This window comes from Arvicanthis niloticus, assembly GCF_011762505.2.
Source record: "Arvicanthis niloticus isolate mArvNil1 chromosome Y unlocalized genomic scaffold, mArvNil1.pat.X SUPER_Y_unloc_11, whole genome shotgun sequence".
NCBI classification, from domain to species: domain Eukaryota; kingdom Metazoa; phylum Chordata; class Mammalia; order Rodentia; family Muridae; genus Arvicanthis; species Arvicanthis niloticus.
In genome coordinates, this window is record NW_023045002.1 from 89025 (window position 1) to 161113 (window position 72089).

The following is a 72089-nucleotide window of genomic DNA, read 5'->3' on the forward strand; positions in this document are numbered from 1 at the left end:
GGTCTGGCCTCAGGGGAGAAGATGTACCTAACCTTCAAGAGACTTGAGGCCCTAGGTAAGGAGGAGGCAGGAGGGGAGCACATTCTCAGAGGCAAGAGGGAGAAGGAATGGGATGAGGAACTATGAGACTAGGACCGAGGGAAAACAATGATTGGAATGTAAACAAAGAAAATCACTTAAAAATAAAGTAAATTTAAAAAGAAAGAGGAGAAATTACTGAATTTCTCTTGTTGTAGACAGCAACATTGGAGAACAAGGAACCTTCAATGTTGGGTTAGATGTATCTGATTATGGTCAATGCAGGGGCTGCACATTCCATAAACAGAACAGCAGGGCATTTGTGGCTATGACAGCTGTCAAATAAAATATGTTAAATATTAAAATATAATTTGCAGGTACACAGTTATCAAATAAAGTATATATCATGACACAGGAAAAAAAACCCACTCTCTATCACGTGATGCTACATGAATATTTCACAGAAAAACAGCAAGGAAAACCAAAATTGGAGAACTGGAGAAGGTGAAATCTATAAAATATAAAAGTTACCATTGGTTAAAAAATGAGAATATTTCAGTCCATGACTAGGGGAAAAATTTGAACAGTTCATATCCAGTAGCAACTTTTCTGGAACTTGCCAAAAGCTTCCAAAAGTCAAGCAGTAAACAGAAATTGAAAAATGTGAAAGGTTGCACATGGGCTGTTGTGTGAACTGGGACATTGAGTAAGATTGCTCATTTTATAAGGGATTTGTTAGCAACACTAACAAGTCAGGTATGCAGACAGCAGCATGGCTGGGGCTTCTGAGGAGAACCAGGGTCACTTGGTAGAGTTGGTACCTCAAAAATCGACAACTTAAAATTACTGGTTAATCCAAAGCACATAGGTTTTCCACAATTAAAACCCCATCACCACGAAGCTGAGGTAGGAGGATCATTTAGAGTTCTAAGCCAGGCTAGGACACCATGATACTGTCTCAAAACAAAGCAAACCTGGAAGTTTAAAAAACAGACAACAAACAAAAACAAAAAACAAAACCCAACACCACCAAAAATTAGTAAAGAAAGGAAAAGAAAGTATTCTAGCCAACTGCATATGTAAATAATCATCTGAGACATCTATACAGGACCATCATAGACTATTGTTTAGAATTTTCCACCTAATGTCCCACCTCTCATACCGGTTTCACTAGGGGAATACTGGGACCACAGTGTACACACTCTATTCTCTCCTATCTCCCGTCCTCACTTCCCCTCCCCGGAAATGGCACCTGTGCATCATGGTACAGAACAGCACCCTCTGAGAGGCAGACTGCCCTATGTCTCTCTCTTTCTGGAGGGGACTCACTAGCCACAAATCCCAAGGTGGAAGTGAGCCAACTCGGGTCTGGGATCCCTGCAACTGTCTTCCCACCCTCAGGGACATTGAAGTTTTCATCTCTGGGAACCCAAAATCTTGGTAAGAGAGAATGCTTCTCTCACTGCATCAACTAGGTCTCCATTGAAGAAGGTCTCCAAAAGACCCCAGGTTACTATGACAACCATAAGGCTCCTCTCTCTGCTCAGTACCTAGGAATGCTCCACCCAGGCCTCGCTTTCATTTTCTTAAAGCAGAACTCATTCACCCTTGTTATCTATCTATGACCTAAGAAAGCACATCCTCTAGGCAACTGCCACCAGCATGAAAGCAGAGCTTTGGTCAAGCTGTGACCAAAACCTATTCCTGGAGGCTTGAGCACGCTGTACTGCCCAGGCTATGGAAGTCTCCGTGGAAATGTCATCAGGGTTCTAGAGGAACACTGTTGTCATGGTCATCGATTAGCTTTTTTATCATAGTCTCCGTTTATGGAGGTCTCCATGGAAATGGTCCAGGCTGTGACACCCTATGTTAAAAAAAAGTCCCTGACAAGAAAAATGTAGAAGTGTGGAAATACCGGGAATCGAACCCAGGACCCTATGCATGCAAAGGAAGTGCTCTACCACTGAGCTACAGCCCCACACATGCATACCACTCATCAAAGCCTATATCAAGCCACAGTCCCGGAAGCTGCCTTCCTTTAGTTTCAAGGGATCTGCATCATCTCTTTCGGAATCATTCATGATTTCTTGTTTACTACTTTTATGGGATTTTAACCTTATTGCTTATAGGACAAAACAATCTCTATTCAATGAAACAAAATAATATGAATAGTAACAAATTTTATCTTCTTTCAAACATGGCACACCCACAATAACTTGACTATCACGACCAAGTAATTACAATGTCTTTCTGCAGGGTTAGTAACATCACACCATTTTGAAGCAGGGGTTCTGAAGATGGCATTGCGTTGATGGGTACAGAGAGGCCACCTGGGGCTACATTTAGCCTTATGTCCCTCCCTTCAGGGGAGCCTACCAGGAGCCCTCTGAGTCCTGTGCCTCATGGCTGCTCAAATGTAGGTTTGAACTACTTCTTCAGCAAAAACATACATTTAGAAAGGTACAGAAGAAGGTTGTACCTTGAAGATCAGACACAGCGTTACAGAGCCAATCACACAGAATTGTCTAGATCCCGCCCCTTGAGGAAACAGTTTTCATCCTTCCCCTTACATTATGTGATCTCCTGTGAAGCCCCTTTTCTTCACTTCTGGGCACGCAGGCTCTGCATTGGGATCAGCTGCTATTTGACAGTTTCAATCACTGATTTCCAGGGTGCAGAGGTACGTTGATGACATGAAAGCTATCTGGTTGGATGGCATCTGGCCACCACAGGAAGTAGATCTCAGAACCGAGATTAACAAATGGTGCAATAGCCTAGGTGATATGCAGAGGACCTTCACATAACCACATCATAACCACAAATGCCCTCCTAGTCTGTTTTATGGAGGGTGCAGTCCCTGCATTCACCATAATCAGATACTTTACATCCAACCCAACCTCGAAGGTTCCTTGTTCTCCAATGTTGCTGTCTATGTTCAGTCATTTTTTTCTACTTTCTTTTAAAATTTATTTTATTTCTTTTTTGTTTATTTACATTCCAAACATTGTCTGCCCTCGGTCCTTGTCTCATAGTTCCTCATCCCATTCCTTCTCCCTCTTGCTGGTGTGTGTGTGTGTGTGTGTGTATGTGTGTGTGTCCATGTGTGTGTGTCTGTGTGTGTGTTTCTATGTTTGTGTGTATTTGAGAGAGAGAGACTGTGTGTGTGTGTGTGTGTGTGTGTGTGTGTGTGTGTGTGTGTGTGTGTGCAGGTCATGAATCTAGAAAGTGGACAAACAGTAGTAGACAAGATGTGAGGAGGTTGGACAGAGAGAGCACAATGAAATATGTGACATGAAAAGAGAACGTAAATCTACTTGTGAAAAAACACATAGTAGAAAAACAGATATGCTGAAAATTTTGTAGTAAACCAAGACACCAGAAAATAGAAACAAAGGAAAACATCTTGAAACCATTGAAAGTTGTACCCTGTTTCTGTTAGAAATCACACACACACACACACACACACACACACACACACACACAATTTACTTCAAGAAGTCAAATAGTCCAGAGAATGTGGCACAGCAGATGTTGAAATAAACCAGCTGTCCACCTTGAATTTCTACGTGTAGATAAATTATTCTTTAGGACTTTAAGGGGATTAACACACAAAATACAAAGAAAAACTGGTTTGTTAACATGACACATACTTTTCATCAGGACAAAAGGAAGTTTTTAAAAGAGAGACAAGTCTATAGAGGTTAAAGAGAAACACTTGGAAGACAGTACAACATAAAGACTGAAGAAAATGCATTAAAATGTCCAAATTTTATTTGCTCTTTATATCAATCTGTGTGTCGGGTGGCGCAAGAATGTATATGCTGTAGTGTAGTGTGGTGTAGTGTGGTGTTCTATAGTGTGATGTGGTGTGATGTAGTGTGTTGCGGTGATGTGTTGTGGTGTATTCTGGTGCGCTATGGTGTGTGGTGATGTGCTATAGTGTGGTGTGATTAGATGTGGTGTTGTGGTATGATGTAATGTTGTTCTCTAAAGATACAGATTATATGAATTGGAGGCTTTACTATTACATTGGTTGTTGGGACTGGTTCTAATGCTTGATTCAACTGGGAAATGTGTGTCCAAAACTTAAAGGTCTTTGTTCCCAATGGGATTTTGATTGATCAATAAAGATGCCAGTGGCCAATGACTGTGTAAAGAGAGATGGGTCAGGACCACAGAGTTGCAAATGCTAGGAATCAGGAGGGAGAAGAAAGGAACCACCAGGACATGGGAGAGAAAGATGGATGGACATAAGAGGTTCAGTAGATAAGGCCAAAGAGCCATGTGAAATTTCTGATAAGTGGCCACTGGCCACTTCCTTGATTGGACATTGGGTAGCAGAGGTAGATTTAGAAGTGCCTTTAGAAATTGCCTTTGAGGTAGCCAAGGCAATTACAGTTTAACTGGTGCATGCCTGTGTGGGGGTGGGAAGTGTGTGTGTGTGTGTGTGTGTGTGTGTGTGTGTGTGTGTGTGTGTGTTCCATATGAAGATCCCAAAGATTTCCTGGGCAAGTAGTTGGAAGTGCTTCCCATGTGGAGAATAAAGGGGTGTATTAGGAACTCAACACTACATGGGAAGATTGTGAAGAAACAATATTAAGAATGACACCAGAGAGAGCTGCACATGCAGCACACACCACATGTGAGGACCACTAATTTAGTAACTACCCTTGAGTTCATGGACACCTGCTGTAAAAGAATTACTCCACAGAGTCTTTGTCCCTTTTTCTTTTTGAGTTGGCACAGTGTTTTTGTACATGGAATCACACTTAACCTCAAAAGACTGCTGATGAGCATGAGACAGGATATGAATAACCTGTTAATTAGGATAGGATGGTAGAAGAGAAAAAGCCTGCCCAGAGCAAACACACATTATATACATGCATTCAGGCCAGGAGTCTCCACAGCACACTGCATTCTTCTCAATGAGCTCGTACTTCTGGGATACAGAGATCAAACCTTTCTCTGTCACACTGGAAGGTAACACACAGGAAAGAAACATGGAGTAGAGGAAACCAGGAGGAGAAAGCAGCTAAATCCCAGAGGATGGAATGATGGTGGCTTTTCTGGCCAGACTACTTCAGTAGAAGGAATACAGGATCCCTTTCTTCTTCCTAGTTGATAACCCTGAACACACCCAGCAATGCCAGGGAATATATACAAAAAGTGGAAGTGTGAGCTTGTCCATTTACTATTACATTTCCAGGTGCCCCGCCTTTCTATGTACTATACAAAGGCACAGAGTGAAATGTTCAGACTCAGGAAATATTCCAGAGGCATCAGAGAAACACATCAAATTCCACTGGCCAATAATGGGTCAAACTGAGCTTCAAACTATAGAATGGCAATATGAGTGGGTAACAGTGTGAGAAAACATGGGTATTCTGAGCCATAGGGATATAAATCAATATGGAGAACAAAGAAGCAATGTACTAAACACCAGGGCACCTTTGAAGAAGCAGCAATAGAAATTTTTTAGTGGATATTTTATTTACACTTCAGATGCCATCCCCTTTCTCCATTCCCCCTCTTAGAAAACCCCTATCCCATGCCCCCTTTTCCTTTTTGCATTTATACCCTTTTTAAAATATGTTAATCAAAGGCTTTATAAGTTTGGTAATGCTCAATCAGAGGTGTAACCTACTACCCAACCTAGATATATCAACTATCTTTGACTGGTGGAGATACATGAACATCTGCCTCCCTGTCTCCCCCTTCTTTCTCTCTCTCATCACCTAGCTTCTCCTCTCCTTCTTCTCCTTACTCCTTCTCTTCCTCTCAGTATTCCTCCCACCTTAGTTTCTCCTACATATCACCCTTACTGTTAAAATAAAACTTTTCTCTCAAAATACAATTAGAGCATATTTATGTCAATTTGTACCAGTGAGGTACAAGATAGTCCTAATACCCAGTCCATCCTTTTGTTGACTAACCAGAACCTCTGTCATCTATCCTAACTAAAACACTTAGTTCTGAACCTGGCTTTTTCCTTGGCTTTAGAATGAATGTCAGCTGAAAACTACCCACTCAAATCTTTTCTCTCAAGGTAAATATCCAGGACTGGCTATGAGACTATAAGTTTTCAACCCCGTCAGAAATGCAGAATGACTGAGTTAACTATAATTGTGGGAAGCACAAAGCATAGCTTCTAAACCTTAGCCAATTTATAGAGACCTCTGAACATCTGGACACTCCCTCTACTACAAAACATTGGAGCATCTTCTGGCCCAGGATCATCTGACAGACCTTAGTACTGCAGAATCATTAAGGGTTGATTACTCTGTCTAGGCAGATATAATCAGTTGACCATTCTGCAAGTGTGTCCTTTTCTGGACAGTAATTTGTCTGTAGATGGAGAGAGGCAATTCTTGTCTAGTGGCTGTCTCACCACAACTGTAGTAACTCCAAAGATGCTCAATTTCATCTTAGAATTCAATACAGGAAGCTGTCAGGAGCAGACAGGTCTCTAATCAAAATGAACATTAATACAGAAATGTCAATTCTGTGATCTTCTGACATTTTGAAAACAAACTATCCATGTGAGGTAATCTGAAATGTTGTCTGTTAACTCCACTCAGCTATTTCTAAGTAAAACATAGAAAACACAGAAAACACGCTAACAATAAACTCCAAGCCATGAATTTGCTATAGTCCCTTAACTCACAGGCTAACCATCTCAAATCTGTTAAAAAAAAGTTAAAGAAGGACTTGGTCTAAGCCTTGTATTCCTAAATGTGTTATACTGGTACAATGCCAATGAGAGTAACAATATTCTTCACACTTTTATATCAATAAGAAGCTCATACCAATGAAAACCTTAAAATTTGTAATCAAAGTAAATTAGTGCCATTTAAGAAATTATATCTTCATCTTGATAATAATTGTACAGATTTCTACCAATAGGTTATGGCTATGCAATAAATCCTAGCTAATCCTCTCTATTCTCACAAAACCACTACTTTCCCCTAGAAAGACAGCCCAACATTTACCACCTCATTCCCCAAGCCCAGGGAATAGGGGCGCTGACTCTTCATTAGCTTCTTCAAGCTGATTATAAGCTTTGAGATATTAGAAGAGGAGTGGGGGGAGAGTAAATTGATAAGCCTCTGATGCTGTGTCTTCACTGCATCAAGATGGAATTCCAGGACATCAGAGGTTTTAGCAGGTCTTCCCAGGTTGCTTGATGAGTAGATACACCAAGGCTGATCATTCTGCAATTTACAATTCTCAAAACAAATTTTAGTATCAAGATAATTTTTTAAGAGGGCTGACATTTTATTAAGGATGTTGGTTCTAACCACTTTTCATTTTCCCCCCCTCTTTTATTGGATATAATATTTACATTTCAAATTTTATTCCCTTACTGCATTCCCACCACCACCCAGGAACCCCTTATTCCATCCCCCTCCTTTTGCTTCTATGAGAGTGTGCACCCACCTACCCCCCACTCAGTGTTCAGCCTTCATGGGACCAAAGATCTTCTCTCCCAACTATGCCCAACAAGGCCATCCTCCCCTACATATACAGCTGGAGTCATGTGTCCATCCATATGTTCTCCTAGGCTGGTGGTTTAGACCCTGGGGAGCTCTGGCTGGTTGGTATTGTTGCTCTCCTCATGGGGCCACCAACCCTTCAGTCTTCTCTCTAACTTCTCCATTGGGAAACCCTTGATCAGATCAGTGGTTAGCTGTGAGTATCTGCCTCTGGGTATGTCAGACTCTGGGGGACCTCTAAGGAGACAGCCTTATCAGGCTGCTGTCAGCTTTCCCTTCCTGTCATCCATATTGGCATCTATTTTTGGTGACTGTACATGGGATGAATACCCAGGTGAAATGGTCTCCATACAACAGCTCCTTCAGATTCTGTCCCACGATTTGTCTCCATATTTGCTCCCTTGGGTGTTTAGTTACTCCTAAGAAAGATCTAGGCATCTACACTTGTTCTTCCTTCTTCATGAGCTTCATGTGGTCTGTTAGTTGAATCTTTGTTGTTTCAAACTTTTGGGCTAATCTCTGCTTATCAGTGAGTAAATACCATGTGTGTTCTTTTGTGATTGGGTTACATCACTCAGGATGATATTTTCTAGTTCCATCCATTTACCTAAGAATTTCTCAAGTTCATTATTTTTTTCGAATTCATTATTTTTAATAGCTGAGTAATATTCCATTGTGTAAATGCACCACATATTTTGTATCCATTCCTCTGTTGAGGGACATCTTGGTTCTTTCCAGCTTCTGGCTATTATAAATAGGGCTGCTATGAACATAGTGGAGCATATGTCCTTGTTATATGATGGAGAGCATCTTCTGGGTATATGCCCAGGAGTGGTATATCTGGATCCTCAGGTAATGCTATGTCCAGTTTTCTGAGGAACTGCCAGACTGACTTCCAGAGTGGTTGTACCAGCTGGCAACCCCACCAACAATGAAGGAGTGTTCCTCTTTCTTTACATCATTGCCAGCATCTACTATCACCTGAATTTTTGATCTTAGCCATTCTAACTGGTGTCAGATGGTATCTCAGGGTGTTTTGATTTGCATTTCCCTGATGGCTACGGATGTTGAGCATTTCTTAAGGTGCTTCTCAGCCATTCATGTTTCCTAAGTTGAGAATTCTTTGCTTAGCTCTGTACCCCATTTTTAATGGGGTTATTTTGTTGTTTGGTGTCTAATTTCTTGAGTTCTTTGTAAATATTAGATATTAGCCCCCTATCAGATGTAGGATTGGTAATGATCTTTTCCCAATCTGTTGGTTGCCATTATGTCTTGTTGACAGTGTCCTTTGCCTTAACAAAAGCTTTGCAATTTGATGAGGTCCCATTTGTTGATTCTTGATCTTAGAGCATAAGCCATTGGTGTTCTGTTCAGGAACTTTTCCCCTGTGCCTAGGTATTCGAGGGTCTTCTCCAACTTCTCTTCTATTAGTTTCAGTGTATCTGGCTTTATGTGAAGGTCCTTTATCTACTTGGAGTTGAGCTTTGTACAAGGGGATAAGAATGGTTTAATTTGCATTCTTCTACATGCTGACCTCCAGTTGAGTGATCACCACTTGTTGAAAATACTGACCGTTTTCCACTGGATGGTTTTAGCTCCCTTGTCAGAGATCAAGTGACAATAGGTGTGCATGCAGGTTCATTTCTGGGTCTTCAATTCTATTCCATTGATCTTCCTTCCTGTCTCTGTACCAATACTATGCAATATTTATCACTACTGCTCTGTAGTACAGTTTGAGGTCAGGGATGGTGATTCCCCCAGAAGTTCTTTTATTGTTTAGAATAGTTCTCACTATCCTAGGTTTTTTGTGATTACAAATGAATTTGTAAAGTGTTCTTTCTATCTCTATGAAGAATTGATTTGGAATTTTGATGGGTATTGCATTGAATCTGTAGATTGCTTTTGGCAGGATGGCCATTTTTACTAAGTTATTCCTGCCAATCCAGGAGCATGGGAGATCTTTCCATCTTCTGAGATCTTCTTCCATTTCTTTCTTCAGGGACTTGAAGTTCTTGTCATACAGATTTTTCACTTGCTTGGTTAGATTCACTCCAAGATATTTTATTTTATTTGTGGCTATTGTGAAGGGTGTCATTTCCCTAATTTCTTTCTCAGCCCATTTTCCTTTGAGTAGAGGAAGGTTATTGAATTGTTTGAGTTGATTTTATATCCAGCCACATTGCTTAAGTTGTTTATCAGGTTTAGGAGTTCTCTGGTGGAAGTTTTAGGGTCACTTAAGTATACTATCATATCATCTGCAAACAGTGAAATTTTGACTTCTTCCTTTCCTATTTGTATCTCTTTGACTTCCTTTTGTTATCTAATTGCTCTAGCTAGGACTTCCAATACTATATTAAATAGTTAAGGTGAGAGTGGGCAGCCTTGTCTAGTTCCTGATCTTAGTTGGATTGCTTCAAGTTTCTCTCCATTTAGTTTGATGTTGGCTACTGGCTTGTTGTATATTGCTTTTACTATGTTTAGATATGGCCCTTGAATTCCTGATCTTTCCAAGACTTTTAACATGAAGGGATGTTGAACTTTGTCAAATGCGTTCTCAGCGTCTAGTGAGATGACTATGTGGTGTTTTTCTTTGAGTTTATTTATGTAGTGGATTACATTGATGGATTTCTGAATACTGAACCATCTCTGCATTCCTGGGAGAAAGCCTACTTGATCTTGATGGATAATTGTTTTGATGTGTTGTTGGATTTGGTTTGAGAGAATTTTATTGAGTATTTTTGCATCAATATTCATAAGAGAGATTGGTCTGTAGTTCTCTTTCAATGTTGAGTCTTTCTGTGTTTTAGGTATGAGCATAATGGTAGCTTTATAGAATGAATTGGGTAGTGATCCTTCTGTTTCTATTTGATTCAATAGCTTGAAGAGGATTGGTACTAGGTCTTCCCTGAATGTCTGATAGAATTCTGCACTGAAAACATCTGGCCCCAGACATTTTTTGGTGAGGAGATTTTTAATGACTGCTTCTACTTCCTTAGGAGTTATGTGACTGTTTAGATGGTTTATCTGCTCCTCATTTAATTTTGGTACCTGGTATCTGTATAGAAAATTGTCCATTTCATCCAGATTTTCCAATTTTGTTGAGTCATGCCTAGCAGAATATTCTGGTATGTAAATTCAATCTCTTCAAAGATTGTCAAAGTCCAACAGGAAATTCAGATAAGTGAGACAAAAGTTATGGTATTTACTAGTATGAGGATAAGCACTGTAAAGACAGAATTAATCAAGAACAGAATTTACCCCAGACTGAAAGAAAAGAACAGATTTTCCTGGCAGCAGATGCCTTTAAAATTGAAATTATTGGGATATATTGGGGTTAAACCAAGAAAGTGGGTAATGAAGCATTTGGAAATTCCAAGGAGAAAGAATGGAGCAAAGCACCAAGCTAATGGCACAGGGAAATAATTAAATGATAGGAAAGTACCCCTGTGCTTCTGAATGATGCAAGGCTTATTGGTTGTGTAGCCAAAGGGAAACAGAAATCATTCACAAAAAATCAAATATAGCACCTAAACAAATGCCCTTCATCCATCAAGATCAAAAACTGCTCAAATACACTGGCAAGGTGTATAACCACCAAATCAAGTTTCTCATGTCAGTAAAATGGTATCTTCATATGTATAAGCAATTTTATACTTTCTCAGTGTATCAACTGATATACAAACATGACTTTTCAAAGAATCAACTTGGCTAAGGGTTTCAAATATCATTCTGTGCAACTATGCTCCAGCTGTGTCACTGGAATGAAAGCGAACGGCCCAGGCAGAGCCACTAATGTGAGTCATTAGTCTATTGTGTCTTCAGGAGAATTGGATGACCTTCCAAAAGTAAGCCAAATATGTAAATGTTACAGGAACTCAACCTGTAAACTGGGACAGGCAAAGCAATTGTTTAAGGCCATGGTTGCTACATTCAGGAGTCCAACTGCATCTGTGTTCTGAATCTAATGCACTTAGTCAAACATAGATGGAAGTGTTTGAAATACAACTTGCATCTGTACTCTAATATCTATATCTATAATATAATATATTATATAATATATTATAATATCATAATAATATAATAATATATAATAATATAATATAATATCTATAGCATATTATTTGCACAATAGTAATATTGCAGAGTAAGTATTATTTAGTCATTTAGAGATGTCTTTCTGCATCCAGGAAGGCTCAGAGTTGTCATAAATATATCTAGAATAGATCATCTTTAAAATACAGAATACTCTCTGTAATGTCATTCCATACATTCTAAGCTCTATTCAAATTCTCTCACTTGTTCTTAAAGTAACACAAATGCAAGTGACTGTCTAGCCCCCACAGACTCTGATTAGCAAGGTTCTGGATCAGCCTTTCCCATCCAGCTACAAGGCTCCAACAGACATCACTGCAACATCGATGGCCTCCGGTTAGAGGGTTCTATCCTGGCACAAATGGGACTTGAGAGCACAGTCTCCTAAGCACCCCTTGCCCTTTCCAATCATGATGCTCCAACAATTCCTTGTCATGGCCACTGACAGTGGGCACCAGACCAGGTAGCACTCTGGACTCTAAAGAAGACAGTCCTCAGTGTCCCTCCCCATTCAGAACGCTTGGATGATTGCCCTGCTACTGCAAGCAGAACTGCCAGGTGAGGCAGCTCGAGACAGGCCCGTGCAGGCCCAAGGACAGCTGCGTTGGAACTTTGCTTGATTCTCGAGAACAACGGTCACTCTAGTTCTGTGCCCTTCACCTCCTGGACGCGTCCACATTTCTCGGGAGAGAAAGTCGCTCTCAAACGATCCTGCTTAACTGCTACTTTCTGTGAATCACCATTGGCAAGTACATTCGCTGCCCCTTCAAGGGGTAGTAGACCCTTTCCCATTTCTTCTTTCAATTTCCTTAATGACTTAAAATGGCCAGACGTGTGGAGAGAGGCCAGCGAGCCTCAGCAAGGACTTTACCCTCTGACCATAGACCTCCGTTTTCCCAGCCTCCACGGCCTGGGACTCCCTTCAGTGTCCCCCAACCGGATATTCACACCCTACCCCAAGGGGGGAAGCACTTGCAGGGTTCCCAGCCTCCACGGCCTGGGACCCCCTTCAGTGTCCCCCAATGGGGGAAGCACTTGATCAGCAGAAACCCGAAGGACTTTGTACCTCCGGGACTCATTAGACCAACTAGGCACAAGTTCAGGTGCACAAAGCCCTATGAAGACCAGAGATTCAAGAAACCAGATGCTAAGGTTACAGAAAAGCTACAGGAACTCAAAGATCTTATAAAGGCTTCAGCCAATAAGATTACCCTGGACCGCCTGAGGGATCTGAAAGAGAACAGGACATTGACAGTTCCACTGCCTCTGAGGGTTCCTGAGGGCATGAGTAACCCACTGACTAGGGACACCAGACCATCTGTTTTACAGCCTGCCACCAGAAAAAGAGTGGCCTCATCTTCTGTGTCCATACCTGGGAAGGTGAAGAAAAGCCGGGCAGTGTCTACTGGGTTTGAAGAACCTATGGACTTTGACCAGTTGGTTCGAAGTGTACCTGCAACATCTACAAAACACAGTACTGAAGATGCCAGTTCAAACTTCAAAGAAGATCACACTGTGGCTGCGCCATCTTCTGCTGACACGTCTGCTGTGCCTGGGCCATCTTCTGCTGACCCTTCTGCTGTGCCTGTTCCATCTTCTGCTGATTCTTCTGCTCTGCCTGGCACATCTTGTGCTGATTCTTCTGCTGAGCCTGGGCCATCTTCTGCTGACCCTTCTGCTGTGCCTGGGCCATCTTCTGCTGCCCTTTCTGCTGTGCCTGGGCCATCTTCTGCTGATTCTTCTGCTCTGCCTGGAACATCTTGTGCTGATTCTTCTGCTGTTCCCGAGACATCTTCTGCTGATTCTTCTGCTGTGCCTGGGCCATCTTCTGCTGATTCTTCTGCTCTGCCTGGAACATCTTGTGCTGATTCTTCTGCTGTGCCTGAGACATCTTCTGCTGATTCTTCTGCTGCGCCTGGAACATCTTGTGCTGATTCTTCTGCTGTGCCTGGAACATCTTCTGCTGACTCTTCTGCTGTGCCTGGGTCATCTTCTGCTGATTCTTCTGCTCTGCCTGGAAAATCTTGTGCTGATTCTTCTGCTGTGCCTGGAACATCTTCCCGTGACATTTCTGCTGTGACTGGGTCATCTTCCGCTGATTCTTTTGCTGTGCCTGGCTCATCTTCTGCAGGCCAACGTGAACAGGTAATTTCCCCACACATTCAAGGTTACCAACACCCTTCCCTATCTAGCCAAGGAGTTCTGGGACCTTCCACTTCTCCTCCAGATGCTCAGGGATGGTCTGTATTCCACCAAAATGTTCTGGAACTAACCAAAGGTTTTCAAGGGTCTGTGGGACATTCCACATCTGCCCAGGCATCCTAAAGACTTTCCACTTGTCCTGAAAGGAAAATCATACATGTCTCCTCTTCCAGAAGGAAGTTCAAAAGCTTATCCCCTACCCTACAGGTCTCCAAACTTTCCACTTCTCCTCCAAAGCATGTTGGGCAAGACCCCTCTGGTCAAGGGGACCTACAACAGGCCCAATCAGAAAAAGACAGCTCCAAACCTTCTTCTCCCAAAAGTAAGATCAGTGACTTCTCATTTTTCACAAATGGAGCTAAGTCGTACCACTTCTTCCCAGGAGAGTTTAACATGTTTGACAGCTGCCAAAGCAGGGCAGAGAGATAAGTCCTCTCACAAAGACAGCCAAAAATGTTCCCCCTCATCCCCAAAGTGCCCTAAGCAATCTGCTTCTAGTAAAGTGAGCTTGCAAACTGACCCTGCTGACCAAGGGGATTTCAGAACTTCCCCTTTAATCCAGGAGGACTTTCAAAGTCCCACACCATTAAAAAATGGGCTTAGATCATCTCTTACAGTCCAAAGGGGGCTAAATGCAATCACAAGTTCCCATGTGAGCCTCACAACGCTCACACCTGCCCAAGTGGAGAAAAAACTTCCAACATCTACACCAGGAGCTCAAGGACCTTTGTCATTTTCAGAAGGAGTTCTTGAGAGTTCCACACAGACACAAGATGTGGTGGGAACACCCGAGGCCACCCAATGGACTCTTGTGCCTTCTGCACACACACAAAGTCATCTAGCACCTTCGCCATCTTCACCAGGGGTTCTGAGACCGTCCCAATCTGTCAGGGGAGCACTAGGATTGTCTCCCTCTACAGGAGATGGTCAAAGACATGTTCTCAAGTCTGCTCTCCCACATAAAAGGAGAATAACGGATTCTCCTTCTGTGAAAAGGGATCCTGAAAATTCCCACTCCAGCAATTGGACAATGAAAGATGCTCCTTCTAAACAGCTGGGCTTCAAAATGTCCATATCTGACAGAGAATTATTCATATACCCCCTACCATCCAAAAGGGCCCTCCTGACTTGTCATCAGGACCAAAAGAGTCAAGGTTGTACCAAAACACTGCCAGTGAGCCATGCAAGCTCCATACTTGTACAGTGTGCTGAGACGATACAACCTTCCCTGCCTCCCCATGGGAATCTAGATCATTCTGTATCAGTAGGAGAGGCTCTAAAATTTTCTACTAACACATCAGATATGCTAGAATTTTCCAAACCTGTACAAATTTCTCCAAGTACTAACCCAACTGAGGAAGGGACTGTGGGACAGAATACATCTACAAAAGGAGTTCTAGCCACAGCTCCATCTTTAGAAATGGCTTATGGATGTGGCACATCTACAAAAGTTGTTCTAAGACATATTCCACCTGTACAGAATGTTCTGGATCCAATCCCATTTGTAAGAGGGGCTGTGGGACATGATATGCATACACAAGGGTCTGTAGCATCCTGTACATCTAAAAAAGGGAATTCTTGGATTCCACCTATGCACAAGAATCCATGGGATCTCCCCAAACTTCACAGGAGGCTATGGCAACTTCCCTATCTCTTCAAGAGGATCAGCCATCTTCTCCAACTACACAAGGTGCTATAGACTCTTCCTCATCTGCACAAAGGGCCGTTGGTCATTCTCCATGCCCACAAGTGTCTCCAGAACATATTCCAAATACTTTAAAGGCTGTGGATTCTACCTTATCTTCCAAAGGGGGCTTGGAAGCTGTTTTGCCCATCCAAATGGCCATGAAGCCTGATGTTTCTATACAAAAGGTGTTATCCCCTTCTTCAGCTGAAGAATGTTCCCTTCGAACTTCCACATGTACACAAGGAGGAGGTCTAGAAACTTCCCTACCTGCCCATGAGGCTCTTAGACCTCTCACATATGTCCATGGTGCTCTAGGAGAGACCACATCTACACAGGTAGCTCTAGTACCTTCCCCACATGCTGAAGCCACAGTCAAGACTTGCGCAGGTACACAGGGCACATTAAGACCTTCTCCATCTCAGCAAGAGGCCTTAGGATGTACTATATCTCAACAGGGTGCTCTACAATTATCTCCACCTACCCAAGAGTGTTCCTTTTACATGCCTTCTCTGGGGGGAACTGGTAGACGTTCTCTCTCTAACAAAGTGGTCCCCAGGCATCGAGTTTCTAGGAAAAACAGGTTAAGAGTTGATCCTTCTGACAAAGGAGGCTTCAGAAGTTTCCCATCTGATGAAGACAGTTTCGACCTTCCTCCTTCTGCAAAACGGGGGCTTGCATCATCTCCTGATGCCAAAGGAACTTCAAAAGCTGTAACTAATCCTCAGGTGAGTCCCACACCATCTATGTCTCTCCCAAAGGCCTTGGAATGTTCCACAAATGACCAAGGGACTATGGTAAGTTGCCAATCTACCCAAGGGCATGCTGGACAATCCGTATCTTCCCAAAAGGCTCAGTGGCCTTCTCTGTCTACCCCAAAAGCTCTAGTATGTTTACCATCTGCTCCAGGGCTTCAGGGAATATTTTCATCTCTCCAAAAGGCTCCAGAACATGTTTGCCATGCTCAAAGTGATTTGTCACTTTCCAAAATAGACTTCAAAACTACGCAACCTTTTCTAAAGTTCCAAGGGTCTAAGGGAAAGTCCACATCTAAAAAAAATTGTTTAGAATGTGTGCCATTACCCCAAACATCTCTGAAAACTTCCACGCCTTGTAAAGCATCTAAAAATCTTTCTGCACAAGGTACCCTAGAGCCTTTGGTATCTGAACAAGGGGAAGGGACAGAATACCAATCAGAAAATGACAATCTGGGACAATCTATATCAGCACAAGGGACTGGAGGCCCTTCACCATGTCATAAAGGGGCATTAGGATCTACTCAACATGCCCATAGGAAGGAAAAAGTATTGCCATCTAATCAAGGGGCTGAAAAACATTCTCTGTCTCTGAGAGGGGCTAGGCAACTGCCCAAATCTGAAACTAGGACTCTAGAAAATTTGCCATCTAAACAAGGATCTTCTTCTAGTACCAAAACTAAAAAACCATTGTTATCTTCCAAAGGGAGTGTGAAACCTTCATCATCTGCACAATGTGCTCAGAAAGCTCCCCTAACGACAGCAGGTACTCTCACAACTGTGGGATGTAAACAATGGCCTCTAGAACATTCTATGGCTGTCCAAGAAACTGTGGGTTCTTTGCCATCTACCCCAGAGTTTCCAGAGAATTCAACATCTACCCAAAAAGAGCTAGGGCACTCATCACACAAGGTAGAATCTCAGGATACCTCACCTTCTTTCCAAGGGACTACAGGCCATTTGCCATGTCCCTCAGAGCCTACAGGACATTCACTATATGATCATGGATCTCAGGAATCTTCTTTAGAAGTCTCCAGTGATCTAGCACATTTTCTGTCTACCAAACTTTGCATATCTGCTCAGGCAACTCTGTGCCAGTCACGATGTACTCAACATCCTGTCCAGCAGTCATCATCTTCTCAAAAGACTCTGGGAACATCTGAGTCTGCCCAGCGTACTACTCATAGGCATTTGTCTTCTGTCTCAGGTTCTTTAGGAAGGTCACAGTGTGTGCCGAGGACTACAGGAACTTTGCCCCATGCCCTGACGCCTTTTGGTCAAACCTCACCAAAACAAGCAAGTCCAGCCCCTCCATCATCTTTGCCAAAAACTGTGTCAAGTTCCCTATATTCCCAAGCAGCTCTTGAACCGCATGCATTGGCACAAATTTCTCCATTACCATCAGCATCTACTCAGGTGTGTGCACAAGCTTCCCTTTGTGCAGAAACCACTTTGGGAAAGCCCATAGCTGCCCAGGGGATTAAAGAACCTTTGTGTCCTAGCTCAGGGACTCTAGGTTATAAAGAAAGTGACAAGCAGGAACTAGGAACTTTTCCATGTGCCCAAGTGCCTCTGGTAATTCCCTTATCTGCAGAAGGAACTTTGGGATCTTTGTCATCTGCACAAGGGGTTCTGGGAACTTCCCTATCTGCCCAAGAGTCTCTGAGAACGTCCACATCCAAACAAAAGCATATAGAAACTGTGTCATCTGTTCCAAAGTCTTTGAAACATCCCACTCCTTCCCAGAGGGCTCTTACATTTTCTCCACCTGCTCAACATACTGGACAATGCACATCATGTTCCCCACAGACTACTGGACCTGCTCCAGGGGTTCTAGGAGCTTTGCTATCTTCTCAAAAGCCCAAGGAACTTTCAAGGGCAGCAGAGGAAACTTTTTCTGTGGGGCAAGACAAAGAAACACAGAGTACCTTGGGCCATTCGCCCCTGGTGAGGGAGGATGTAGCATCTTCTCAACCTGTGTCAGTGACTCTAGGAACTTTGCCACCATCACCTCCAGAACCTGGTAGACATTCATCTTCTACCCAAGTAGGGGCAGAAACTTTTGCATCCAGTCAAGGGTGTCTAGCACCTTTGCAATCATCCCAGGGGCTTCTGAAACTTTCGATCTCAGCCCAGGCAATGATAAATACATTACAATGTTCTGAAGGTTCTTATAATCCTCTGGGTCTTTCCTCTACAGAACAGGGAACTCAAGCATCTTCAGGTTCTGCTCATGGAGCTGTGGGTCCCTGTTTATCTACACAGGGGACAGTATGTCAATCCACATCTAAGCAAAGTTCTGCCCATCATTCTACATCCCCCCAAAGGTTTTCAAGTCCTTTACATACACAAGGTACAGGAACACAGTGCACCTCTACACCCTGCACAGTGGCAGATTCACCATCTACTCCAGTGTGTGAGGGATATACCCACCCTGCTCAAAAGACAACAGGAACTTTGGAATCTGAACAAGGATCTCTGACCATTTCTGCAACTGCACAAGGCTTTGTTGAGCCTTTGCCATCTCCCCAGGGGCCTCTAGGATATTCATCATCTGCACCAGGTGTGCAAAAATCTTCAACATCTACCACAGGACATGTGGTATCTGGTGGCTCACCTCTGGAACTTTCAATATCTGCCCACCTTATTCCCTTACTTTCTTCCCTAAGCCTTTCGGATACTTCCCTTTCTGTAGAAGGGACTTTTGATCTCTCAAAACGTACAGAGGGTACTCTAGGACATTCTTCTTCATGCCAGGGACCAAATGAGTCTTTGAATTCTGCTCAAAGGGCCCAACACACAGATCCACCTGCTTCAGAATCTTCAGGATCTATGCATTCTTCCAAAGGTCCTATGGTAATTTCTTTATCTGGACAAGGAACACTAGGATCTGTATCATCTTCCCTAGGGCCTTTGACAATGTCTCTATCTGTTCAAGTGAATCCAGGACCGTTGTTATCTGTTCAAGAAGCTGGAGGCCCTTGCCTGTCTTTACAGGGGAATCTGGAAGGTTACACCTGTATGCATGGCAAGCCAGGAATATCCAATTCTTCAACAGATTTCAAATTTTCAGCATCTACTACAGTGAGTCTAGGATCTTCTCCATCTGTCCAATTGGATTTGACAGTGCCACAGCCTGACTTATTATCTCTCAACTCATCCCTGTCTGCCCAGGGTGTTCTAGGAACATTGACATCTACCCAAGGGTCTCCAGAAACTTCCTTGTTATCCCAAGAGCCCCCAGGAACCTGTTTGGATAAAGAGACTGTAGGATATTCACCATCTAATCCAGAAGATCTTGGTCTTTTTGAATCTGCCCTGGGCACACTAGAAACATTGCCATGTGTGCAAAACACTGCAGAAATAGCACCTGTTGCCCAAGAAATTATAGAGCCTTTGTCACTTGCAAAAAACTCCCTCAGGTTTCAACCTTCTTCATCACTTAGTCCAGAGTCAGAAGAACCCCTGCCATCTACCCAATGCATTTCTATGAGTTCAGATTCTGTGTCAGGGACTGTAGAATCTTTGCCATCTGTGCCAGGGGCTCTGGGGCTTTGAAAACTAATGAAGGTGCTCTGGGTCTTTTAGTATCTGAAGAAAGGATTCTGGGAACACCCACATCTCCACAAGAAACTCTAGAACATTCTCAACCAGCCCAGGGGCTTCTAGAACCTACGCCATCTATCCAAGACACTGTAGAAACTTCCTTTTCAACAGAGTTTCTCGGACTGTCCCTTTGTGCACGTGATGACTTTGTTTCTATCTCTCCTCATAAAGAACGCCAGAGGCGTTTCTCTTTTCCCAAGAAAGGCCCTAGACTTTTCAATTCTACCAAAAGGGTATTGAAATCTGTCCCATTTCCTGAAGGGTATATCCAAACTTCGCTTTCAGAACTTGATGTCTTAAAACGTATCTCTTCTGCTGAAAGTAGCCTCACATCTTTCAAGTATGCCAAAAAAGACTCAAGTCCCACTTCCAGTTCCCCTCCTAAAGAAGGTGTCATTCCTTCTCCCTCTCCAGGAGATTGCTCCAGACATTCTAATATGGTAGAAACAAGATCAAGACATGCCTCTTTAGACCAATCAGGATTGAAATCTGTGCCATCAGAAGATGAGGGCTGGGAACTCTGCCATTCTTCCAAAATGGGGTTAAGAGGTTGCAATTCTGACAAAAGGGGTGCAAAGCTTGAAACTGAGACCAACAGAAACTTCACCATTTCAGATTCTGCCAAAGGAGCCTGTGGATCCTCACCATCTCCTGAGGAGGGCCTCAGAAGTCCCCCACCTCCCCAAGGCATTCACAGACAGTCCAAGTCTACTAAAACCACATCAAAAGAGGCCCCTTCTGACCAAAGGGACACTCAAGCTTCCAATTCTGAACATGAGAGTTGCAAACCATCTTCTTTGTCAGAAAGAGAGCTCAGATATTCTTTATCTTCCAAAAAAGATAAGAAACCTAAAGCTACTCCCCAAGAGGGCATAGCATCCTCCATCTCTACTGAAGAGTGCACACAAACCACTAACTCTCATGAAGAGAGCCTCAGGCATTCCACCTCTCCTCATGAGATTCCCAGACACACTACTTTTACCAGGAGAAGAGAGAGGAATGCCTCTGAAACCCATGGAGCACTGAAAAGGTCTGCTGCAGACCAAGAAGGCATTGAGTCATCTCAAGATGGAGACAGTCCCCATGGGGGTGTCAAACACTCATCATCACCCCAAGAGGATACCAGCCACCCTGTTTCTACTAAGGAGAGCTCAAAACATGCTCCTATTGTCCAAGAAGGAGAGAAACCTTCCATTAGTTCCAAACGGGAGCACACAGCTTTGGTTCCTATCTTATGGGGATTCATCCCTCCACCAGTTCCAAAAGGGAGTACAACATCACTCCCTGTTAGACAAAGAAATTACAGTCATATCATATGTCAACCAGAGGACCTGGTACCTTCCCTCTCCTACCAAGGGAGAGACCCAGCACTCCAATATGAATCTGGATACCCCCTTTATAACCCTTCTGACCTTGGGGGCCACAGATACACACATTTTGTTCGAAGCAATCTCAAAAGGATCCCACTTCAAAGTAGGAGATATACTGGTTATATCTTCTCCTCTAAAGGAGCTATCAGTCCTTCTCAAACTGAACAATATAGATTAAGACTTTCTAGTTCTTACCAAAGGGACATTGGATATGTCCCCCCTGTTTCAGGCAGCCTCAGAATGTTTCAGGCTGAAAGAGATAGACTCTCAAATGCCCCATCTAAGACACTGGGTCTTAGAGAAGCTTTTTATGACAGAAAAGTATTCAGAAATGTGTCTTATAATCAACAGTGGGTCACACCTTCAAGTTCTGCCCTAGGAAGCCTCCGAATTTCCTCTTCTTCCCAAGGAGGCATTAGAGCTTCCCAGCCTGCCAAATGGAAGCTCTAAGGCAGCCCATGTCAAGAGGGTGGCCTGGGCCCTACTCTCATTTACCATGGCTTTTTCAATTCTTTTTTAAATCTAAAAGTCACCCTTATATTTTCCCACTCTGTGCCCCATATAAACAGCAGGAGTTTAATACTTTTTCTTCTCATCCACCATCTATCAAACTTACAACTTCTATTTCTAGCTGCCTCAGATACACATTGAAGCATCAGGTAAGTTCTTCTGACTAAAAGAATGCTAAGTATTCCCCCTTCTTACTACAATTTGTAGTCAAAATGGCATGCTATAAAATGTGCTCTTCATGGAGAATAACATGTGCTTCTTCTGACCACTGTATATCTAGGCCTACTTGAACTGACCTAGTTGGTGAAAAAAACAACTCCCTCTATTAAAGTTGCACTGAGTGCATCTTATTCTGATCTGATGACCTAATGACCTCCATCCAAATAACAGGACATGGATGTCTGAGGTCCTGATGCCTAAGAGTAGCCTGCAAAGTGATAAACCCAGGAGAATATATATATTTAAATATATTTTATATATTTATATATTATATATAATTATATATATGTATATATACATATATATATATATATATATATATATATATATATATATATATATTTATATTTATATTAAAATTGGTCAGCAGAAATAACAAACCATGCGATGTTCAAAAATAGGCAACTGAGTTATCAGGAGACCTAGCTAAGTACTGCCTCTTAGCGTGTTGGAGATTGATTACACTGCTCCCTGGCCTGCATGATAGGAATGTTCTTGGTTCCCATGAAGACTAGATAAGGAAATTTTCAGGCCTTCTCTACTCTCCAACTTGACTCTTGATCTTCCTCTGACACAAGAGTCTTTGCAATTTCTGTTTTCCCCTACATGGTATGGGACTTTTGCCTCTAAAGATTGGTATCCTTAATAGTTTTGGGATATGTCAACATTCTCATTCTGTCCATGGGTCCTTCAAATTGTGTTTCTGACACAAAAGCAGGAAAACTCACACTTCCCCAAATCTCTGAATTGGAGCTCAAATCATTCTCAAGGTTCTCAAGGGGTCCTCAGGCATACTCTGTCTTAACCAGGAGGCTAAATGCACTCTAGTCATTCTCAAGTAGGCATCAGACCTACAGCTTAAGAACTACTGATCTTCCAAATTTCTGTATGGATCAAGGGGGCTTTTGACCTGTCCATTGTGAACCAGGGATACTCAGATCTTCCCCAATAGCCTAAGTGACCTTCATCTTAACTGTATAGGACCAATGTGCTTCACAACTTTCAGCAGTAACTCAAGGGTGGTTCAGATGTACCCTCTCAATATCAAATGTGTAACAAATTCCCCAGTGTTCAAGGGAGCATTAACATACAATTCCTTTGAGAACCTGAAACCTCAAACATTCATTAATTGCTCAAATTGACCTCAGAGTTACCACTTCAGAACTAAGGTGTCCCATAAGTCCTCAATGACTTGAAGAGGTCCTAAGACCTATGACATAATAAGCAAAGGACTTCAGACCTTGACAAGAAGGCCACAGATACAGCCCTTTTATGATCAGCATACAATAGAACTGATGAAGTCACAATGGGGTCTCAGATGGACCCTTCTAGAACAAGGACAATTTATGTCTCCAGCTAATAACTCCATCAAGTCATGCCCCCTCAGAAGTAAACAAACCCATGATGACAAGGAGCCTGATACCTAGTTGGAATATCTTCTGAAGAGGGCCTTAGCCTTATTTCCTCTAACCATAGTAGCCCCTTACATTAGGGTATGCCAAAGGGGTCAGCTGACCTTGAATAAATATATTTTATTCTTCCTCTGTCTGCACTGGAGATGTCTGAGACATGCCCCTCTGATGAAGCAAGCTACAGAACTGACTTTGTCACTGAAGAGTGTATCTCAAACATTCAGGCTCACCTGTAGTGTGACCTACAAGGATCCTTGTGACCTAGAATTCACAGGAGCTTCTCTCTTTGTTCAGGGCTGACTCAGGTTTACCACTCAACTAAGAGAGACCAGAAATTCTCTCTCAGATTTTATTGGTTAGGAAATACACCTTAAACCACCAAAAAAAAAAAAAAAAAAAAAAAACAAAAAACAAAACAAAACAAACAAACAAAAAAAAACCAGACAACCCTGGATTCAAGTCCCATGGCCACTGAATCAAAAGCTCAGCCTGGATCCAAGGCCATTTATATATAGGAAACACAGCCAGGTACTTTGGCCCAATTTTTAGAAGAAACCTCAGATCGATGTTAAGTCAACAATGGAGTCCTCAGAGACAAGAATTTTCTAGAGTTATCTGAAGTCGTGGAAGCTTGGATTTCCTGGACCAACCTCCTCTACAGAAGGTAAACAGGAATATTCCCCTACTGTCCAACAGGGTAGAGGGCCTTTCTCCTTTTCAAAATGGTGGTATTTTTCTTCCTCTGATGATTGGGGCCTTCAAAGTCAGCCCTTTGACTCAATAGGCTCTCATAACAATCCCTACTGCTCAAGGGCCTGTGGGATATTTTACCTCTGACCAAGGTGCATTGCTCCCTTTGGTCAAAGTTCACAGAAATCAAGAGGAGAAAGCAAATCCTGGAACCTTATGCTACTTCCTTGAGTAAAGTCACATGACCTGCTGTGAAATCATCTGTCTAGCATAGTTCTGGTTGGTTGGATATAATTCTTAGGAGGCAATCATGCTGAGGTGTGATCACATACCCATGGTGATCATGAATCATGGTAACTCTATTTGCTCTCCTGCTGCTTCAGCTAAAGGTATGGATATTCTAGACTGAAGAACAGTTCGAAGGTGAGGCAATGCTAAGGCCTCATCAGCTAAGGTAAGCAATTTAATTTTTCCATAAAATATTATGGAATTTTTTATACTCGGATCATCTCTCCCATCACAAGGATATCCAGGACCTCCTTTCTTCCCAGGGGTATGCACTCTTTCTACCTTTGATTAAAGAAGCATCATATTTTCCCACTGAAGCAAAGGGAGCCTCAGATCATTCCAGTTTGTCAGAAGTCTTAAACATTCATTTAGTTTGAGGAATCCCATACAACTTCCTGAACATCTCTGTGAGTTTTCATGTCAGTGACTTCTCTGCAGGATCTGTAATCAGAAGAATTTGTGTTAAGTCCATTTCAAATTGGAGGGTGTCTAGATCTCCCTTATTCCAAGAAGATAGAAAGTTTGCTTTTTCCTTGACAGTGTATGTCAAAGATTCTTCATTGCATCATTACTGAACCTACAAAACTGAGCTGAAAGGGAAATCTGGGAAACAATAAGAAAAATATCCGAGGCTCAGTCTACAGTATCAGGAAGCTGTGAACTATGGTTTCACAAACTTCTCGTTCAGCTCAAGGAAAACTGTAGTTTCAGTAATGATGCAATGAAGAATCTTTGACATGCATACTTTGTCAATGAAGAAGCATACATTCTATCTTCTTGGAATAAGGGAGTTCTAGACACCCTTAAATTTGAAAGGGACTTGGTACACATTCATCTGCTTACAGAGCTTACAGAGAAGCCACCGACATGAAAACTCACAGAGATGTTCAGAAGTTGTATGGGATTCCTCAACCTAATTAAACGAATGTTTAAGCCTCCTTTGGACAAACTGGAATGATCTGAGGCTCCCTTTGCTTCAGTAGGAAAATATGATGCCCCCTTAATCAAAGGTAGAAGGAGTGAGTACCCGAGGGAAGAAAGGAGGTCCTGATATCCTTGTGACAGGAGCGATGATCAGAATATAAAAATTCCCATAATATTTTGACCAAGCATCCCCTGACAATGGTTTCCTCAGAGAATCCACTTCTAGTCATAGAATTCTCAGTGCTATTTCTCTAGGAGGTCTTAATGTTTCCCTTCTGATCTGGATGACAAGTCATCCCCAAGTGACTGAAGGGATGGCAGATCACTCTGAATGGACATCCTGGGACATAAAATGATATCCTTGAACCTGACAGTAAAAATCTGAGCCCAGATCTAACTTCTATCTTTAAGATTGACACTTGAAATGGAGCAGGTCCATCTTTGCTGCCCCTGCCTGTGCTGCTGTTGAACACCTTGTGGAGAACTTGGAGCCAGAGATTACCAACCAATTTGTAAGAAAAAAATTTCTCTGTTTCCTGGGAAGCACGCCTCAGAGTCCCAGAACACATGGGTATTCTGGACTGTGAGGACATTTGCACTTGATAAGGTATTTTCTGCACCTTCTTTCAATTCCCATGGTAACCTATTGCCTGAGTGATTATGTGACCTTTCTGCTCTTCCCTATCCTCCCAACATATTTTCTATCTCAAAGTGAGACCCATGACCTTTTCACAAAAGATCAATGTACTTTTTATAACTAACTGATCAGGCATAGTTCCAAAGGTGACTATTTCTGTAAACAAGGGACCCTAGTCCACTCTGATTTGAGGTCCAATAGTTCAAGTTTAGAATCAGAGCCTAGAACCTGTGCCATCTGACACAAGGCAAGTCCACAGAAACGTAATAACTTCCAACATTTCTGCCTAGATCTGGACAGCTGAACAAACTAGATGTAACCTAGCCAGCAACAGTCATCCAAACCCTTGGGAAAAAGAAATGAGTTTCTGCCTGCTCTCTCCCGGAATGAACACAAGCGATACAGATACAAAACTCTGAATTGGAAACGTATAATTGCTGCCAGAAAATTTCTCCACTGTATAAGGTACTGTATAATGGCCTTTACAATTGACAGAAGTGTATATGGCACCTTCACTCTGTCTGAAGAAGATTCTGTTCTCCTTTTTCAACAGGGCCTCAGGGTTAATGTTAACTTACTCCTTCTCACTACAGCGAACAAAATGGCAGAACTCTCCTAGGACTAACATTGCCCTAGACCCCATTTGCCAAATGGGCCCTTAAAACACCTATTATGCCTTACGTGTTCCTTACAAATTCCTATTCCTATAAAGTTGCTTTGAGTCTTTTCTCCTTAAAGGGCTGTCAGATCAAGGGAGCTTTATACCACTCATTCTACATAAAAGAGCATCTAACATTCCCTGTCTGTCTTTCCAGTAGGATTTTGGGCCTATTGTTGACCTCCACCTGCCAAATAGATTTTAGACCTTCAATTTCTGCAAAGGGGGCCCTGGGAAATCAAAATCTATTCAAAAGGGCTCTCAAAACTAGCCCCTGTGTAAAAAGGCTGTTTCAAACCTTCATCCTCTACACCAGGGGACTTCATGTCCACCTGTGCAACTAAAGAACCACCAGACCTTCTCTTCAACCCATGCCTCACAAACACCCCATTAATGAAGTTTTCTTTAAAGCTAACCGCTCTGTCCAAGACATCTTTACAACACATTTGCAAACAATGGTACCTCACATTTCTCTGCTTTTAGATCATAGGATAGAAGATATAAAGATGAAATCGGCTTTCATACCTTGTGCCTCAAAATTGGGCATCAAAAATGCAGAACTGACCTTAATAGTCGCTGTAGGAAGCTGCTGTTAGCTGCGCAGTTGCTAGGCAGATAGGCGTGCCTTAGCCACTGCCAATCCCGAGGCATATTGGGTGGTGAACGAACAGCCAATCAAAAAGTGAATACGTCACTCTAGACTGCACTTAAGCGGGGGACCCGTTCCTCAGCTCTCTCTCTCTCTCTGACTCTGACTCACTCTCTCTCTCTCTCTGACTCTGACTCACTCTCTCTCGCTCTCTGACTCTGGCGCTCTCTCTCTCTCTCTCTCTCTCTCTCTCTCTTTCTCTCTCTCTCTCTCTCTCCCTCCCCCCTCCTTCCGCGTCTCTCCACGTTTCTCCACGTGGGTGATAAAGATTAAAAGCCTCGTTTACAGTAACTACCTGTTCTCTGCGTCTCGTGATTTCTCCACGGACGCAAAAGCGCCAGGGGGGAGTGTTAGAAGTCGCATGTAATTAAAATGTTATAAAAGCAAAACAGGGGAGGGGGAATGGGATAGGGGGTTTTAGGGAGGGGAAATGGGGAGAGGGCATGACATCTGTTTTGTAAGTAAAATATCCAACAAAATATTCTAAATTAAAAAATTCATGATGCCTATCAATTATTTGCAGATGTGTGCAGTTTGAACACAGATTTGGGGAAACATCAATGCTTGTTGGAAGATTGAGGTGATCATTGCCTGGACTCTCACAGATTTCACATAGGGTATGCATCTGGGGTGAGGCAATCAGAACATTCCTCCAGTGCACAATGTAGTCTAGAACCTTCCCCTGCTGACCATGGGTGAACTGGATATTTCTGTTCTACAAAATAGGACTGGGGACCTCTAGCTTATGAACCAAGACATTCAGGATTTCTCCTTTGCTGAAGGTTGTCTTAGAACTTCTCATTCTGGGAAGAGGTTCCCAGACTCCTCTGTTGCCCATTTACTTTCACACTCCTTGTTTTTTGAAGTTCCTGAGAGAACTCGGCCTCTGCCCTTCCCTTCACCAACAATGTGGCCTTGGATCTTGTCCACTTCTGCAAGGGAGGATGTGAGCCACTGTCTTTGACCAAAGGAAGCTCCCACGTTCCTTTTTTCCAAAGGTGACATTAGATATGCTCTTTTGAATAATTGTGTATCGTGCCTTGTATCTTCAAGAATTCTCTTATGTCTTTGAACTACCTCCAATGTATACACTATAATAAGAGAGATCCAAGCCTTTCACCTTTCACCATGGTGGCTAAGGAAATATATTGTTTCACTCTAGTTTGAGGTCCCAGGACCTATGTGGAGAATTATTGGCTGGATCCTATGTTATGCTCCATAGCCTAATCACATTGCTGTTGCCCATACATGGACATGTTAAGACAAACTGAAGGAGGCAACCCAGCCAGGGACAGGCATCCAGGGTGTTTGAAAAAGGATTGTCTTGTTGCCTGAACTCCCCCAGACCAAACACAAGTTGTGGAACCTCTACCAACTAAAGAAGAGTTAGAAGCTGAAGAGCAGTGCTGGGACCTTCCTTTACTGAATAAGGTAACAGGGTCATTCATGTCTATCAGGATGCTGCATGGTACTTACCCCTCTCCTAGGGCTTTCTAACCCATCCATACCTTTGCACAACCAGGTCTCAAAGTTTTCTCTTTCTCATAAAGGCCCGAGCACTTTCTTTCTTCCCAAGTTACCTCAGTTTTTTTACTTTACTGAAGAGAATGTCAGACCTCCCTCCTACGACTAAACCTACTGCAGACCTTCCCCATTTGTCCAAGGTGGACTAAAGTACTCATTTAGAGGAAACACCCTCAAACTTTCTGTTTCTTTGAAAGCAGGCCTAAGTCATTTGTCTTCTGGCTAAAGAGGCCCCAGGTAGAGTAAGGCTTATGCCATCCCTTCTGTAGAAACCAGAATCAAATCTACTCACATGCAGCCCAGTGTAGTGTAAAAAAAGGCTATGATTTCCTCCTTAAACAACAAGGACTATAGACATCCAGTTCCTGGACAAGGGTGTATTTCTCATGAAACAATGATGACAGAGACCACAGGTTTGTCTCCTATGGCCAAGTGGGTCTCATTCATTCCATCTGTAGTCACAGGAAATTCAGATGTAGCCTCTAGCTATGGGACACCCTAGTTCATAGCTTCATTCCAAGGGCACCTTACACTTGACTTTAAACTCGTCTTACGTTAGTGCCATTCTCTCTGACCAAATTGCCAGGCAAACACAATTGCAACCTCAGAGTGGGACCCCACAAGTTTCTGGGTGTATGACAGAGGGTAGAAAATGGAAAGTGAAAACTAACAGATATGCGATCTATAGGTGGTTGTCAGAAATGCAATGTTCCTGTCTCTCATTTAAGGATATGCACAGACCAATACCACTTTGAGGGAGTATCAGATTTCAGACCACTTCTCATCCTGAAGAAAGAGCTTGCTGATTGTTTCTTGTACTCTTCCCAACAGGATGTACAATATATGGATAATGAAAGCTGGGAAGACTCTTTGGACGCAAAAGATGCAGTACCATACTGTTCTCCCACTACCCAAGGTAAGCTAAATTTCTCCCTTCTGCACAGTAAGAGGATTAGAGCTTGCTATTTGTTTAAACATGGCCAGGCACTTTCTTTCTAAGCAAAGCAGTTCTGGATGACTCCAGATGTTCCATTTATGAATACAGACTACTCAAATTGCATCTATTTTCCAGGCATCACATACCATCTCCTTTGGATGAAGGGTCATCAGCACTTGACTTGGAATGGGTGGCCTTCAGGCCTTTCTGCTCTTACAAATACTACCCTAAGCCTTCCCCTTCTGTCCAAGGTCAGTAATAAAAATGACTGGAGTTCACTACTGGGATCTCAGGATTTTCATTGTGCCTAAGGGGACCAAGATCAAAGGGTCCTCAAAGCATCCCCCACCTATATATGGGCCTCAAACATAACCCACTGATGATGAACTTTAGATCATTTCCCTCTAACCATGGCCACTAAGAAAATACCTGTGTGACCACAGGGGCATCATTTAATTCTGCCCTGTGTTAACAGAGCCTGACACTTCAGTCTTCTGTTTTTCATACCATCCTTCATGCACTTACCCATGTAGCTGATGACAAACTTCAGGAGGACTTAGAGACTGACAATCATGACTGATGAATAATTCTTAGATTGCTGCCTACCACAGTGTAACTGAGGATGCAAATCTTCTAAACTGTGAAGCAGTCCTACCATCCCTGCTCAAGGTAGGCTAGGACATTTTTTCATCCTTAAAAAGGTTTGGGACTTTAAGCAGACTCTAAGTGTGCTTTAATCTTCTACTTCTGAACATCATTGCTTTAGACAATCAAATTCTGTCCATTATATATCAAATGCACCCTCTGCATATAAGAGGGTCCAATATCTATCTTACAGGATGGACAGGGCATGAGATAATCTCTCCCTGCCCAAGGTCTCAAAGTCCACTTTGAGTCAAAAAGGTCCACAATAATTAGAAGGATTTCAACTTCATTTCTGATGAAGGAGGGCACAAAAATTCCACTTAACTGTATCTCACATCCAACACCTCTCATCTGAAAGGGACATCAGAATAACTACTTTTGTTACAGTAGTCCGCAAATGCACACTCTCTGTCCAAGTGGTCTGTAAATGTCATCCTTTCATAGTGAATCTTTGGTGCCTTTCTCTCTGCCTATAATGAGGAGCCTCAGACACTCCATGCCTGCTCATAAATATTTACTCTTACCCTTCTGTCTAGGGGGCAACAACATTTTCTCCTAATGCCCACAGTTCTTGAAATCGTTTAGCCCAAGGTGGACTCATGCCCACCCTCTTTTGAAAGGTGTCAATTGATCTTGTTTTACTGACTTTGTGTGCTGGCTATATCCCAACTGTCTAGGATATCTTCCAAGCTTATTCCTACTACATATATTCTGAGACATTCCTCCACTGAAGAAAGAGGCCTTGGACTTATTTCCTCTGACCAAAAGTTTCATAGCCTAAAGATAACCATTCAACCTGTTGGAATATTGAAACAACTGCAGCCTGGACTTTCCCACAGCACACAAAATATATGGACACTCTAAATACTGAAAAATAATTGGAAAGTAATCGAGCAATACTGAAATTTCCTGTGGTCCACAAGGTATTTACATTTTCTCCAATGAGAAATGGTCTTTATTATTTTATTGAAAATAGAAAGAGATTTTACCTCTGTGACAAATAGGTATAGAATTTCACTTTTCACAGAGTTTCTCAGAAATCCCACTTATGACTAGGGTGCTGTGACACTCTTATTCCCATGAAATCTGGCACATTACCTCGTAGAGGAAGGGCACAACAGTGCTACTTCCAAGCAAAGCTGACCAAGCTCCTCCCCCATTCTACACAGGAAGATTTAGACATTCATAAGAGGCAGTGCTCCAGACCTGGCCTGTGTGATCGAGGAAACACCACAGAGTCACCATCTTCCCAGTGCATCTCTTACACACAACTTCTAATTTCAGAGGTCTGGGAAGCACTGTTCTGACCTAAGAGATCTAAGAGCACTGTGGAGTGAGGTCCCCCTGAAAAGAATATCAAGACAAGGGTAAATGAGACTACTTTCTTTGTTTTGGTCCCACAGACCCAGACAGTCTGTCCTCCATGCAGAGAAATGCGTGGATGGACATATATTTGAGGAAGACACTGAATATGAGGCTACTGCATTCCAGGTTCTTAGAAGACTTCTAAGACATCTGTCATGCCTAGCACCAACTATCGGATGGTATGAATTCGAGATTGTGATTTCAAGTTTGGAGCTAATAAAGGAACATTCTTTAATTCTCAAGGTATCAATCAACCTTCAACTTCTGCTCAATAGTGCTCCAGACGTAAAGAGTAAGAAGGCTGAGCCTCTTCCATACAATCCTGGGGACCTCCAATCTCATCTTTCTACTTAAGAGCATCTTGGATCTATCACATGTCCCCAGAGGGGCAGAAACAATTCCTCCTCTGCACACAGGGAGATTAGATATATCTCCCCTTACCCAAAGTTCTCTTAGTACCCTCTATTACTGAATTGGCTTCTAGACTATTTCCTCTCCCTAATTATACCTGAAATATTCCTCTTCTCACCAAAGGATTCCATGCTGCCTGTTCTAATAGAGAACTACACTCCACCAGTATCCAAAGGGTTCTCAGAACTTCAAACTGTTTTCCTGTGGGAGTGTACTCACTAAGTCCTTCATTGGGTCTCAGATCTTTCCAAACGCCTGCCTCTGATTTTCCAGTGGGTCTCAGATTTCATTTTCCCCAGGCCATCTTCAAATATGCCTTTCTAACCAAGGAGGACATCACATTGTCCTCCTCTGGTGCAGGGTCCTCAGACATTCCCCACCCTATCTTTAGGACCTATATTATTTCCATCCACCCAAAGGGACCTCCAGACCTCCCAGGCTGTAAGTTCCAGAGCCCAAGCTTAGCAAGTGCAGCCCAGAACAGAAGCTCACTGCCTCAAGGCAGAAACCAAAATGATGTGTTCCCCACATTTCATACCTAGACCTAGCAGCTGAACATATGCTTAAGAAGGAGAACCAGTGTGGGACTGTCAGCCAGGTTTTCTGATGGATGCTCAGACTGCTGCCTGACCTAGCACCACATTCACTACAAGGAACCCATGTCTCTGAGGAGGAGTATGCAAATTTCAAAATCTACCCAACCAAACATGCTAGTTTACCTCTATAAAATGGTCACAGATTTCCACTCTCTTCCCAAGAAACCCTCAAATATTTCAGCTCTGATCCTAGGAATCATGTATTTTCTCCATGGTTTTGGGGGTTTCACTTCTTTCCCATACCCCTCAACAAGATTCAGACTTCTCACCTCTGACCCACTCATCCCTGGTCATACATCTCTGACTAGTCTTGAGGGCATTCAGGGTCTGCATATGAGGCCTTCAATAATGCCCACATTGTCTCACTCATACTCTTTCTGACTAATGGGATCTTCAAACTCCACCTCTGGCCAAGGAAACTTCACACAATCCTTTCTCATTAGCTGGGGTCTCTGTAGTGATATCTTTATCCTCCATGCAAACTCTGGTTTTACCTTCTGACCATGCAGCTTTCCCACTTTGCTCAAAATATGTAACACTTACACAATGTGGACAAAGAGGCCTTGATCATTCTCCTACTTATCGATATAGCATTCCTTCCCTCAGGTATGAGATCTCCAGAGGAGCAGAAAGAGGCTGAAATACCATTCATCATCTTCAGAGCTTTCAGCATCAGTGGAGTGGTTCCAACCTTACTGCCCAGACATGGATGGTTGAACTCAAACCTGCTGCTGCATGCAACCTTACTGCAATCACTACATCATCCCTTTGGCAATTTCTGTCACATTATATTGTGATTACACTTTTTCTATAGAAATTAAATCATTTTAAAACACATATCTGAAACGTTTACTGATTTCAACCTGCTTTATGTCTGGTTTTGTTATTTGATGTGCTAATTTGTGGACTTAATGCAAGTGGTCTGTATAGATAACTAAAGCCCAGTAAATTACTCTTCAATCTCAGGCTACTATTCCATGCTTGGAATGTTTGAAAGAAAAAAATACATGTAACATGTTTCACACTTCTGCACCTTCTTCTAAGTATATCTGTGGATGATTGAATGAGGAGTGAATGAACATGTTTCTTTTACTGGCATACCAAGAACATACTTGTGGTTAAGGTAAGTTGACAATGTGATGCAAAGAATAGTTGTCACCAACTCATTTCTTTATGATGTATAATGGAAAATACATTTTGTATACACATTTAATTCTGTAAATGGATGCATGATCAAAAGATCTATGATGGTCTTGTGATCTTAACCTAATATACTTTAGATATTTTAATTTTCCCTCTCAAGGAATACATTTAGTACGTGTAGAAAGATACTTCATGATATTTTCATATAAGATTATATAACTTTTCATACATAAATATGAAGTTCGTTGTAGAAAGTTCTTTAAACCAAGCATTTACTCCACTATTTCAATTTAATCTGTTCCTTGAGTCTATTAATATGTGGCCCTTGGGAATATATCTCCCAAAACTCCATTGCTAATACAGCCATAAAAATACTTTGGATACTGACAGAATCCTTGGAGTGTGTACATATGAAATCACAAAATTTTGTTTATATTCTTTCTGGAATATGTTGTTCTACAATCCAGAATGTCTTTTGCATCATTTTTTAAATCAGTGTTTCCGTCGCTTTGCTGTACTTACAAGAGTTGCTAGAAATGACTGCTGCTTTAGGGGTTAAGTATTTTGTTAGTGGAGATATAACCAGAACTCTAAATAAAACTTTCTGACTGAGTGATAGGTAAATTTAGTTGCGCTATATTCAAAGTTAATTTATCATTGAACCATACCCTTTGTTTTACTGGAAAAGAAAAAGTGGTTTGCTTTTTATGGCTGGGTCACAGTTTGTATAGTAAAGAAATGTTGTAACCTTTATATCTCAATTTTAAGGTTTCCTTATTTGTATTATAGGAAATTGATGATTTTGGAAAAAACACACGTATCTTGGAGCAGAGGTTGTACGACAAAATATGTTCAGCAGCACAAATACCTTCTGTAGAAGAAGTGTGTGTGGGAACAGGGACTCCAGTAAAAAAAGCTGGGTCTGCAGAAAGTGATTGACTGACTGGAAATTTAGTGCTTTGGAGACAAGGGACATTTTTTCTCTGTGTAGGTCATTAAGGGTTAAATTATGACCTCATGACATTCACAGTCAGATGCCAGCATATGTTAGAAGGACATGTGGTATACAACTTTCTACCCCTGCATTGCTTGCCTATTGTCATAATGTTGAGGCCTAAATGACTCCTGTGGGATCTGGAAGGGACTAATAAGTTAGTTAAATCACTTATAGCTGTGATGATATCTTTTCAGTGTTAAAATTCTATTGCTACTTCTTCAAAGGTGATCTGGTGTTTAGTACATTGCTTCTTTATTCTCCATATTGATTTATATCCCTATGGCTCAGAATACCCATGTTTTCTCACACTGTTACCCATTCATATTGCCATTCTATAGTTTGAAGCTCAGTTTGACCCAGTATTGGCCAGTGGAATTCATGGTGTCTTCATCTGATGCCTCTGGAGTATTTCCTGAGTCTGAACATTTCACTCTGTGTCTTTGTATAGTACATGGAAAGGTGGGGCACCTGGAAATGTAATGGTAAATGGACAAGCTCACACTTCCACTTTGTGTATATATTCCCTGGCATTGCTGGGTGTGTTCAGGGTTATCAACTAGGAAGAAGAAAGGGATCCTGTATTCCTTCTACTGAAGTAGTCTGGCCAGACAAGCCACCATCATTCCATCCTCCGGGATTTAGCTGCTTTCTCCTCCTGGTTTCCTCTACTCCATGTTTATTTCCTGTGTGTTACCTTCCAGTGTGACAGAGAAAGGTTTGATCTCTGTATCCCAGAAGCATGAGCTCATTGAGAAGAATGCAGTGTGCTGTGGAGATTCCTGACCTGAATGCATGTATAGAATGTGTGTTTGCTCTGGGCAGGCTTTTTCTCTTCTACCATCCTATCCTACTTAACAGGTTATTCATATCCTGTCTCATGTTCATCAGCAGTCTTTTGAGGTTAAGTGTGATTCCATGTACAAAAACACTGTGCCAACTCAAAAAGAAGGAGGGACAAAGACTCTCTGGAGTAATTCTTTTACAGCAGGTGTCCATGAACTCAAGGGTAGTTGCTAAATTAGTGGTCCTCACATGTGGTGTGTGCTGCATGTCTAGCTCTTTCTGGTGTCATTCTTAATATTGTTCCTTCACAATCTTCCCGTGTAAAGTTGAGTTCTTAATACACCCCTTTATTCTCCACATGGGAAGTACTTCTAACTACTTGCCCAGGAAATCTTTGGGATCTTCATATTGAACACAAACACACACACACACACACACACACACACACACACACACACACACAAACACACACTAGTTAAATTGTAATTGCCTTGGCTACCTCAAAGGCAATTTCTAAATGCACTCATAAATCTACCCTTGCTACTCCATGTCCAATCAAGGAAGTGGCCAGTGGCCACTTACCAGAAATTTCATATGGCTCTTTGGCCTTATCTACTGAACCTCCTATGTCCATCCATCATTCACCCCCATGTCCTTGTGATTCCTTTCTCCTCCCTCCTGATGCCTAGCATTTGCAACTCTGTGGTCCTGACCCATCTCTCTTTGCACAGTTATTGAACCCTGGCATCTTTATTGATCAACCAAAACCCCATTGGGAACAAAGACCTTTAAATTTTGGACACACATTTCCAAGTTGAATTAAGCATTAGAACCAGTCTCCAACAACCCATGTAATAGTAAAGTCTCCAATTCATATAATCTGTATGTTTAGAGAACAATATCACATCATACCACACCACCACATATAATCACACCAGACCATAGCACATCACCACACACCATAGCGCACCAGAATGCACCACAACACACCAGAGCATATCACTGCAACACATTACTGCACACTGCATCACACTATAGCACACCCATGCACACCACACTACACCACACAGCACTACAGTATATACATTCTTGCTCCAAACAACACACAGATTGATATAAAGAGCAAATAAAATTTGTACATTGTTAATGCATTTTCTTCAGTCTTTATGTTGTACTGTCTTCCAATATTTCTCTTTTCCCTCTGTAGACTTGTCTCTCTTTTAAGAACTTCCTTTTGTCCTGATGAAAACTATGTGTCATGTTAACAAACCAGTTTTTCTTTGTATTTTGTGTGTTAATTCCCTTAAAGTCCTAAAGAATAATTTATCTATACATAGAAATTCAAGGTGGACAGCTGGTTTATTTCAACATTTGCTGTGCCACATTCTCTGGACTATGTGACTTCTTGAAATAAAATGTGTGTGTGTGTGTGTGTGTGTGTGTGTGTGTGTGTGTGTTTATGTATGTGTGTGTGTGTGTGTTTCTTCTACCTGAAACAGGGTAGAACTTTTAACTTTTAAATTTACTCCAAAATTTTCAGCATATCTGTTTTTCTATTGTGTGTGCTTTCACACCTAAATGTACCTTCTGCTTTAATGTCACATATTTTATTGTCCTCTCTCTTTCTATCCCCCTCAAATCTTGTCTACTTCTGTTAGTGGTCCACTTTCTTGATTCATGACCTGCAAAAACACACACAGACATACACACAGACATACACACACACTCGTCCATACACACACTGAAGCCACACTCACAATGCACATATAGTTCTTCATTCAATAAACGAGAAAAAACATGCAGCATTTCACTTTACTGCGTGTGTTTTATCAGTGAGCATTTTGAAAGTTTAAGCCCTGCACTACATTTATTTCTGTATAAGATCATTATTCTTTAGATATTTTTCACTTTTTGTCTCATATGAAGTTAATGTTGCTGTGATAAAAACACAATGGCCAAAAGCAAGTTGGGAAGGAAAGGTTTGTTTGGCTTACACTTCCACATCACTGTTCATCATCAAAGGAAGTGAGGGCAGGTTATCAAACACAGCAGGAACCTGGAGCCAGGAGCTGATGCAGAAGCCATAGAGGGATGCAGCTTACTGACTTACTCACATGTTCAGCCTGCTTTTATATGGAACCCAGGACCACCTTCCATCAATCACTTACTAAGAAAATGCTCTACAGGCCTGCCTACAGCATATTCTTATGGAGGCATATTCTCAGTTGTTTCTCTGTCCTCTCTGATGACCCTGCTTTGTGTAAAGATGACACAAAACCAACCATCATGCATGTGTGTGTGCTATTTCTTACTTTAGTGTGTATTCTTTTGTGGTTTGGTTTTCTTTTACATAGACTTCTAGCTGGCCTGGAATTCACTATGTAGTGCAGGATGACCTTGACCATCTTGTGATCTTCCAGTCTCTGCCTCCTGATTGTGGAAGTCATTATAGTCACACACCATGCAATTCTTCTTGGAGTTTGTTTTTCTAACACACTCACTTTCAGTTTCACATTTAAATAGACACTTTTGTTACAGAGGGGACAATTTGGAGGTCTTTTATTCTTAAGAATAAGCTATCATTTTGCAAAGAAGAGCTCAACAATTAGACAGGCTGTAAGTTTTGGTAGCTTTCAGGAGAGAAGAGAGGGGTAGGAGAAATAGAGAAAGCCATCCCTTTGGAGTCAGGGTACAAGAGAGCAGGAAGTTTCATCAGTTGAGTCAGTAGTTTACTGTGCTGTAGGTAAATGATGGGCATGCCTAAGCCCTTCATATAAGAAAGAATTCCAGAGTGTCAGAACAGGCAGGCTCAGGATTCTCACTGGTGTCTGAAAAAGAAAAAGGAAGAAAAAACAGACACATTTGACTTAGAATTTTAAAGAAGATTAAGGAGCAGGGAGGATGGCTTTTATAACTTGCAGATGATTCAACAAGTAAAAGTGCTTGTTTCAAAGGCATGCATGCTTCAAGATCTGAGTTCAGATCACACAAATCATGGAAAAAGCCAGATGTGGCCCTCACAATCTATAATCTCAGGATTCCAACAACAAGATGGGTGACAGGGGCATAAGAACTCACTAAAAGCTTGTGTGCCACATACCCTGGAGTATGTGCTGTGTGCAGTATCCTAAAGCAGCAGAAAAAGAGAAACCCTGACTCTAAAGATTGAGGATAGAACTAAATCTAAACTAATATTGTCCTGTGACCTCCACACTTGCACTATGCCATTTACATGCCTGTACACACACACACACACACACACACACACACATGGATATCATTGATAGAGGATGCACATGTATATATCTTCTGTACATAGTGACAGTATTGACTGTGTTCAGTTTCATGGAGCAAATGAGTGAGATGGACAAATGGATTCCCTCTGTGTGCTCTGTGTGTGCATGCATGTGCGTGTTGTCATACTAGCTTCTACAACTTCATCATGTCTATTCTTTATAATCAACTTAGACCAGGATTGGGTTCCAATCTCGGCTTTATATTAGATATACCTAAGATACTAAGTTTTATATGCCATGAGAATATAATCCTGCCCATGCTCTTCCCCTCCCCACTATACAGTACATCAGACCTGACTTGCACTGATGTAGTTCTTATGATACCCACAAGGTGGCAGCACTATATTCTTACAATTTAATGAAAGGGGCTGATATTTTACAGAGTAGCAAATATCCCCAAGTTAATGTATTTCTAGTGTGTTGGGAAGCTTTGTGGGTATACTAGAGCAGTTCCATTCATGCATTACCACAAATCTTGTGCTCAACATTTCACTTCATCTCCACTCAGTGTAAAATGAGCAGTTCAAAATATATATACAGGGGCATTTTATGGAGAATATGGTATCCATAGTGGGATTGAATTCTGTGGCTCTCAGGTGTGTTTCCCACATATTCCAACCCCTCTCCAGAATACTACGGTATGGCTACTTAGATCCCTCCCTGTCAGACACCTTCACTCTCTGTCAATCATCAGCCTAGCACTATGTTCCTTGGTGACTTTAAGAGCATCCTGGTGTTTGTGGTCTGTTTTACTATAATTCTTTCATGCTGATCATTTTAACAGGCAAAGTTGGAAATATTTGTTCATGGTGGATTAGGTTTTATTTGTGTGTGTGTGTGTGTGTGTGTGTGTGTGTGTGTGTGTGTGTGCCTGTGCTTGTGTCTGTGCCTGTGTGCATGGATGTCCAAGGGAATTGGGAATATATGCCTTTGTTTATACAAATGAGTGTATGAGTGTGTGTGTTTGTGTGCCTGTGCATGTGTATGTGAGTGCCAGTTTGCATGCTCATTTCGGGGGTGTTATGTGCCTATGTGCATTTTTGTATATGAATGAGTGTATGAGTGTGTCTGTCTGTTGTCTGTCTGTCAGGCTGTATATGTGTGTGTGGTTCATGTGCACGTTTACATTCATGTGAAGGCCACAAAAGGACTTTGGGTGACTTACTCTATCATTTTCTGATTTATTCACTTGGGAAAAGTTCTGTCACTAGACTTGTAACTAGGCTGGAAGGCAGCAGGTCTCACCCGAAATCCATCTTCACAGCAGAGGGTTAGAGTTGTATGTGTCACTGTGGCCAGCATTTGTGCCTTTGAAAGTCCTGGGGGATGGGACAGTCCTAGAGTACAGGATTAATGTAGGAGACTTGTCAGGAAAGCATATCCTTATCATGAGCAAAATGATCCTTATGACAGGAACAGAAATCTTTCTCTTAGTTTTATGCTTTAAAACTTGCGGATAGGCCGGTAGAGACATTTAAGGAAAACTGATCTACATTTGTTACAGTCTTTGTAACCAGGATATTCTGTTTTTTTTAAATTGGGTATTATATTTACATTTCAGATTTTATCTCCTTACCCCACTTCCCCCCACCACCCAGAAGCCTCCTATCCCATCCTTCCTCCTCATGCTTCTATGAGGCTGTGCCTCCACCTACCCCCTCCCCACACCCAACTCCTTACACTCACATCCCCCCCACTCGGTGTTCAGCCTTCATGGGACCAAAAATCTCCTCTCCCACTTATGCCTGACAAGGCCATCCTCCCCTACATATACAGCTGGAGTCATGGGTCCCTCCCTAGTGTACCCAGGCTGGTGGTTTAGACCCTGGTGTGATGTTACTAACCCTGCAGAAAGACATTGTAATTACTTTGTCATGATAGTCCAGTTATTGTAGGAGTGCCATGTTTGAAAGAAGATAAAATTTGTTTCTATTCATATAATTTTTTTTCATTGAATAAAGATTGTTTTTTCCTATAAGCAATAAGGTAAAAATCCCATAAAAGTAGTAAACAAGAATTCATAAATGATCCTGAAAGAAATGATTCAGATCCCTTGAGGCTGTAGGAAGGCAGCTTCCGGAATTGTGGCTTGATATAGGCTTTGATGAGGGTCTGGGTAGACATGGGGATGTAGCTCAGTGGTAGAGCACATGCTTTGCATGCATGGGGTCCTGGGTTTGATTCCCGGTGTCTTCACACTTTTACATTTTTCTTGTCATGGACTTTTTTTTTTTACATAGGGTGTCACAGCCTGGAAACATTTCCATGGAGACGTCAATAAACCGGTGACTATGATAAAAGAGCTCATCTATGTCCATGACAACAGCGTTCCTCTAGAACCCTGATGACATTTCCACGGAGCCTTCCATAGTCTGGGGAGTACAGCATGCTCAAACCTCCAGGAATAGGTTTTGGTCACAGCTTGACCAAAGCTCTGCTTTCATGCTGGTGGCAGTTGCCTAGAGGATGTGCTTTCTCAGAGTGGTGATAGATAACAAGGGTGAATGAGTTCTGCTTTAAGAAAAAGAAAGGGAGGGGTGGATGGAGCATTCCTAGGTACTGAGCAGAGAGAGAAGGAGCATTATGGTTGTCATAGTACCTGGGGTCTTTTGGAGACCTTCAATGGAGACCTAGTTGATGCACCAAGAGAAGCATTCTCTCTTACCAAGATTGTGGGTTCCCAGAGATGAACACTTCAGTCTCCCTGAGGGTGGGAAGACAGATGCAGGGATCCCAGACCAGAGTTGGCTCACTTCTACCTTGGGATTTGTGGCTAGTGAGTCCCCTCCAGAAAGAGAGAGACATAGGGCAGTCTGCCTCTCAGAGGGTGCTGTTCTGTACCATGATGCACAGGTGCCATTTCCGGGAGGGGAAGTGAGGAGGGGGAGATAGGAGAGAACAGAGTGTGTACACTGAGGTCCCAGTATTCCCCTAGTGAAACCGGTATGAGAGGTGGGACATTAGGTGGAAAATTCTAAACAATAGTCTATGATGGTCCTGTATAGATGTCTCAGATGATTATTTACATATGCAGTTGGCTAGAATACTTTCTTTTCCTTTCTTTACTAATTTTTGGTGGTGTTGGGTTTTGTTCCTTTGTTTTTTTTTTTTTTTTAACTTCCAGGTTTGCTTTGTTTTGAGACAGTATCATGGTGTCCTAGCCTGGCTTAGAACTCTAAATGATCCTCCTACCTCAGCTTCGTGGTGATGGGGTTATAATTGTGGAAAACCTATGTGCTTTGGATTAACCAAATTTTAAGAAATTTTAAGTAGTCAGTTATTGTGGTACCCACTCTACCAAGTAACTCTGGTTCTCCTCAGAAGCCCCAGCCATGCTGCTGTCTCCATACCTGACTTGTTAGTGTTGCTAACAAATCCCTTATAAAATGAGCAATCTTACTCAATGCCCCAGTTCACACAACAGCCCATGTGCAACTTTTCACATTTTTCAATTTCTGTTTACTGCTTGACTTTTGGAAGCTTTTTGGCAAGTTCCAGAAAAGTTGCTACTGGATATGAACTGTTCAAACTTTTCCCCTAGTCATGGACTGAAAGCTTCTCATTTTGTAACCAATGGAAACTTTTATATTTTATAGATTTCACCTTCTCCAGTTCTCCAATTTTGGTTTTTCCTTGCTGTTTTGTCTGTGAAATATTCATGTAGCACCACGTGATAGAGACTGTTTTTTTTTTTCTGTGTTGTGATATATACTTTATTTGATAACTGTGTACTTCCAAATTTATATTTTAATATTTATTATATTTTATGGGAGTGTTGTATCTTCATGTACACCACCATGCCAGAGGCAACAGATTCCCCTATAGATGGTTGTGAGTCACCATGTGGTTGCTGGCATTTTAATTCAGGACCCGTGGAAGAGCAGGCAGTAATCTTAAACACTGTGCCAACTCTCCATGACCAGTATTTATATTTCTGGGTTCGCATATGTGCTTAACTCAGCACTGTTCTCAGACAGACAATCCTTTCTGCATCAAATTGAAATTGCATTCTTATCAAATATCAGTTGTCCAGGATGTCAGGCATAGAACACATGCCCAAAATCCCAGCACCTTGTGGGGTTGTAGCAAAATTATATTCAGGTCTTCTCAACCCAGTCTACACACAAGCTTGATTTGAGCATGGGATTCACTAAGAAATGTTCCCTCAAAATAGGCAGTTGTCTATAAAAGTGTGAGTGTAACTATGACTGTTGATTTCAGTCTTTCTGGACTTATCCACCTTGTTCCAATAGCATTCAGGCTTAGTAATCTTACTCCCATATGGAGGTCTCTTTTCAGGCACTGTTCTTCTCTGTCTTTGTTCTGTTTCTTAGCTTCATTCTTCTATACATATATCTGTGAGGTTTGGAATTAGTAAACCCAATTAAAATAAATAGTATTATTCATATTATTGTTGCATTGAACATGTAGAACCTTTTTTAAGCAATAGAGATCTTACCAATAATGAATTGTCAGACTGATGAGCATATATTGTGGGGAAGAAATCTCACAGGCGGGGGGGGGGAGGGAGTCTGGTGGCGGCAGGGTCCCAGGGTGGTCAGGCATCAGGGTCCGGGACGGTCTTCCCACATCGCCAGCAGAGGATCCCAAATTCACACAGCTGTCGGTGGGCGGGCCAGCGGCTGCATCGCAAGGTTCTAGGGTTCTAAAAGCTGGGAATCAGGCAGAGAGACCATGTGACAAGTGGAGTCCGGTTTTTCAAAGCTTTATTGTTCATGACATGGTTAATGGATGTAAGTGGTACACGTTTCCTTCCCTCCCCCCAAAGGCCAGGGGAGTCTCATTTTATAGGGAAGGAAAAAGGGGAGGGAATAACTTAATTAGCTACGCCCCTGGCCTTTTGATAATTCATTAATATTTAAATCTCTGGAGGTAGATACTTGTTAATCACGCCCTCTACCTGTGTCCTACTTGACTGAAGGTAACAGGTTAAATAGAGTTACCTAGTCCAAGGCCCAACATCCCACCCTCTTTTCTTTCATAAAAAGAGGGGTGGCACATCACACCACAACATCATATTTTACCACACCACACTATAGCACATCACCACATACCATAGCACACAAGAATGCACCACAACACACAACACACCAGAGAATACCACCGCAAAACACTACAGCACACCACATCACACTATAGTGCACCTCAGCACACCACAGTATACCACTCTACACTACAACATATACATTCTTGCTCCAACCAACACACAGATTGATATAAAGAGGAAATAATATTTGTACATTGTTTATGCATTTTCTTCACTCTTTATGTTGTACTGTCTTCCAAGTGTTTCTCTTTTCCCTCTATAGACTTGTCTCTCTTTTAAGAACTTTCTTTTGTCCTGATTAAAAGTATGTGTCATGTTAACAAACCAGTTTTACTTTGTATTTTGTGTGTTAATTCCCTTAAAGTCCTAAAGAATAATTTATGTACACATAGAAATTCAAGTTGGACAGCTGCTTTATAGCTACATTTGCTGTGGCACATTCTCTGGACTATGTGACTTCTTCAAATAAAGTCTGTGTGTGTGTGTGTGTGTGTGTGTGTGTGTGTGTGTGTGTGTGTGTGATTTCTAACAGAAACAGGGTACAACTTTTAATGGTTTCAACATGATTTCCTTTAATTCTTTTTTCTGGTGTCTAGATTGACTCCAAAAACTTTGGCATATCTGTTTTTCTATTGTGTGTCTTTTCACACCTAAATGTACCTTTTGCTTTAATGTCACACATTTTATTGTCCTCTCTCTTTCTATCCCCCTCAAATCTTGTCTACCTCTGGTACTGGTCCACTTTCTTCATTCTTGACCTGCAAAAACACACATACACCGATACACACGCACACACACATACACACAGTCATCAACACACACACTAAAGCCACACTCACAAGGCACATATAGTTCTTGATTTAATAAATGAGAAACAAGCATGGAGCATTTTACTTTACTGAGTGTGTTTTATCATTGAGCATTTTTAAAGTTTAAGCCCTTAGCTACATTTATTTTTGTATAAGATCACTATTCTTTCGATTCACTTTTTGTCTCATATGAAGTTAATGTTGCTGTGAGAAAAATACAATGGCCAAAAGCAAGTTAGGAATAAAAGGTTTGTTTGGCTTACACTTCCTATCATCACTGTTCACCAACAAAGGAAGTGAGGGCAGATTATCAAATACAGCAGGAACCTGGAGACAGGAGCTGATGCAGAAGCCATAGAGGGATGCAGCTTACTGACTTACTCACATGACTTGTTCAGCCTGCTTTTATATGGAACCCAGGACCACCTTCCATCAATCACTTACTAAGAAAATGCTCTACAGGCCTGCCTACAGCATATTCTTATGGAAGAATATTCTCAGTTGTGACTCTGTCCTCTCTGATGACCCTGCTTTGTGCAAAGATGACACAAAACCAACCATCATGCATGTGTATGTGCTATTTCTGAATTTAGTGTGTATTCTTCTGTGGTTTGGTTTTCTTTTACATAGACTTCTAGCTGGCCTGGAATTCACTATGTAGTGCAGGATGACCCTGACCATCTTGTGATCTTCCAGTCTCTGCCTCTTGATTGTGTAAGTCATTATAGTCACACACTATGCAACTTTTCTTGGAGTTTGATTTTCTAACACACTCACTTTCAGTTTCACATTTAAATAGACACTTTTGTTACAGAGGGGACAATTTGGAGGTCTTTTATTCTTAAGAATAAGCTATCATTTTGCAAAGAAGAGCTCAACAATTAGACATGATGTAAGTTTTGGTAGCTGTCAGGAGACAAGAGGGGGATAGGAGAAATAGAGAAAGCCATCCCTTTGGAGTCAGGGTACAAGAGACCAGGAAGATTCATCAGTTGAGTCAGTAGTTAATTGTGCTAGACGTAAATGATGGGCATGCCTAAGCCCTTCATATAAGAAAGAATTCCAGAGTGTCAGAACAGGCAGGCTCAGGATTCTCACTGGTGTCTGAAAAAAAAGAAAAGGGAAGAAAAAACAGACACTTTTGACTTAGAATTTTAAAGAAGATTAAGGAGCAGAGAAGATGGCTTTTATAACTTGCAGATGACTCAACAAGTAAAAGTGCTTGTTTCAAAGGCATGCTTCAAGATCTGAGTTCAGATCACACAAATCATGGAAAAAGCCAGATGTGGCCTCACAATCTATAATCTCAGGATTCCAACAACAAGATGGGTGACAGAGGCATAAGAACTCACTAAAAGCTTTCTTGCCACAAAGCCTGGAGTATATGCTATGTGTAGTATACTACAGCAGCAGAAAAAGAGAATCCCTGACTCTAAAGATTGAGGATAAAACTAAATCTAAACCTAAATTGTCCTGTGATCTCCACACTTGTACCATGCCATTTGCATGCCTATACACACACACACACACACACACACACACACACACACACACAGAGAGAGAGAGAGAGAGAGAGAGAGAGAGAGAGAGAGAGAGAGAGAGAGAGAGATCATTGAGTTTTAGAGACTATGATTTGTGCTTCCCACAATTATAGTTAACTCTGTCATTCTGGATTTCTGATGGGGTTGAGAACATATAGCTATTGACCTTAAGAGAAAAGATTTGAGTGGATGGCCGTCAGCTGACATTCATCCTAAAGCCAGGTTCAGAACTAAATGTTCTAGTTAGAATAGATGACAGAGGAGCTGGTTAGTCAACAAAAGGATGGACTGGGTATTAGGACTATCCTGTACCTCACTGGTACAAATTGGCATAATTATGCTCTAATTGTATTTTGAGAGAAAAGTTTCATTTTAACAGGAAGAGTGATGTGTAGGAGGAGCTAGGGTAGGAGGAGTACAGAGACGAAGAAAAGGAGTAAGAAGAGGAGAAGAAGAAGGAGAGAAGAAGCTAGGTGATGAAAGAGAAAAAGAGGGGGAAGACAGGGAGGCAGATATTCATGTATCTCCACCAGTCAAAGATAGTTGTTATATCTAGGTCGGTCAGTGGGTTACACCTCTGATTGAACAATTCCACACTTATAAAGCCTATGATTAACAGTTTTTTTTCAAAAAAGTATAAATGCAAAAAGGGAAAGGGGGCATGGCATATGGGTTTCCTAAGGGGGGTGGGGGTAATGGGGATAGGGGATGCCATCTGAAGTGTAAATAAAATATCTAATAAAAAAATTTAAAAAAGATGTGATGTTGTGGTGTGATGTGATGTTGTTCTCTAAAGATACAGGTTATATGAATTGGAGATTTGGCTATTACATTGGTTGTTCATGATTGGTTCTAATGCTTGATTCAACTAAAAAATGTGTGTCCAAAATTTAAAGGTCTTTGTTCCCAATGGAATTTTGATTGTTCAATAAAGATGCCAGGGGCCAATAACTGTGCAAAGAGAGATGGGTCAGGACCACAGAGTTGCAAATGCTAGGAATCAGGAGGGAGGAGAAAGGAATCACCAGGACATGGGGGAGAAAGACAGATGGACATAGGATGTTCATTAGATAAGGCCAAAGAGCCATCTGAAATTTCTGGTAAGTGGCCACTGGCCACTTCCTTGATAGGACACGGGTTAGCAAGAGTAGATTTAGGAGTGCCTTTAGAATTTGCCTTAGAGGTAGCCAAGGAATTTATAGTTTAAAGGTGTGTGTGTGTGTGTGTGTTTGTGTGTGTGTGTGTTCCATATGAAGACCCAAAGATTTCCTGAGTGAGTGATTGGAAGTGCTTCCCATGTGGAGAACAAAGGGGTGTATTAGGAACTCAACAGTACATGGGAAGATTGTGACTGAACGATATTAAGAATGACACCAGAGAGAGCTGGATATGCAGCACACACCACATGGGAGTACCACTAATCTAGTACCCACCCTTGAGTTCTTGAACACTTGCTGTAAAAGAATTACTCCAGAGAGTCTTTGTCCCTCCTTCTTTTTGAGTTGGCACACTGTTTTTGCACATGGAATCACAATTAACCTCAAAAGACTGCTGATGATCATGAGACAGGATATGGATAACCTGTTAAGTAGGTAAGGATGGTGGAAGAGAAAAAAAAAAAACCTGCCCAGAGCAAACACACATTCTATACATCCATTCAGGTCAGGAATCTCCACAGCACACTGCATTCTTCACAATAAGCTCATGCCTCTGGGATACAGAGATCAAACCTTTCTCTGTCACACTGGAAGGTAAGACACAGGAAATAAACATGGAGTAGAGGAAACCAGGAGGAGAAAGCAGCTAAGTCCCAGAGGATCAAATGATGGTGGCTTGTCTGGCCAAACTTCTTCAGTAGAATGAATACACACACGATCACTTTTTTTTCCTAGTTGATAACCCTGAACACACCCAGCAATGCCAGGGAATATATACACAAAGTGGAAGCATGACCTTGTCCATTTACCATTACATTTCCAGGTGCCCCGCCTTTCCATGTACTATACAAAGGCACAGAGTGAAATGTTCAGACTCAGGAAATACTCCAGAGGCATCAGATAAACACAACAAATTCCAATGGCCAATACTGGGTCAAACTGAGCTTCAAAATGTAGAATGGCAATATGAGTGGGTAACAGTGTGAGAAAGATGGGTATTCTGAGCCATACTGATATATACTCAGTGAAAAAAAAATGTCCCTTGTCTCAAAAGCACTAAAGTTCCAGTCAGTCAATCACTCTCTGCAGACCCAGCTTTTTACTTGGAATCCCTGTTTCCACACACACTTCTACAGAAATTACTTGTGCTGCTGAATATATTTTGTCATACAACCTCTGCTCCAAGATACATGTGTTTTTTTTCAAAATCATCAATTTCCTATAATACAAATAAGGAAACCTTAAAATTGAGATATAAAAATTACAACATTTATTTGCTAGACAAACTGTGACCCAGCAGTAAAAAGCAAACCTTTTTTTTTTTTTTTTTTTCTTTTCCAGTAAAACAAATGGGACGGTTCAATGATAAATTAACTTGGAATATAGCCCAACTAAATTTACCTATCACTCAGTCAGAAAGTTCTATTTTGAGTTCTGGTTATATCTTCACTAACAAAAATACTTAACCCCTAAAGCAACAGTCATTTCTAGCAACTCTTGTAAGTACAGCAAAGCAAGGGAAACACTGGTTTAAAAAATGAAGTAAAAGACATTCTAGTTTATAGAATAATATATCCCACAAAGAATATAAATAAAATTTTGTGATTTTATATGTACACACTCCAAGTATTATGTCAGTATACAAAGTATTTTATTGCTGTATTAGCAATGGGATTTTTTGGGATATATTCCCAAGGGCCACATATAAATAGAGTCAAGGAACAGATTAAATTGAAATCCTAGAATAAATGCTTGGTTTTATAAACTTCCTACAACGAACCTCATATTTATGTATAAAAAGTTATAGAATCTTATATGTTAATATCATGAAGTATTTTTCTACACACACTAAATGTATTCCTTGAGAGGGAAAATTAAAAAATCTAAAGTATATTAGGTTAAGATTACAAGACCATCATAGATCTTTTGATCATGCATCCATTTAGAGAATTAAATGTGTATACAAAATGTATTTTTCATTATACATCATAAAGAAATGAGTTGGTGACAACTATTCTTTGCATCATATTGTCAACTTACATTAACCATGAGTATGTTCTTGGTATGCGTGTAAAAGAAACACCTTCATTCAGTTCTCATTCAATCATCCACAGATATACTTAGAAGAAGGTGCAGAAGTGTGAAAAATGTTACATGTATCTTTTCTTTCAAACATTCCACACATGGAATAGTAGCCTGAGATTGAAGAGTACTTAACTGGGCTTTAGTTATCTATACAGACCACTTGAATTAAGTCCCCAAATTAGCACATCAAATAACAAAACCAGGCATAAAGCAGGTTGAAATCAGTAAATATTTCACATATGTGTTTTAAAATCATTTAATTTCTATAGAAAAATTGTAATCACAATATAATGGGACAGCAATTGCTGAAGGGATGATATACTGATTTCAGTAAAGGTGGCATGCAACAGCAGGTTTGTGTCCAACCATCTATGTCTGAGCAGTAAGGTTGGGACCACTCCACTGATGATGAAAGCTCTGAAGATGATGACTGGTATTTCAGCCTTTTTCTGCATCTCTGGAGATCTCATACCTGAGGGAAGGAATGTTATATTGATAAGTAGGAGAATGATCAAGGCCTCTTTGTCCACATTGTGTAAGTGTTACATATATTGAGCAAAGTGGGAAAGCTACTAGGTCAGAAGGTAAAACCAGAGTTTGCACAGAGGATAAAGATGTCAATCCAGAGAACCCAGCTAATGAGAAAGGATTGTGTGAAGTTTCCTTGGCCAGAGGTGGAGTTTGAAGATTCCATTAGTCAGAAAGGGTACGTGTGAGACAATGTGGGCATTATTGATGTCCTCATAAACAGACACTGAATGCCCTCAAGACTAGCCAGGGATGTATGACCAGGGATCAGTGGGTCAGAGGTGAGTAGTCTGAATGTTGTCCAGAGGTATGGGAAAGAAATGAAACCCCAAAAGCCATGGAGAAAATACAAGATCCCTAGGATCAGAGGTGAAATACTTGAGGGATTCTTGGGAAGAGAGTGGAAATCTATGATCTTTTTATAGAGGTAAACTAGCATGTTTGGTTGGGTAGAGTTTGAAATTCCAATACTCTTCCTCAGAGACATCTGTTCATTATAGTGAATGTGGTGCTAGGTCATGCAGCAGTCTGAGCATTTATCAAAAACCTGGGTGACAGTCCCACACTGGTTCTCCTTCTTAAGCATATGTTCAGCTGCTAGGTCTAGGTATGAAATGTGGGGAACACATCATTTTGGTTTCTGCCTTGAGGCAGTGAGCTTCTGTTCTGGGCTGCACTTGCTAAGCTTGGGCTCTGCAACTTACAGTCTGGGAGGTCTGGAGGTCCCTTTGGGTGGATGGAAATACTATAGGTCTTAAAGATAGGGTGGGGAATGTCTGAGGACCCTGCACCAGAGGAGGACAATGTGGTGTCCTCCTTGGTTAGAAAGGCATATTTGAAGATGGCCTGGGAAAAATGAAATCTGAGACCCACTGGAAAATCAGAGGCAGGAGTTTGGAAGGATCTGAGGCCCAATTATGTACTTAGTGAGTACACTCCTACAGGAGAATACTTTGAAGTTCTGAGAATCCTTTGGGTACTGGTGGACTGTAATTCTCTATTAGAACAGGCAGCATGGGATGCTTTCGTGAGAAGAGGAATATTTCAGGTATAATTAGGGAGAGGAAATCGTCTAGAAGCCAAGTCAGTAAAAGAGGGCACTCAGAGTACTTTGGGTAATGGGAGACATATCCAATCTTCCTGTGTGCAGAAGAGGAATTGTTTCTGCCCCTCTGGGGACATGTGATAGATCCAAGATGCTCAAAATTAGAAAGATGAGATTGGAGCCCTCCAAGATTATTTGGAAGAGGCTCAGCCTCTCTTATTCTTTATGTCTGGAGTACTACTGAGCAGAAGTTGAAGGTTGATTGATACCTTGAGAATTATAGAACGCTCCTTTATTAGCTCCAAACCTGAAATCACAATCTAGAATACATATCATGTGAATGTCCTTGCTAGGCATGACAGATGTCTTAGAAGTCTTTTAAGAGGCTGCAATGCAGTAGCATCAGGTTCAGTGTCTTCCTCAAATATATGTCCATCTATGCATTCCTCTGCATGGAGGACAGACTATCTGTGTCTGTGAGACCAAAACAAAGAAAGTAGTCTGATTTTCCCTTGCCTTGATTCCCTTCTCTTTGGGACCTCAGTTCACAGTGCTCTGAGATCTCTTAGGTCAGAAAAATGCTTTCCAGACCACTGAAATTAGAAGTTGTTTGTAAAAGATGCACTGGGAAGATGGTGATTCTGGTGGGTTTCCTCAATCACACAGGCCAGGTCTGGAGCACTCCCTCTTATGAATGTATAAATATTCCTGTGTAGAATGGTGGAGGAGCTTGGGCAGCTTTGCATGGAAGTAGCACTGTTGTGCCCTTCCTCTACAAGGTAATGTGCCAGACTTCATGGGAATAAGAGTGTCACAGCACCCTGGTCATAAGTGGGATTTCTGAGAAACTCTGTGAAAAGTGAAATTCTATACTCATTTGTCACAGTGGTATAATCTCTGGCTATTTTCAATAAAATAATAATGGCCATTTCTCATTGGAGAACATGTAAGTACCTTGTGGAGCAGAGTAAATTTCAGGATTGCTAGATTACTTTCCAAATATCTTTCAGTATTTAGAGTGTCCCTATATTTTCTGTGCTGTATCAAAGTCCAGGCTGCAGTTGTTTCATTATTCCAACAGGATGAATGGTTATCTTTAGGCTATGAATCTTTTGGTCAGAGGAAATAAGTCCAAGGCCTCTTTCTTCAGTGGAGGAATGTCTCAGAATATATGTAGTAGGAATAAGTTCAGAAGATATCCTAGACAGTTGGGATATAGCAGGCACACCATGTCAGTAGAACAAGATCAATTGACACCTTTCAAGAGAGGGTCGGCAGGAGTCCACATTGGGATAAAGGATTTCCGGAAATGTGGGCATTAGGAGAAAGTGTTGTTGCCCCCTAGACAGAAGGATAAGAGGAAATCTTTATGAGTAGACATGGAATGTCTGAGGCTCCTCATTATAGGCAGAGATAAAGGCATCAAAGACCCACTATGAAAGGATGACATTTACAGACCTCTTGGACAGAGTATATGCATTTGAGGACTACTGGGACAAAAGTAGTTATTCTGATGTCCCTTCCAGATGAGAGGTGTTAGATGTGAGATACAGTTAAGTGGAATTTGTGTGCCCTCTGTCATCAGAAATGAATTTGAAATCCTTCTTGATCACAGAGTGTAATTATTGAGGACCTTTTTGCCTCGAAGTGGAGTTTGAGGCTTTGTGCAGGGAGAGATTATCTCATGCCCTGTCCATCTTGTAAGATAGATATTGGACCCTCTTATATACAGAGGGTGCATTTGATTTATAATGAACAGAAGTTGGTTATCTAAATCAATGATGTTCAGAAGTAGAAGATTAAAGCACACTTAGAGTCTGCTTAAAGTCCCAAAGCTCTTTAAGGATAAAAAAAATGTCCTAGCCTACCTTGAGCAGGGGAAGTAGCACTGCTTCACAGTTTAGATTTGCATCCTCAGTTACACAGTGATAGGAAGCAATCTAAGCATTATTCATGAGTCATGATTGTTAGTCTCTAAGACCTCCTGAAATTTGTCATCAGCTACATGGGTAAGTGCATGAAGGATGGTATGAAAAACAGAAGACTGAAGTGTCAGGCTCTGTTAACACAGGGCAGAATTAAATGTTGCCCCTGTGGTCACACAGGTATTTTCTTAGAGTCCATGGTTAGAGGGAAACGATCTAAAGTTCGTCATCAGCGGGTTATGTTTGAGGCCCATATATAGGTGGGGCATAATTTGAGGACCCTTTGATCTCGGTCCCTTTGGGCAAAATGAAAATTCTGAGATCCCAGTAGTTTACTCCAGTCATTTTTATTATTGACCTTGGACAGAAGGGGAAGTTTTAGGGTAGTATTTGTAAGAGCAGAAAGGCCTGAAGGCCACCTATTCCAAGTTAAGTGCTGATGACCCTTCATCCAAAAGAGATGGTATGAGATGCCAGGAAAATAGATGCAGTTTCAGTAGCCTGTATTCATAACTGGAACACCTGGAGTCATCCAGAATTGCTTTGCTTAGAAATAAAGTGCCTGGCCATGTTTAACCAAATAGCAAGCTCTAATCCTCTCACTGTGCAGAAGGGAGAAATCTAGCTTACCTTGGGTAGTGGGAGAACATTATGGTACTGCATCATTTGCATCAAAAGTGTCTTCCAAGCTTTCATTATCTGTATATTGTACATCCTGTTGGGAAGAGTACAAGAAACAATCAGCAAGCTCTTTCTTCAGGATGAGAAGTGGTCTGAAATCTGATGCTCACTCGAAGTGGTATTGGTCTGTGTATATCCCTAAATGAGAGACAGGAAGATTGCATTTCTGACAACTATCTATAGACTGCATATTTGTTAGTTTTTGCTTTTCATTTCCTGCCCTCTTTCCAACACCCAGAAACTTGTGGGGTCCCACTCTGAGGTTGCAATTGTGTTTGCCTGGCAATTTGGTCAGAGAGATTGGCACTAACATAAGACAAGTTAAAAGTCAAGTGTAAAGTGCCCTTGGAATGAAGCTATGAACTAGGGTATCCCATAGCTAGAGGCTACATCTGAAGTTCCTATTACTACAGATGGAATGCATGAGACCCACTGGGCCACAGGAGAGAAACCTGTGGTCTCTGTCATCATTGTTTCATGAGACATACACCCTTGGCCAGGAACTGGATGTCTATAGTCCTTGTGGTTGAAAGAGGAAATCATAGCCTCCTTTTACACTAAACTGAACTGCATGTGAGTGGATTTGATTCTGGCTTCTACAGAAGGGATGGCATAAGGCTTACTTGACCTTGGGCCTCTTTAGCCAGAAGACATATGACTTAGGCCTGCTTTCAAAGAAACAGAAAGTTTGAGGGTGTTTCCTCTAAGTGAGTACTTTAGACCACCTTGAACAAATGAGGAAGGTCTTCAGTAGATTTAGTCTTAGGAGGGAGGTCTGACATTCTCTTCAGCAAAGTAAAAGGACTGAGGTATCTTGGGAAGAGAGAAAGTGCTCAGCCCTATATGAGAAAGAGAAAACTTTGAGACCTGGTTGTGCAAAGGTATGGATGGGTTAGAAAGCCCTAGGAGAAGGGGTAAGTACCATCCAGCATCCTGTTAGACATGAATGCCCCTATTACCTTATTCAGTAAAGGAAGGTCCCAGCTCTGCGCTTCAGCTTCTAACTGTTCTTTAGTTGGTAGAGTTTTCATATCTTGTGTTTGCTCTGGGAGAGTTCAGGCAACAAGACAAGCCTTTTTCAAACAGCCTGGATGCCTGTCCCTGGCTAGGTTGCCTCCTTCATTTACTCTTCACATGTCCACGTATGGACAGCAGCAATGAGATTGGGCTATGGAGCATAACATAGGATCCAGTCAATAATTTTCCCCATAGACCTGGGACCTCAAACCAGAGTGAAAAAATATATTTCGTTAGCCACCATGGTAAACGGTGAAAAGCTTGAATCTCTCTTATTATAGTGTATATATTGGAGGTAGTTCAAAGACACATGAGAATGCTTGAAGATACAAGGCACGGTACACTATTATTCAAAAGAGCATATCTAATGTCACTTTTGATCAAAAGGAATGTGGGAGCTTCCTTTGGTCAAAGACAGTGGCTCACATCCCCCCTTGCAGAAGTGGACAAGATCTAAGGCCACATTGTTGGTGAAGGGAAGCACAGAGGCCACTTTCTCTCAGGCAAAAACAACAACAACAACAACAAATAAGGAGTGTGTGAATTAACTGTGCAACAGAGGATTTCTGAGAACCTCTTCTCAGAATGAAAAGTTCTAAGACCACCTTCAGCAAATGAGCAATCCTGAATGTCTTGTTTCATAAGGTAGAGGTCCCCAGTCATATTTTGTAGAACAGAAATATCCAGTACACCCATGGTCAGCAGGGGAAGGTTCTAGACTACACTGGGCACTGTGGGAATTTTCTGACTGCCTCACCCCAGATGCATAACCTATGTGAAATCTTTGATAGTCTGGGCAATGATAACCACAATCTTCCAACAAGCATTGACGTTTCTCAAAGGCTGTGTTCAAACTGCACATGTCTGCAAATACATGATAGGCATCAAGCATTTTTAATTTAAAATATTTTGTTGGATATTTTATATACTATACAGATTTCATCCCCTCTCCCCATTTCCCCTCCCTAACACCCCCTAGCCCTTTCCCCCTCCTTCTTCTTGTTTTTATACCATTTTAATTACATGTGACTCTTAAGGTCAGTTCTGCATTTTTCATTACCAAATTTGAGGCACAGGGTGTGAAAGCTGATTTCATCTTTCTATCTCCTATCCTGTGATCTAAAAGCAGAGAAATGTGAGGTACCATTGGTTACAAATATGTTGTAAGGACATCTTGGACAGAGCAGTTAGCTTTAAAGAAACTTAGTTAATAGGGGTGTTTGTGAGGCATTATCTGGTGGTTCTTTTGTTGCACAAGTGGACATGATGTCCCTTGGTGTAGAGGATGAAGGTTTGAAACACCCATTTTACACAGGGGCTAGGTTAGAGAGCCCCTTTCAATAGATTTTGATTTCCCAGGGCCCCCTTTGCAGATATTGAAGGTCTAAAATCCATTTGGCTGGTGGAGGTCAACAATAGGCCCACAATCCTACTGGGAAGACAGATAGGGAATGTTAGATGCTCTTTTATGTAGAATGATTGGTATAAAGCTCCCTTGATCTGACAGCCCTTTAAGGAGAAAAGACTCAAGCAACTTGGTAGGAATAGGAATATGTAAAGACCACGTAAGGCATAATAGGTGTTTAAGGGCCAACTTGGAAAATGGGGTCTAAGGCAATGTTAGTCCTAGGAGAGTTCGGCCATTTTGTTCAATGTAGTGAGAAGGAGTAAGTTAATATTAACCCTGAGGCCCTATTGAAAAAAGAGGACAGAATTTCCTTCAGGCAGAGTGAAGGTGCCATATACACTTCTGTCAAATGTAAAGGCCCCCAGGTACATTATACAGTGGAGAAATTTTCTGGCAGTGATTATAAGTTTCCAATTCAGAGTTTTGTATCTGTATAGCTTGTGTTCATTCTGGGAGAGAGCAGGCAGAAACTCATTTCTTTTTCCCAAGGGTTTGGATGACTGTTGCTGGCTAGGTTACTTCTAGTTTATTCAGCTGTCCAGATCTAGGCAGAAATGTTGGGAGTCAATATGTTTCTGTGAACTTGCCTGGCACCAGATGGCACAGGTTCTAGGCTCTGATTCTAAACTTGGACTATTGGACCTCAAATCAGAGTAAACTAGGGTCCCTTGTTCTTACAAATTGGTTGGAAATCTCTGTCTCTAAGTTCTCCACAAGCTGTTCAACAGCAGTACAGGCGGGAGCAACAAAGTTGGACCTCCTCCATTTCAAGTGGCAATCTTAAAGTTAGAAGTTGGATCGGGGCTCAGATTTTTAATGCCAGGTTCAAAGATATCATTTTATGTCCCAGGATATCCATTCACAGTAGTCTGTCATCCCTTCAGTCATTTGGGGATGACTTGTCATCCAGATCAGAAGGGAAACATTAAGACCTCCTAGAGAAATCGAACTGAGAATTCTATGACTAAAATTGGATTCTCTGAGGAAACCATTGTCAGGGGATGCTTGCTCAAAATATTATGGGAATTTTATACATTGATCATTGCTGCTATCTCAAGGATATCAGGACCTCCTTTCTTCCCTGGGGTACTCATTCCTTCTACCTTTGATTAAGGGGGCATGCTATTTTCCCATTGAAGCAAAGGGAGCCTCAGATCATTCCAGATTGTCTAAAAGAGGCTTAAACATTCATTTAAGTTGAGGAATCCCATACAACTTCCTGAACAACTCTGTGAGTTTTCATGTCGGTGGCTTCTCTGTAAGCTCTGTAATCAGAAGAATTTGTATTAAATCCCTTTCAAATTGAAGGGTGTCTACATCTCCCTTATTCCAAGAAGATAGAACGTGTACTTCTTCATTGACAAAATATACATGTCAAACATTCTTCATTGCATCATTACTGAACCTACAGTTTTTCTTGAGCTGAAGGAGAAATTTGGGAAACAATAGTTCACAGCTTCCTGATATTATAGACTGAGCCTCAGATAGTTTTCCTATTGTTACCCAGATTTCCCTTTCAGCTCAGTTTTGTAGGTTCATTAATGATGCAATGAAGAATCTTTGACATACACTGTCAAGGATAGCCTTGTGATGGGAGAGATGATCCGACTATAAAAAATTCCATAATATTTTGAGCAAAAATTAAATTGCTTACCTTAGCTCATGAGGTCTTAGCATTGTCTCCCCTTCAAACTGTTCTTCAGTCTAGAATATCCATACCTTTAGCTGAAGCAGCAGGAGACCAAATAGAGTTACCACGATTCATGATCACCATGGGTATGTGATCACACCTCAGCATGATTGCCTCCTAAGAATTATATCCAACCAACCAGAACTATGCTAGACAGTTGATTTCACAGCAGGTCATGTGACTTTACTCAAGGAAGTAGCATAAGGTTCCAGGATTTGCTTTCTCCTCTTGATTTCTGTGAACTTTGACCAAAGGGAGCAATGCTCCTTGGTCAGAGGTAAAATATTCCACAGGCCCCTGAGCAGTAGGAATTGTTAAGAGAGCCTTTTGGGTCAAAGGGTTAACTTTTTAGATGTCAATCATCAGAGGAAGAAAAATACCAACATTTTGAGAAGGAGAAAGGCCCTCAACACTGTTGGACAGTAAAGGAGTATCCCTGTTTACCTTCTGTAGAGGAGGCTGGTCCAGGAAATCCAAGCCTCCACATCTTCATCAAACTCTAGAAAATTCTTATCTCTGAGGACTCCATTGTGGACTTGACAGCAAGCTGAGGATTCTTCTGACAAGTTGGGCCAAAGTTCCTGGGGGTGTTCCCTATTTAAACTTAAAATAAGCCACCCAGGTGTGGGTGTCGAGGACAGTTACCTTTCTGGTGAGCAGATTAAGGATAGATGGCCTTGGATCCAGGCTGAGGTTTTGATTCAGTGGCCATGGGACTTGAATCTAGGGTTCTCTGAGGCTTTTTGGTGGTCAAAGGTGTATTTCCTACCCAATAATATCTAAGGGAGAATTTCTTTCTTCTCTTAGTTGAGTGGTAAACCTGTCAGCCCTGAACAAAGAGAGAAGCTCCTGTGCATTCTTGGTCACAAGGATCCTTGTAGGTCACTCCACAGGTGAGCCTGAATGTCTGAGATACACTCCTCAGTGACTAAGTCAGTTCTATTGCTTGATTCAATAGAGGGGCATGTCTCTGACACCTCCAGTGCAGACAGAGGAAGAATAAAATGCTTTTATTCAAGTTCAGCTCACACCATGGGCATACCCTAATGTCAGAAGCTACTATGGTTAGAGGAAATAAGGCTAAGGCCCTCTTCAGAAGATATTCCAACTGGGTATCAGCCTCCTTGTCATCATGGGTTTGTTTACTTCTGAGTGGGCATGACTTGATGGAGTTATTAGCTGGAGACCTAAATTGTCCTTGTTCTAGAAGGGTCCATCTGAGGCCCCATTGTGACTTCATCAGTTCTATTGTATGCTGATCATAAAAGGGCTGTATCTGTGGCCTTCTTGTCAAGGTCAGAAGGCCTTTGCTTATTATGCCATAAATTTTAGGACCTCTTCAAGTCATTGAGGACTTATGGGAGACCTTAGTTCTGAGGTGGTAACTCTGAGGTCAATTTGAGCAATTAATAAATGTCTGAGGTTTCAGGTTCTCAAAGGACTTGTATGTTAATGCTCCCTTGAACACTGGGGAATTTGTGACACATTTGATGTTGAGAGGGTACATCTGAACCACCCTTGAGTTACTGGTGAAAGTTGTAAAGCACATTGGTCCTATACAGTTAAGATGAAGGTCACTTAGGCTATTGGGGAAGATCTGAGTATCCCTGGTTCACAATGGACAGGTCAAAAGCCCCCTTGATCGATACAGAAATTTGGAAGATCAGTAGTTCTTAAGCTGTAGGTCTGATGCCTACTTGAGAATGACTGGAGTGCATTTAGCCTCCTGGTTAAGACAGAGTATACCTGCGGACCCCTTGAGAACCTTGAGAATGATTTGAGCTCCAATTCAGAGATTTGGGGAAGTGTGTGTTTTCCTGCTTTTGTGTCAGAAACACAATTTGAAGGACCCATGGACAGAATGAGAATGTTGACATATCCCAAAACTATTAAGGATACCAATCTTTAGAGGCAAAAGTCTCATACCATGTAGGGGAAAACAGAAATTGCAAAGACTCTTGTGTCAGAGGAAGATCAAGAGTCAAGTTGGAGAGTAGAGAAGGCCTGAAAATTTCCTTATCTAGTCTTCATGGGAACCAAGAACATTCCTATCATGCAGGCCAGGGAGCAGTGTAATCAATCTCCAACACGCTAAGAGGCAGTACTTAGCTAGGTCTCCTGATAACTCAGTTGCCTATTTTTGAACATCGCATGGTTTGTTATTTCTGCTGACCAATTTTAATATAAATATATATATATATATATATATATATATAAATGTATATATACATATATATAATTATATATAATATATAAATATATAAAATATATTTAAATATATATATTCTCCTGGGTTTATCACTTTGCAGGCTACTCTTAGGCATCAGGACCTCAGACATCCATGTCCTGTTATTTGGATGGAGGTCATTAGGTCATCAGATCAGAATAAGATGCACTCAGTGCAACTTTAATAGAGGGAGTTGTTTTTTTCACCAACTAGGTCAGTTCAAGTAGGCCTAGATATACAGTGGTCAGAAGAAGCACATGTTATTCTCCATGAAGAGCACATTTTATAGCATGCCATTTTGACTACAAATTGTGAGCTACTCTTAATCAGAAGGGGGAATACTTAGCATTCTTTTAGTCAGAAGAACTTACCTGATGCTTCAATGTGTATCTGAGGCAGCTAGAAATAGAAGTTGTAAGTTTGATAGATGGTGGATGAGAAGAAAAAGTATTAAACTCCTGCTGTTTATATGGGGCACAGAGTGGGAAAATATAAGGGTGACTTTTAGATTAAAAAAAGAATTGAAAAAGCCATGGTAAATGAGAGTAGGGCCCAGGCCACCCTCTTGACATGGGCTGCCTTAGAGCTTCCATTTGGCAGGCTGGGAAGTTCTAATGCCTCCTTGGGAAGAAGAGGAAATTCGGAGGCTTCCTAGGGCAGAACTTGAAGGTGTGACCCACTGTTGATTATAAGACACATTTCTGAATACTTTTCTGTCATAAAAAGCTTCTCTAAGACCCAGTGTCTTAGATGGGGCATTTGAGAGTCTATCTCTTTCAGCCTGAAACATTCTGAGGCTGCCTGAAACAGGGGGGACATATCCAATGTCCCTTTGGTAAGAACTAGAAAGTCTTAATCTATATTGTTCAGTTTGAGAAGGACTGATAGCTCCTTTAGAGGAGAAGATATAACCAGTATATCTCCTACTTTGAAGTGGGATCCTTTTGAGATTGCTTCGAACAAAATGTGTGTATCTGTGGCCCCCAAGGTTAGAAGGGTTATAAAGGGGGTATCCAGATTCATATTGGAGTGCTGGGTCTCTCCCTTGGTAGGAGAGGGAAGGTACCATGTCCTCTGGTTGACATATGATATGACTGTAATTTCTTTGTCTAACAGGGAGTGATGTTGTACTCCCTTTTGGAACTGGTGGAGGGATGAATCCTCATAAGATAGGAACCAAAGCTGTGTGCTCCCGTTTGGAACTAATGGAAGGTTTCTCTCCTTCTTGGACAATAGGAGCATGTTTTGAGCTCTCCTTAGTAGAAACAGGGTGGCTGGTATCCTCTTGGGGTGATGATGAATGTTTGACACCCCCATGGGGACTGTCTTCATCTTGAGATGACTCAATGCCTTCTTGGTCTGCAGCAGACCTTTCCAGGGCTCCATGGGTTTCAGAGGCATTCCTCTCTCTTCTCCTGGTAAAAGTAGTGTGTCTGGGAATCTCATGAGGAGAGGTGGAATGCCTGAGGCTCTCTTCATGAGAGTTAGTGGTTTGTGTGCACTCTTCAGTAGAGATGAGGATGCTATGCCCTCTTGGGGAGTAGCTTTAGGTTTCTTATCTTTTTTGGAAGATAAAGAATATCTGAGCTCTCTTTCTGACAAAGAAGATGGTTTGCAACTCTCATGTTCAGAATTGGAAGCTTGAGTGTCCCTTTGGTCAGAAGGGGCCTCTTTTGATGTGGTTTTAGTAGACTTGGACTGTCTGTGAATGCCTTGGGGAGGTGGGGGACTTCTGAGGCCCTCCTCAGGAGATGGTGAGGATCCACAGGCTCCTTTGGCAGAATCTGAAATGGTGAAGTTTCTGTTGGTCTCAGTTTCAAGCTTTGCACCCCTTTTGTCAGAATTGCAACCTCTTAACCCCATTTTGGAAGAATGGCAGAGTTCCCAGCCCTCATCTTCTGATGGCACAGATTTCAATCCTGATTGGTCTAAAGAGGCATGTCTTGATCTTGTTTCTACCATATTAGAATGTCTGGAGCAACCTCCTGGAGAGGGAGAAGGAATGACACCTTCTTTAGGAGGGGAACTGGAAGTGGGACTTGAGTCTTTTTTGGCATACTTGAAAGATGTGAGGCTACTTTCAGCAGAAGAGATACGTTTTAAGACATCAAGTTCTGAAAGCGAAGTTTGGATATCCCCTTCAGGAAATGGGACAGATTTCAATACCCTTTTGGTAGAATTGAAAAGTCTAGGGCCTTTCTTGGGAAAAGAGAAACGCCTCTGGCGTTCTTTATGAGGAGAGATAGAAACAAAGTCATCACGTGCACAAAGGGACAGTCCGAGAAACTCTGTTGAACAGGAAGTTTCTACAGTGTCTTGGATAGATGGCATAGGTTCTAGAAGCCCCTGGGCTGGTTGAGAATGTTCTAGAGTTTCTTGTGGAGATGTGGGTGTTCCCAGAATCCTTTCTTCAGATACTAAAAGACCCAGAGCACCTTCATTAGTTTTCAAAGCCCCAGAGCCCCTGGCACAGATGGCAAAGATTCTACAGTCCCTGACACAGAATCTGAACTCATAGAAATGCATTGGGTAGATGGCAGGGGTTCTTCTGATCTGGACTAAGTGATGAAGAAGGTTGAAACCTGAGGGAGTTTTTTGCAAGTGACAAAGGCTCTATAATTTCTTGGGCAACAGGTGCTATTTCCGCAGTGTTTTGCACACATGGCAATGTTTCTAGTTTGCCCAGGGCAGATTCAAAAAGACCAAGATCTTCTGGATTAGATGGTGAATATCCTACAGTCTCTTTATCCAAACAGGTTCCTGGGGGCTCTTGGGATAACAAGGAAGTTTCTGGAGACCCTTGGGTAGATGTCAATGTTCCTAGAACACCCTGGGCAGACAGGGATGAGTTGAGAGATAATAAGTCAGGCTGTGGCACTGTCAAATCCAATTGGACAGATGGAGAAGATCCTAGACTCACTGTAGTAGATGCTGAAAATTTGAAATCTGTTGAAGAATTGGATATTCCTGGCTTGCCATGCATACAGGTGTAACCTTCCAGATTCCCCTGTAAAGACAGGCAAGGGCCTCCAGCTTCTTGAACAGATAACAAAAATCCTGGATTCACTTGAACAGATAGAGACATTGTCAAAGGCCCTAGGGAAGATGATGCAGATCCTAGTGTTCCTTGTCCAGATAAAGAAATTACCATAGGACCTTTGGAAGAATGCATAGATCCTGAAGATTCTGAAGCAGGTGGATCTGTGTGTAGGGCTCTTTGAGCAGAATTCAAAGACTCATTTGGTCCCTGGCATGAAGAAGAATGTCCTAGAGTACCCTCTGTACGTTTTGAGAGATCAAAAGTCCCTTCTACAGAAAGGGAAGTATCCGAAAGGCTTAGGGAAGAAAGTAAGGGAATAAGGTGGGCAGATATTGAAAGTTCCAGAGGTGAGCCACCAGATACCACATGTCCTGTGGTAGATGTTGAAGATTTTTGCACACCTGGTGCAGATGATGAATATCCTTGAGGCCCCTGCGGAGATGGCAAAGGCTCAACAAAGCCTTGTGCAGTTGCAGAAATGGTCAGAGATCCTTGTTCAGATTCCAAAGTTCCTGCTGTCTTTTGAGCAGGGTGGGTATATCCCTCACACACTGGAGTAGTTGGTGAATCTGCCAGTGTGCAGGGTGTAGAGGTGCACTGTGTTCCTGTACCTTGTGTATGTAAAGGACTTGAAAACCTTTGGGGGGATGTAGAATGATGGGCAGAACTTTGCTTAGATGTGGATTGACATACTGTCCCCTGTGTAGATAAACAGGGACCCACAGCTCCATGAGCAGAACCTGAAGATGCTTGAGTTCCCTGTTCTGTAGAGGAAAGACCCAGAGGATTATAAGAACCTTCAGAACATTGTAATGTATTTATCATTGCCTGGGCTGAGATCGAAAGTTTCAGAAGCCCCTGGGATGATTGCAAAGGTGCTAGACACCCTTGACTGGATGCAAAAGTTTCTGCCCCTACTTGGGTAGAAGATGAATGTCTACCAGGTTCTGGAGGTGATATTGGCAAAGTTCCTAGAGTCACTGACACAGGTTGAGAAGATGCTACATCCTCCCTCACCAGGGGCGAATGGCCCAAGGTACTCTGTGTTTCTTTGTCTTGCCCCACAGAAAAAGTTTCCTCTGCTGCCCTTGAAAGTTCCTTGGGCTTTTGAGAAGATAGCAAAGCTCCTAGAACCCCTGGAGCAGGTCCAGTAGTCTGTGGGGAACATGATGTGCATTGTCCAGTATGTTGAGCAGGTGGAGAAAATGTAAGAGCCCTCTGGGAAGGAGTGGGATGTTTCAAAGACTTTGGAACAGATGACACAGTTTCTATATGCTTTTGTTTGGATGTGGACGTTCTCAGAGACTCTTGGGCAGATAGGGAAGTTCCCAGAACCCCTTGTGCAGATGACAAAGATCCCAAAGTTCCTTCTGCAGATAAGGGAATTCCCAGAGGCACTTGGGCACATGGAAAAGTTCCTAGTTCCTGCTTGTCACTTTCTTTATAACCTAGAGTCCCTGAGCTAGGACACAAAGGTTCTTTAATCCCCTGGGCAGCTATGGGCTTTCCCAAAGTGGTTTCTGCACAAAGGGAAGCTTGTGCACACACCTGAGTAGATGCTGGTGGTAATGGAGAAATTTGTGCCAATGCATGCGGTTCAAGAGCTGCTTGGGAATATAGGGAACTTGACACAGTTTTTGTCAAAGATGATGGAGGGGCTGGACTTGCTTGTTTTGTTGAGGTTTGACCAAAAGGCGTCAGGGCATGGGGCAAAGTTCCTGTAGTCCTCGGCACACACTGTGACCTTCCTAAAGAACCTGAGACAGAAGACAAACGCCTATGAGTAGTACGCTGGGCAGACTCAGATGTTCCCAGAGTCTTTTGAGAAGATGATGACTGCTGGAGAGAATGTTGAGTACATCGTGACTGGCACAGAGTTGCCTGAGCAGATATGCAAAGTTTGGTAGACAGAAAATGTGCTAGATCACTGGAGACTTCTAAAGAAGATTCCTGAGATCCATGATCATATAGTGAATGTCCTGTAGGCTCTGAGGGACATGGCAAATGGCCTGTAGTCCCTTGGAAAGAAGGTGAGGTATCCTGAGATTCTACCTTGTGTGATGAGTACCCTAGCTCTTTTTGGGTAGATGTTGAATTCTCTGGAAACTCTGGGGTAGATGGCAAAGAACCCACAGTTTCTTGGACAGCCATAGAATGTTCTAGAGGCCATTGTTTACATCCCACAGTTGTGAGAGTACCTGCTGTCGTTAGGGGAGCTTTCTGAGCACATTGTGCAGATGATGAAGGTTTCACACTCCCTTTGGAAGATAACAATGGTTTTTTAGTTTTGGTACTAGAAGAAGATCCTTGTTTAGATGGCAAATTTTCTAGAGTCCTAGTTTCAGATTTGGGCAGTTGCCTAGCCCCTCTCAGAGACAGAGAATGTTTTTCAGCCCCTTGATTAGATGGCAATACTTTTTCCTTCCTATGGGCATGTTGGGTAGATCCTAATGCCCCTTTATGACATGGTGAAGGGCCTCCAGTCCCTTGTGCTGATATAGATTGTCCCAGATTGTCATTTTCTGATTGGTATTCTGTCCCTTCCCCTTGTTCAGATACCAAAGGCTCTAGGGTACCTTGTGCAGAAAGATTTTTAGATGCTTTACAAGGCGTGGAAGTTTTCAGAGATGTTTGGGGTAATGGCACACATTCTAAACAATTTTTTTTAGATGTGGACTTTCCCTTAGACCCTTGGATCTTTAGAAAAGGTTGCGTAGTTTTGAAGTCTATTTTGGAAAGTGACAACTCACTTTGAGCATGGCAAACATGTTCTGGAGCCTTTGGGAGAGATGGAAATATTCCCTGAAGCCCTGGAGCAGATGGTAAACATACTAGAGCTTTTGGGGTAGACAGAGAAGGCCACTGAGCCTTTTGGGAAGATACGGATTGTCCAGCATGCCCTTGGGTAGATTGGCAACTTACCATATTCCCTTGGTCATTTGTGGAACATTCCAAGGCCTTTGGGAGAGACATAGATGGTGTGGGACTCACCTGAGGATTAGTTACAGCTTTTGAAGTTCCTTTGGCATCAGGAGATGATGCAAGCCCCCGTTTTGCAGAAGGAGGAAGGTCGAAACTGTCTTCATCAGATGGGAAACTTCTGAAGCCTCCTTTGTCAGAAGGATCAACTCTTAACCTGTTTTTCCTAGAAACTCGATGCCTGGGGACCACTTTGTTAGAGAGAGAACGTCTACCAGTTCCCCCCAGAGAAGGCATGTAAAAGGAACACTCTTGGGTAGGTGGAGATAATTGTAGAGCACCCTGTTGAGATATAGTACATCCTAAGGCCTCTTGCTGAGATGGAGAAGGTCTTAATGTGCCCTGTGTACCTGCGCAAGTCTTGACTGTGGCTTCAGCATGTGGGGAAGGTACTAGAGCTACCTGTGTAGATGTGGTCTCTCCTAGAGCACCATGGACATATGTGAGAGGTCTAAGAGCCTCATGGGCAGGTAGGGAAGTTTCTAGACCTCCTCCTTGTGTACATGTGGAAGTTCGAAGGGAACATTCTTCAGCTGAAGAAGGGGATAACACCTTTTGTATAGAAACATCAGGCTTCATGGCCATTTGGATGGGCAAAACAGCTTCCAAGCCCCCTTTGGAAGAAAAGGTAGAATCCAGAGCCTTTAAAGTATTTGGAATATGTTCTGGAGACACTTGTGGGCATGGAGAATGACCAACGGCCCTTTGTGCAGATGAGGAAGAGTCTATAGCACCTTGTGTAGTTGGAGAAGATGGCTGATACTCTTGAAGAGATAGGGAAGTTCCCATAGCCTCCTGTGAAGTTTGGGGAGATCCCATGGATTCTTGTGCATAGGTGGAATCCAAGGAATTCCCTTTGTTAGATGTACAGGATGCTACAGACCCTTGTGTATGCATATCACGTCCCACAGCCCCTCTTACACATGGGATTGGATCCAGAACATTCTGCACAGGTGGAATATGTCTTAGAACAACTTTTGTAGATGTGCCACATCCATAAGCCATTTCTAAAGATGGAGCTGTTTCTAGAACTCCTTTTGTAGATGTATTCTGTCCCACAGTCCCTTCCTCAGTTGGGTTAGTACTTGGAGAAATATGTACAGGTTTGGAAAACCCTAGCAGTTCTGATGTGTTAGTAGAAATTTTTAGAGCCTCTCCTACTGATACGGAATGATCTAGATTCCCATGGGGAGGCAGGGAAGGTTGTATTGTCTCAGCACACTGTACAAGTATGGAACTTGCATGGCTCACTGGCAGTGTTTTGGTACAACCTTGGCTCTTTTGGTCCTGATGACAAGTCAGGAGGGCCCTTTTGGATGGTAGGGGGTATATGAATAATTCTCTGTCAGATATGGACATTTTGAAGCCCAGCTGTTTAGAAGGAGCATCTTTCATTGTCCAATTGCTGGAGTGGGAATTTTCAGGATCCCTTTTCACAGAAGGAGAATATGTTATTCTCCTTTTATGTGGGAGAGCAGACTTGAGAACATGTCTTTGACCATCTCCTGTAGAGGGAGACAATCCTAGTGCTCCCCTGACAGATTGGGACGGTCTCAGAACCCCTGGTGAAGATGGCGAAGGTGCTAGATGACTTTGTGTGTGTGCAGAAGGCACAAGAGTCCATTGGGTGGCCTCGGGTGTTCCCACCACATCTTGTGTCTGTGTGGAACTCTCAAGAACTCCTTCTGAAAATGACAAAGGTCCTTGAGCTCCTGGTGTAGATGTTGGAAGTTTTTTCTCCACTTGAGCAGGTGTGAGCGTTGTGAGGCTCACATGGGAACTTGTGATTGCATTTAGCCCCCTTTGGACGGTAAGAGATGATCTAAGCCCATTTTTTAATGGTGTGGGACTTTGAAAGTCCTCCTGGATTAAAATGGAAGTTCTGAAATCCCCTTGGTCAGCAGGGTCAGTTCGCAAGCTCACTTTACTAGAAGCAGATTGCTTAGGGCACTTTGGGGATGAGGGGGAACATTTTTGGCTGTCTTTGTGAGAGGACTTATCTCTCTGCCCTGCTTTGGCAGCTGTCAAACATGTTAAACTCTCCTGGGAAGAAGTGGTACGACTTGCTCCATTTGTGAAAAATGAGAAGTCACTGATCTTACTTTTGGGAGAAGAAGGTTTGGAGCTGTCTTTTTCTGATTGGGCCTGTTGTAGGTCCCCTTGACCAGAGGGGTCTTGCCCAACATGCTTTGGAGGAGAAGTGGAAAGTTTGGAGACCTGTAGGGTAGCGGATAAACTTTTGAACCTCCTTCTGGAAGAGGAGACATGTATGATTTTTCTTTCAGGACAAGTGGAAAGTCTTTGGGATGCCTGGGCAGATGTGGAATGTCCCACAGACCCTTGAAAACCTTTGGTTAGTTCCAGAACATTTTGGTGGGATACAGACCATCCCTGAGCATCTGGAGGAGAAGTGGAAGATCCCAGAACTCCTTGGCTAGATAGGGAAGGGCGTAGGGAACCTTGAATGTTTGGGGAAATTACCTGTTCACATTGGCCTGCAGAAGACTCAGCAGAAGATGACCCAGGCACAGCAAAAGAATCAGCGGAAGATGACCCAGGCACAGCCGAATAGTCAGCAGAAGATGTTCCAGGCACAGCAGAAGAATGAGCAGAAGATGTCCCAGGCACAGCAGAAGAGTCAGAAGAAGGTGACCCAGGCACAGTAGAAGAATCAGCACAAAATGTGCCAGGCACAGCAGAAGAATCTGCAGAAGATGGCCCAGGCACAGCCGAATAGTCAGCAGAAGATGTTCCAGGCACAGCAGAAGAATCAGCACAAAATGTGCCAGGCACAGCAGAAGAATCAGCAGAAGATTGCCCAGGCACAGCAGAAGGGTCAGCAGAAGATGTTCCAGGCACAGCAGAAGAATCAGCAGAAGATGTCTCGGGCACAGCAGAAGGGTCAGCAGAAGATGACCCAGGCACAGCAGAAGAATCAGCAGAAGATGGTCCAGGCACAGCAGAAGGGTCAGCAGAAGATGGCCCAGGCACAGCAGAAGTGTCAGCAGAAGATGGCCCAGCCACAGTGTGATCTTCTTTGAAGTTTGAACTGGCATCTTCACTACTGTGTTTTGTAGATGTTGCAGGTACGCTGCGACCCAACTGGTCAAAGTCCATAGGTTCTTCAAACCCAGTAGACACTGCCCGGCTTTTCTTCACCTTCCCAGGTATGGGCACAGAAGATGAGGCCACTCTTTTTCTCGTGGCAGGCTGTAAAACAGATGGTCTGGTGTCCCTAGTCAGTGGGTTACTCATGCCCTCAGGAACCCTCAGAGGCAGTGGAACTGTCAATGTCCTGTTCTCTTTCAGATCCCTCAGAGGTTCCAGGGTACTCTTATTGGCTGAAGCCTTTATAAGATCTTTGAGTTCCTGTAGCTTTTCTGTAACCTTAGCGTCCGGTTTCTTGAATCTCTGGTCTTCATAGGGCTTTGTGCACCTGAACTTGTGCCTAGTCGGTCTAATGAGTCCCGGAGGTACAAAGTCCCTCGGGTTTCTGCTGATCAAGTGCTTCCCCCATTGGGGGACACTGAAGGGGGTCCCAGGCCGTGGAGGTTGGGAACCCTGCAAGTGCTTCCCCCCTTGGGGTAGGGTGTGAATATCCGGTTGAGGGACACTGAAGGGAGTCCCAGGCCGTGGAGGCTGGGAAAACGGAGGTCTACGGTCAGAGGGTAAAGTCCTTGCTGAGGCTCGCTGGCCTCTCTCCACACGTCTGGCCATTTTGAGTCATGAAGGAAATTGAAAGAAGAAATGGGAAAGGGTCTACTACCCCTTGAAGGGGCAGCGAATGTACTTGCCAATGGTGATTCACAGAAAGTAGCAGTTAAGCAGGATCGTTTGAGAGCGACTTTCTCTCCCGAGAAATGTGGACGCGTCCAGGAGGTGAAGGGCACAGAACTAGAGTGACCGTTGTTCTCGAGAATCAAGCATAGCTCCACAGCGGCGGTCCTCGGGCCTGCACGGGCCTGTCTCGAGCTGCCTCACCTGGGAGTTCTGCTTGTAGTAGCAGGGCGATCATCCAAGCGTTCTGAATGGGGAGGGACACTGAGGACCGTCTTCCTTAGAGTCCAGAGTGCTACCTGGTCTGGTGCCCACTGTCAGTGGCCATGACAAGGAATTGTTGGAGCATCATGATTGGAAAGGGCAAGGGGTGCTTAGGAGACTGTGCTCTCAAGTCCCATTTGTGCCAGGATAGAACCCTCTAACTGGAGGCCATCGATGTTGCAGTGATGTCTGTTGGAGCCTCGTAGCTGGATCCAGAACCTTGCTAATCAGAGTCTGTGGGGGCTAGACAGTCACTTACATTTGTGTTACGGAAAGAACAAGTGTGAGAATTTGAATAGAGCTTAGAATGTATGGAATGATATTACAGAGAGTATTCTGTATTTTAAAGATGATCTATTCTAGATATATTTATGACAACTCTGAGCCTTCCTGGATGCAGAAAGACATCTCTAACTGACTAAATAATACTTACTCTGCAATATTACTATTGTGCAAATAATATGCTATAGATATTATATTATATTATTGTATATTATTATATTATTATGATATTATAATATATTATATTATATAATATATTATATTATAGATATAGATATAAGAGTACAGATGCAAGTTTTATTTCAAACACTTCCATCTGTGTTTGACTAAGTGCATTAGATTCAGAACACAGATGCAGTTGGACTCCTGAATGTAGCAACTATGGCCTTAAACAATTGCTTTGCCTGTCCCAGTTTGCAGGTTGAGTTCCTGTAACATTTACATATTTGGCTTACTTTTGGAAGGTCATCCAATTCTCCTGAAGACACAATAGACTAATGACTCACATTAGTGGCTCTGCCTGGGCCGATCGGTTTCATTCCCGTGACACAGCTGGAGCATAGTTGCACAGAATGATTTTTGAAACCCTTAGCCAAGTTGATTCTTTGAAAGGTCATGTTTGTATAGCAGTTGATACACTGAGATAGTATAAAATTGCTTATACGTATGAAGATAACATTTTACTGACATGAGAAACTTGATTTGGTGGTTATACACCTTGCCAGTGTATTTGAGCAGTTTTTGATCTTGATGGATGAAGGGCATTTGTTTAGGTGCTATATTTGATTTTTTGTGAATGATTTCTGTTTCCCTTTGGCTACACAACCAATAAGCCTTGCATCATTCAGAAGCACAGGGGTACTTTCCTATCATCTAATTATTTCCCTGTGCCATTAGCTTGGTGCTTTGCTCCATTCTTTCTCCTTGGAATTTCCAAATGCTTCATTACCCACTTTCTTGGTTTAACTCCAATATATCCCAATAATTTCAATTTTAAAGGCATCTTCTGCCAGGAAAATCTGTTCTTTTCTTTTAGTCTGGGGTAAATTCTGTTCTTGACTAATTCTGTCTTTACAGTGCTTATCCTCATACTAGTACATATCATAACTTTTGTCTCACTTATCTGAATTTCCTGTTGGACTTTGACAATCTTTGAAGAGATTGAATTTACATACCAGAATATTCCTGCTAGGCATGACTCAACAAAATTGGAAAATCTGGATGAAATGGACAATTTTCTATATTGATACCAGGTATCAAAATTAAATGAGGAGCAGATAAACCATCTAAACAGTCGCATAACTCCTAAGGAAGTTGAAGCAGTCATTAAAAATCTCCCCACCAAAAAATGTCTGGGGCCAGATGTTTTCAGTGCAGAATTCTATCAGACATTCAGGGAAGACCTAGTACCAATCCTCTTCAAGCTATTGAATCAAATAGAAACAGAAGGATCACTACCCAATTCATTCTATAAAGCTACCATTATGCTCATACCTAAAACACAGAAAGACTCAATATTGAAAGAGAACTACAGACCAATCTCTCTTATGAATATTGATGCTAAAATACTCAATAAAATTCTCTCAAACCAAATCCAACAACAAGTCAACACAATTATCCATCAAGATCAAGTTGGCTTTATCCCAGGAATGCAGAGATGGT

General features: G+C 42.1%; 1 long non-coding RNA gene, 1 other non-coding gene and 2 pseudogenes across 9 annotated transcripts; all 4 read left to right on the forward strand.

The window, feature by feature from the left end:
• The first annotated feature begins 460 nt into the window (after positions 1-460).
• LOC143441088 (presenilin-associated rhomboid-like protein, mitochondrial pseudogene) lies at positions 461-12223 on the forward strand (annotated as a pseudogene).
• Positions 12224-20386: 8163 nt separating this feature from the next.
• LOC117701243 (uncharacterized) lies at positions 20387-22961 on the forward strand (annotated as a pseudogene).
• Positions 22962-26115: 3154 nt separating this feature from the next.
• LOC143433871 (uncharacterized) lies at positions 26116-33522 on the forward strand. 8 transcript variants are annotated; one of them, XR_013070071.1, is made up of 9 exons: positions 26116-26365; positions 27731-27824; positions 28074-28205; positions 28370-28638; positions 29563-29647; positions 29804-29919; positions 30991-31236; positions 31717-31921; positions 33292-33522. It is a non-coding gene; the product is annotated as an uncharacterized LOC143433871 (long non-coding RNA). The 8 variants fall into 8 exon arrangements; XR_013070070.1 differs by lacking the exon at positions 26116-26365 and adding an exon at positions 30202-30337 and having other exon boundaries at positions 26422-27824; XR_013070069.1 differs by lacking the exon at positions 26116-26365 and adding an exon at positions 30263-30337 and having other exon boundaries at positions 26422-27824.
• Positions 33523-41028: 7506 nt separating this feature from the next.
• Positions 41029-41100, forward strand: Trnaa-ugc (transfer RNA alanine (anticodon UGC)). The gene has a single exon. It is a non-coding gene; the product is annotated as a tRNA-Ala (tRNA).
• The last annotated feature ends 30989 nt before the right edge of the window (positions 41101-72089 follow it).